At 46.9% G+C, this 71,371-nt stretch overlaps 1 protein-coding gene and 1 long non-coding RNA gene across 6 annotated transcripts; one reads left to right on the top strand and one right to left on the bottom strand.

Annotated features, from left to right (window-relative positions):
- The first annotated feature begins 679 nt into the window (after nucleotides 1-679).
- Nucleotides 680-4,418, top strand: LOC103893010 (uncharacterized). The gene is made up of 2 exons (XR_657147.4): nucleotides 680-763; nucleotides 2,830-4,418. It is a non-coding gene; the product is annotated as an uncharacterized LOC103893010 (long non-coding RNA).
- A 22,573-nt stretch (nucleotides 4,419-26,991) lies between these two features.
- DIPK1C (divergent protein kinase domain 1C) lies at nucleotides 26,992-49,792 on the bottom strand. 5 transcript variants are annotated; one of them, XM_054538096.2, is made up of 5 exons: nucleotides 48,803-49,792; nucleotides 40,766-41,017; nucleotides 37,584-38,261; nucleotides 33,226-33,390; nucleotides 26,992-27,981 (listed from the first exon to the last, which is right to left on the bottom strand). In XM_054538096.2, the coding sequence occupies exons 2-5, from the start codon at nucleotides 40,847-40,849 to the stop codon at nucleotides 27,763-27,765; spliced, it is 1,146 nt and encodes a 381-aa protein (XP_054394071.1). In that variant the 5' UTR covers nucleotides 40,850-41,017; nucleotides 48,803-49,792; the 3' UTR covers nucleotides 26,992-27,762. The 5 variants fall into 5 exon arrangements, with proteins under 5 accessions (XP_054394071.1, XP_054394070.1, XP_054394068.1 ...); XM_054538095.2 differs by lacking the exon at nucleotides 48,803-49,792 and adding an exon at nucleotides 48,081-48,160; XM_054538093.2 differs by lacking the exon at nucleotides 48,803-49,792 and adding an exon at nucleotides 47,204-47,410.
- Nucleotides 49,793-71,371: the final 21,579 nt, after the last annotated feature.

Raw genomic sequence — 71,371 nt, forward strand, 5'->3', positions numbered from 1 at the left:
CCCTTCCTTTGGAGAATAGGTCTCCCTTGACTACTCTGGAATTCATTTCCTCTCACTCAAAAACTAATGAAAATTTCTTATTTTCTTAAAAAAAGAAAAAAAAAAACCCACTCCCTCAGAATGTCTTCACTCCAAATTCCCTCCTACTTCCCACATCATTTTTGATTATCTTAGTTCCATTCTTGTTTCCCTAAATCAGTCATTTTTAAGAGCTAAAACTTATCTAGGTTTCCTACTGTATGCTATTGACTTCTTTTTTTCCTGTGTGCCTCTCTCACTCACTGCTCCCAGAAACCAGTCCCCTTCTTGGATACACCCGTTGGTCATTCTTTCACAGAGGGCATGGCCTGGCAAACATCTTAGACTGCAAATATCTTTATTTCACCCTCACTCTTGAAGGATAATCTAGCTGAGTATACAATTCGAGGATGAGAGCTATTTTGTCTCATTAAAAAAAAAAAAAAGTTATTTGCTGGTGTTTAATATAGGTTGAGCATCTTTAAGCCAAGAATCTGAAATGCTCCAAAACCTGAAACTTATGTGTGCGGATATGACACTCAAAGAAACTCTCACTGGAGGATTTTGGCTTTTTTTTTCTTTTTTTTTTTTTTGAGACGGAGTCTCGCTCTGTCGCCCAGGCTGGAGTGCAGTGGTGCAATCTCAGCTCACTGTAAGGTCTGCCTCCCGGGTTCACGCCATTCTCCTGCCTCAGCGTCCCAAGTAGCTGGGACCACAGGTGCCCGCCACCACGCCTGCTCAATGCGTAAGTATAATGCAAATATTCCAAAATCCAAAAAAAGTCAAGATCTGAAACCGTTCTGGTGCCAAGCATTGTGGGTAAGGGATACTCAGCCTGTATTTGCCGATGAGAAATCTGGTATTACTCTAATTGTCATTCCGTGGTAAGAGATGTGCTATTTTTCTCTGAAGTTTATCTTTGATATTTAATAGTTATGATGAGTCTAAGTGTGAGGCTGCTTCTGTTTTTCCTGATTTGGACCTCACATGCTTTTCAACATGAAGACTTAAGTCTTTCTTAAATTTTAAAACATGGCTGGGCATGATGTCTGAAGCCTGTAATCCCAGCACTTTGAGAGGCTGAGGCAGGTGGATCACCTAAGGCCAGGAGTTCCAGACCAGCCTGGCCAACATGGTGAAACCCCATCTCTGCTTAAAAAAAAAAAAAAAAAAAAATTAGCTGGGCGTGGTGGCAGGGGCCTCTAATCCCAGCTACTTGTGAGGCCGAGGCAGGAGAATTGCTTGAACTAGGTAGGTGGAGGTTGCAGTGAGCTGAGATTGCACTGCTGCACTCCAGCCTGGGCGACAGAGCGAGACTCTGTCTCAAAAAAATAAAAAAATAAAATTCTAAAAATTTTTAGCCTTTATTTTTTCAAATACTTTGTCTTCCCCATGCTCTGCATGCCTTCCCTCTGAAGGAAGCTCTGGGTTCGATTATGTCTAAGCCAGTTTACATTTCCTCTGGGCATGTGTTGGAAGTGTTCCCTTCGTGTCCCACGCTGTTCTGTGTCCCTCCTGCAGTTCCCTCTGCCGCGTCCTGTCCCATGTTCCTGGTGGCTTCTGCAGACCTGCCTTCCTGCTTGCATATGCTCTCAGTCGCGGCTGGTTTACTGTGTGGTGCATCAGTTGAGTTTTCATGATCACAACCACATTTGTTAATAGAATTCCTACTCATTCCTTTCTAATTTTGCCTGTACTTTTTTCATCCCCTCTCCTCTCTTAAGACTTCAAGCACAGTTTTGTTGACATCTCCTCCAGATTCTTCCAGGGTGTGCTTTATTCTCATTGCTACATCCAGCCACTGGCACCAAGCAGTTTGTTCCCCACGTGATGTGTAATACTTGGCTTCAGTGTGAGCTAGTTCCATATGTAGATGTGCACCTGCCCTGGGGCGTGGGACATCCGCAGAGCTCCCAGGTTTCCTCATCTCTGGGCCAGTTTCCCATGTTCTTTTCTCAGCTTGTAGGCAGTGTGAATTCAAAGCCCACACCTTCAAATGGCCCAGGATTCCGCCAATGCTTTTTCCATGCCTGGCGTGGAAGGGATGCCTCTGAGCTGTGTCCACCGTCAGATGGGCAGACTTTTCTAACTCCCAGATCACAGTTGGGGCGATCCTTCTGGCTCCCTCATGAATGACAAATCCCAGCTCTGTGCGGAGTGTGGGGCATAAGGCAGGGGACAGAGGATAGCTGTGGGCTCAACTCCTTCCTCCAGGCAGGTGGAGGCAGAGCTCTGAGTGCTTCACAGTCCACTGAGTTCCCATCTTGGTTCTCAGCTGTGGCTTGGAGTTGCCTTCATTCTGGCGCTAGGGAATTTGAAGCGAGGATCTGAATTTCCAAATATTTTGTTACTTTATGGAGCATATTTATGTGTTTGGAGCAGGGCCACTCTGTGAGGGGTTGATCTCCCTATCAGCTCTATCCACCATGGGGGTTATGGGGGCAGAACTGGAATTCTCAATTCATAATATAACCAAGTTGAGCTTGAAAGAAAAACCCAAGGATGTTACGTCCTGGTGCTAGCAGTGGGCGCTTCGAGTCTGAGAGCTGTTGCGTTTCCCTGGATGGTGGAAGGGGTCATCTCTGCCTCTCCTTCCATTTTTAGGATCCAACCTTGTGCCTGGCCCCGCCTGGGTGCCCGCACAGCAGACAGCTGCCCCTTGCTCATGCTTTACAGACGTCATCTCTAATTCTCATAACTTTTTGAAGTAGATGTTATAGCTTTTGTTCCTTTTTAAAATTTACCATTTTGTGCTAAAATACATTTGAAGTAAAATGTACCATCGTAACCATTTTTAAGTGTACATTTCAGGATGGAATACATTCGTGCCGTTGTGCAACCTTCACCACCGCCCATCTCCAGAACTCTCTTCATCTTGCAAAACTGAAACTCAGCCCCGGGTGCCCATCCCCCTCCCCGCCCTGGCATCCGCCCTCTACTTTCTGTGTCTCTGATCTTGACTGGAAGTAGGTATGTACTTAGTCCGCATTTTAAAGTGCAGAGCCTGGGACCCAGTGAGATAAAGTCAAGTGCCTGTGATCACTCGATAGAAAATGGCAAAGCTGGGCATCTCACCCGAGGTCTGTGTCCACAGCCCCTGCCTTGGTGCTTCTTTCAAGTGAGTGCTGAGGAGGAAAGGGGATTACGCTGCACAACCTCAGTGGTGAGATGAGATGAACGGGTGGAAACTAAATGTAAGGAATGAGTGAAAAGACGCCAGTGAGCCTCCTGGAAGGGCAGCAAGTTCCCAGACATTCGAAGAATCGAAGTCTTGAAAGGATGACCCAGCAGGGACAGGGCAGAGGGGACCCTGCCACAGCTGAGCGATGGCCTAGATGCTCGTTCTGGGTGCTGTCCCTTCTGGGACTCTAGCGAAACTGTTTTCCTGTCTATTCAGTCTGCCATTCATTGGACTATAATGCCCCGTTTCATCTGATTGATGACCCAAATAGCTTCAAGTAGCTCTCCGCGGGTGGCCAGCCACCCTGGAGGGTGTCCAGTTACAGGAGCTGAGCACACTGGACGCCTTTTCTCTTCCACAGTGGGCAATGCACGGTGGATCCCCCCTCGACAGGATTAATGAGAGCTTTGGTTGCAGGGCCCCCCGCCTGTTGCCACGTGACAGTCTCACAAACTCACCCGGGAGGAGAGAGGAGAAGCCCATCAGGTCACTGAAGTGGGCAGTAGAACCCAGGAGAGGAAGAAAGAAAGGAGAGAGGGGGAGGGGGTACAGAGACAGAGCCATTGAAAGTGTTTTCCAACAGTGGACTTGGATCGGCTTCCCCTGCCCCTGCGGCAGGGAGCTCGCTGTGCCTGCGCGACTGCAGTACTGACAATTCATCCCTGTCCAAGGAGAGTGAAGTGGGGGTCCATGAGGCGAGACCTGCTGGCACTCAGGGTGCGTGGGGCCTGGCCCCGTGTCCAAGTGCCCCCTCCTTACTGAGGAGTTGGGTTGCCAGGTGCAGCGGCACTTTCTCTCAGCCGCGTTTAGAGCTGAGTTACCAGGTTCTGTGTGAGAATGGAGCCCACGCCTGAGCCTGTGGGACAGATCTCGGTTGAAGCAGGTGGTCTGTGCCCCTCCTCACCCCATCTGTCCTTGCTTGGTCTCACCTTAGCTTCCCAGCCTTCCCAGGGCCCTGGTCTCATCCTCACCCTAAAGCAGGCCCTTCCACCTGAGGTGCCTTCACACTGAGATGCCTGCTGATCTTCCCAGGACCCTCATCTCAGTGGCTCTAAGCTGTTTGCCTTCACCCTGGACCCCCAGGAGGGCAGTGGATGAAGAACAAAGAGCAACAACTTTGCTGCCAGCACCAAAAGCCCTCTGCTGACTTCCTCAAGTCCTCTTTTGCAGATATCTACACAGGGCCTTGAAAGAAAAAAGAACTAGAATTATGAACAAATCTCTGATGTGGTGGCTGCTTTCATTCTAGTCCCAACGCCCCTGAAGACAGTTGGGAAGGACCAGCTTTTCCCCTGTAGCCCTGGGGGACACCTGCCCTAACAGCCCTGGTCCTCAGCTCCCAGCTGGCATGGCTGGAAGCGGTGTGGCTCCAAGCCATCCTCTCTCTGCACAGGCATGGGTTTTCAAACACAACCCTGGTGCCGTGCGTGCAAAGGGAAGACGACCTGCCATCCTGTGGTTTTTGTCTTAGGAAGGTCCTCCCCGCTGGAGGGAGCATAAGGATTCCAGGATTAACAGGGGGAAGAGGATATGAAGCCCCGATAGGGCGGCTTCATCCCAGACAGAGAGCAACTTCAACTTTGGAGAATGCTCTTGTGGCTGTCTACAGCTATTTACATCCTGAACCCTCTCCTTCTGCTCATTTATTATTATTATTATTATTATTATTATTATTATTATTATATTATTATTATTATTATTATATATTTTTTGAGACAGAGTCTTCCCGTGTTGCCCAGGTGGAGTGCAGTGGCTCAATCTCTGCTCACTGCCACCTCCACCTCCCAGGTTCAAGAGATTCTCCTGCTTCAGCCTCCTGAGTAGCTGGGATTACTGGTGCACACCACCATGCCTGGGTAATTTTTGTATTTTTGTGGAGATGGGCTTTCACCATATTGTCCAGGCTCGTCTCAAAATCCTGACCTCAGGTGGTTCACCCACCTTTGCCTCCCAAAGTGCTAGGATTATAGTTGTGAGCCACCGTGCGCCTGGCCTCCTTCTGCTCATTTAGCCTAAGCTGTCTGCATTCCAATCAGCTCTCCTGTGTCACGCTGATCAAAGTGCTGGCACAGACTAGAAGGAATGAGAACAAAGTGAACATGCATGGTTCCAAAGATGGGAGCAGCACAGCATAACTGATGTCAACACTGTTTGGCTTGGGGGGAAGCGAAAACAAGAGACAAACAAAGCATCTTCATGTTCTGTTTTATAACCAAGGGGGTGCACCTGATCTGGGACAGGTCATAGTCTTGAAAGAAATCATTTCTGGGTCACAGATTTTCCTAAAGAATGGCCCAGGTCACCTGAGTTACACCAGGAGGTACTCTAGCTCAGGGACAGTGTCTCCTTGCCTTTGTCACCCAGAGCTAGGAGGCACCTGGACTTAGTGGGTGTTCACAGAGGCGGTGGCCTCAGCACAATGCAGCGGGGGCCTCGGTGCTCCACAGACTCTGAGAAACAGAGAGGCTGCAGCACAGGCCTCTTGGGCTCTGTGTATTGTTTGATGCAAGTCCACCTTAGAATCGCCAGAAAGAGAAGACAGGAGAGAGGTGGAGGGAGGATGCAGAGATGGAGCCTTTGAAAGTTTTTCAAAGACAGAGCCTCATGGATGCCAGAGGAGGATTGAGATTGAAATTCATGGAAGTTAAATTTACGGAAGCTCTTGGCAGGCTGTTGAGGGGTGTTTGGGGGAAACAGCCTCTGTAAATGCTGGTTTTAAGTATTGCTTGTGCCATTCAGAGCATGGTGGGCGGTGGAGGCCCATCATTCTGGGACCTGGTCGGGCGGAGCATCAGCGCATTGCAGACTTTTCCCCTCCAAGGTACAATTTTATTTCTTTAAGTATAGACAACATTCTGAAATACTCATAAAGCACTCCTAGGCAAAGTCCTGTGTGTTCGTGGGTCACACTCATTTGTAATACACAGGGCCTCGCTGAAGCTCTGCAGACTGGGCTAAACCCCTGCTATTGGTGAAAATTCCTTTCCAATGATGCAAATTGTTACACTTAAGCCCTCAAATATCATTCTTCTCTGTAGGGTCCTAGCGACCCTACCATGTTTTTCTTCTGTGACCCTCGCAGCCTCGCCTGCTCTCTTCCCCTGATTCCAGTCATTTGTCTTGGGCAGGAGTCACGCCTCACACCAGGGCCCTCTCTGCTGTTGTCTTTGGTGTCTGGCCGCAGGGCTGCTTTCTAGATGCTACAGCCCCTATGCTGAGCCAGAGGGCGGACGGTTTCCCACCAAGTCCTGTTCACACTGCAAGAATCTCCCAGAATATCTCAGCCTTGGAGCCATGCCAACCCTCCTCATGTGAGGACTCCCTTCAAGTGAATCCCCAGGGCAGACCCGAGCCAGAGCTATGGGCAGAGGGGGCAGCCGGGAGGCAGGGCCCCGGTGCCCAGCACCCCCATGTTAGAGCTGAATCTGGGCTGGGTGCGTCTCCTCACTGCCTTGCTCCTCCCACAATGGCTACAGTACTTAGTTTGAGTTGAATTAATACTTCTAATATAATCATGTTGTGTAAGGAGAATAACTGCCCATGTAGCCGTGGAGATAAGTTTATAGTGGTCATCCCTAAATAGGAGAGTCAAGCCCTGCGAATGTTCACAGCATTTTTCTGAGCAGCAATCATCAAAGCATCATCCTCTATCAATCACAGAGTGCTCTAGTTAGAAAAACACCATCACACAATCACTCCATAAACACTCATCTGAGCACCAACTATATGCCAGGCACTGTGTGTGGTGCTAAGGATTCAGGAACAAATAAAGCCTAGTCTCAGGCACTGAGTGCACTGTGCCCAGTGCTTCTGAGAGTTGACCACATCTGACCCACGAACAGGGAAACCAAGGCACGCATGCACTAGGTAGTGACAATGTGGCATGAACCGCCTGTGCCCTTCAGCACTATGCATTGTTGCCTCCAGATCCTTATGAAGTTTGAGGGCATTTGATCCTACTTAATAAAGCAAAAACCAACAAAATACAGAGCTCAGAAGGAGCTCTGAAATGCAGGAGTCTGTGTTTCTGCAAAATACAGAGCTCAGAAACACAGGAGTCTGCGTTTCTGCCAAGGTGAACCACTGACCACCAGCAGTCCATGTGTCTTATATGTTGTCAGCCTCCAAGGCTGGCTCTTCTCCAGGTCTCTCCATCTGAAGTTGTGACATGGTACAGACCCCACGCCGGCAGTAAGTCTCCTACATTCAAAGGCAGAGGCCAGCAGTGCCCGGCATGTGCTGAGGGAGGAGAGCCTGGCTCCCAGGGCACGAGCTGCAGGTGTCATCGTCCTGGCGTTTTCCTTTCCGACCCCAATGGAAGAGGGTGGCTTGAGATCCTGCTGTGGTCTCCAAGGCCTGCACAGAGACACCCTCCCTAGGGCTCTCCTCTTGGCCACCTGCCACAGGTCACAGGGCTCATTCTCCCATTGGAAGGCTCGCAAAGAAAGAACGCGTTCCCACACACCCAGAGGAGGGGACACCCGCTCATTTCCAAGCCCGTTCCCAGTATGAGCAGCTTAAAAGTGTTTCATTTTAAATGACTTCATTTGGTGGCAAACACAAAAGCATCATAATTTACTCGTGCTTTAAGGAAAAGAATGTCTCTTTTTTAAAAATACCGTTATTTAAGTTCAGGAACTTTCTATTTGGAATCTTGAGGTATGTTTAACAAATACCCCCTTCCTTTCGACCTTCCTTAAAGACCTTGTCAAAAGCTCTGGGTGATTTGTAATCTGCTAGTCTCCATGTTAATATTCGCAGCTGTGAAGCTTAGAAATGCTCTCAGGTTCGCGTTAGTGAAACCTTGCTTTTGCAGAGAAGAAAGTTTCTCAGAACAGCATGGCTTTAGGTTAAAAGGATAAAATAAACAAAGTGAAAATTGAGTGTTTCCTTTTGGGAACTTGATACCTTGGTGTAGGCACAATCTTTGTGTACCGGTTACAGCAATGGTGTTAATCACTAACACATGTCTAAAAGTCTCTTTCCCAAAGTGCTCACAATCGGACACAGAGGTGGCAGGGCAGGTGTGGAATCCTTACCCTTTCCCCTAAAAGCCTCCCACAGGAGCAGGTGGTGCTTGCCTGGCCCTTCCTGCCCTTTCCCTGCAACCCACAGGCAGCCTCGCTCTGCTTCTCAGACTCCGGGGTTCACTCACCTCTGGCAGACACAGGAGACGCTGCCTTTGCTCACCTCACTCTGCAGTTCTCTCTCTTCAAACAAAAATGCACCTTCACTCTCCACAGCTGATTTTTGTTACATTTAGGAGGTCAAGTAACTTGCCAAGTGTCTGCATGGTTCATTCATCCAGACTAAGGTGAGTGGTCGGCTGATCATGACCCCCCACAAAGATGCCCACATCTTCATCCTGGAACCTGTGAACAGCGCCTTCTATAGCAAAAGGAACTTCACAGATGCGATTAACTTAAGGATTCGGAGATGATCCAGGTGGGCCCTAAAAGTCATCACAAGTGTCTTTGTAGGAGGGAGGAGGTGTGACCATGAAGGCAGAGCTTGGAGTGAGGTGGCCACAAGCCCAGGAACAGGGGCAGCCACCAGGCACTGGAAGAGGCAAGAAGGAAATTCTCCCTGGAGCCTGCAGAAGGAACCAGCCCTCTGACACCTCGACCTCCTGAACCTGAGTTTGGGCTCTGGCCTGCAGAATTGTAAGGGAATAAATTGTTGTTGCTTTAAGCCGCTAAATTTGTGGTCATTTGTTACAGCCATAGGGAATGAATCCAGGTGTGTTATATAACAATTGACTCTCCCTGAAATGCAGTGTTTGCTTTTGTAGAGGGGAGTCCTTGATAATGGGAATTAATATGCACTTTGTGGAGTATTCGGCAGAGTGAAGGGCAGAGTTGTGAAAGGGGCATTTTTCGCCTACTTCTAGCTGGGCCTGCCTCAGTTTACTAGTGTAACATTGGCCCCCTGGCGATGAAGAACTATACCAAAAGTATATTAGTATTAGCTGTTCGAATTAGCACTAGTTTTCAAAATATCCCAGTTGATTATTTTTCTCTACCAAAATTTGGCAAACCAACCTAGCTGATCATCAGAATGGCAGGGGAAGCTTTTCTTAAAAAAAAAAAAAAAATGCTGACTCTGGAGTCATCCCTAGAGATACTGATTAAGGAGGTTTGAGATGGAACCTACATATGTGCATTTTAAAACGTTTCTGTGGGAGTTCTCATGGTTCGCCAGCTTGGGGAAACAGTCTCCCTAGTAGCTTAAGAAACCCAGTGCCCCAGTAGTTTAATAAACTGTTTACTTTCTAGCCCTTAGGAAATGTTTATTAAGCAGAGCCTGCCTCCAGGGACTTGACTTCCTCCAGGGACTTGACTTCCTCCAGAGATAGAATTTCATGATCAATTCCAGAGCCCAGTAATAACTGTGGCAAGGAAATCCTTCACCACACTCAACTCAAACTCCTTATTCTGCAGGGTAAGTTGGACACATCCATGCAAAACATTCATTGGGCATCTGTAATGTGCCAGGCACTGCGTGTATACAAGTGAACTAAACAGGTAAAAATACCTGCCCTTCCAATCTAAACTTGATCATCCCCTTCTGTCACCCATGCTTTGCTTCCTGAGTCCTCCCTGGGCAAGAGGATGCTGTGGAGGAGGATGAGGAGCAGCCACAGATCCTTTGTGGATGCCTGATGCAACAGGATTGGAGTTTACCACTCATTCACAAGGGGACAGCAAAGTATTTCACAGCCACAAATGGGTGTTGTTGTCATGGACATCAGCTCTAACCTGAGGTCTTCTTGATGGAGTTTCACCAGCTTATGGGTGGGACTTGTTCACATTAATCACACAGCACAAGTGAGCTGCTTCCTCCATCCATCCCTGACGCAATCCACTTACTAGCCTCATGGCTCTTCTTTACATTCACCTCCAAGTTCTCTTTATTCCCAGATGGTCAGGGATCTGTGAGAATCCCATGGTGATCACAGGTCACTCATTGACACTCACTGGGCAATAAGCTGAGTGGTGGGGACATGGAGGTCCCCTCACGTCTCAAGGAAGGACATGCGCTGATTGTGTCCACAATGACGGACCTATGTGCCAAGGCTAAGGGGAGTGCAGAGAAGGGGACCAGGGGTCTTCTCAAAAGAGAAGGGGAAAAGGAGAAATGGGAAGCACCCTGAAGGATGGGTGGGCACCTGCCTGGTGGAGGAGGTGGGGAGAATATTCCAGCATGTGGAGAGGCAAGGAGGCAAAAGAGGAGCGTGGATGTCCTTGGGATCTCAGTCCGCATTATTCAAACAGCCACAGTAATGACCTAAGCACCTGTAAAATCCGCACTCAAAGACCCCCTGGTTTCAGGAGGCGTATTCTTGCCTCTGACAGTCCCCTCCTGCCTCGCTGCTCCCAAATCATTTCTGGACCAGCAGAATTCCCTCCCAGACCTCAGGAAAATGACAGTCTACCAAAATGCCAGTCTACCAAAATGCCAGTCTACCTTCCCAGATCAGTAAACTTTGCCATGTGACTCTAGGTATCCCCCTTTTGTGAGCAGAGGAAGCAGCCCACCTGTGCTGTGTGATTAATGTGGACAAGTCCCACCCGTAAGCTGGTGAAACTCCATCAAGAAGACCTCAGGTTAGAGCTGATGTCCATGACAACAACACCCATTTGTGGCTGTGAAATACTTTGCTGTCCCCTTGTGAATGAGTGGTAAACTCCAATCCTGTTGCATCAGGCATCCACAAAGGATCTGTGGCTGCTCCTCATCCTCCTCCACAGCATCCTCTTGCCCAGGGAAACATCTGTCTCCACCACTTTTCATTTACGGTTTTAGTTTTTCTCTCCCAACCCGTTTCTTTGTTTAGTCCCCAATAAACCTTCTTTTATAGATTTCTATTTGTTTCTTCCAAGGAATTAGAAGGCTTAATGTCAATTTCAATCTCCAAAGCTGGTAGCAATTGAGAAAGTGCTTTCTTCACATCAATACTTCCTCCTGACTTGACATTGAGCTATTAATAATTACTTGATATACGCTGTCACCAGGAAAAACATAAGAGCCGATAGAACCACAATACGTGGATATAAAATGAGCTGGTTTTCCCTGAGAGAGATTTTTATGGAGAGGCTTAAGTGCTTTAAAGAGACAGAAAGGTACCCTAGTTCACTTCACTCCTGTTATGCACTAAGCTCATTATCACATCGCCAGAAGTGAGGTCCATTTGTTAAGATGCACTTCAGTGGCTTTTCTGCCAACCATGTATCAGCACGTCTCCCACTCCAAGATTTCAAATTGATGACTCCTCTGCCCATTTCAGCAGCTTGCTCAGCATTGTAAGTTATTTACAGCTGCTAATTGACTTGTTGGGGTCCCTTATGAGTCGACTGAAGACATCTTAAGTGGGTTCCACTCCAAACATGAAATCCAGTCACCCTCCAGGGGCTGCCCCCACAGCCCTGTGGCTGCCCCTTCCTCCTCCTCCTCTCCAGAATCCATGTCCTCACTTGGGTACCCCAGCAGAGCTGAGGGTGACAGTGGCTTGAGCGCCCTGCCTTCTCAGCCCCAGCCCTTCATTCTCTATGCCACATGAAGTTGAATAAGATTTTCTTGAAGGGTTTAGAACAACCAAAGGGAAACAAGTGGTTGAATAGGAAGATTTTCAACTGTGTAGTGTAGGATGGCCTCCATAGTCCTAGGAGAATGTGATGGTTAATAATAAATGTCAACTTAATTGGATTGAAGGATGCAAAGTATTGTTCCTGGGTGTGTCTGTGAGGGTGTTGCCAAAGGAGATTAACATTTGAGTCAGTGGATTGGGAGAAGCAGACTCACCCTCAATCTGGGTGGGCACCATCTAATCAGCTGCCAGCATGGCTAAAATAAAGCAGGCAGGAGAAGATGGAAAGAGCAGATTTTCTGAGTCTTCCCATCTTCATTTTTCTCCCATGCTGAATGCTTCCTGCCCTCAAACATCAGACTCCAAGTTCTTCAGCTTTTGGACTCTCAGACTTACATCGGTGGTTTGCCAGGGGCTCTTGGGCCTTTGGCCACAGACTGAAGGCTGCACTGTCTGTTTCCCTACTTTTGAGGTTTTAGGACTTGGACTGGCATCCCTGCTACTCAGCTTGCAGAAGGCCTATTGTGGAATTTCACCTTGTAATCATGCGAGTCAATTCTCTTTAATAAATTCCCTTTTATATATACATCTATCCTATTAGTTCTGTCCCTCTAGAAAACCCTGAGTAATACAAAGAACAACACAAAACAGGCCAAGACCTGAGCAGGCTTAACCCCTTCTCTTACCCAGAAAGTTGCCCCAGAGACAATGCGGTTCTCACCAGCAGTACCTTCCCCTGCTGGGATTTCCCGTTTAGGATGTGCCTCTTGGTGCTAGAAGAACAGTTTGGGTTGGTGTGGGCTCTTGCCAGCAGCCACCCACGTCTCCTCACTCATGTGCCTCTTTCTCCCAAACCTCACTCTGGTGCCAACTGGTGAAACACACACACTCCCAAATTCAATGTCATGAGAAGCAACAGGAAGAATACAAACATCCTCCTAAGGACCCAATTTGTAAGATCTTGAATGCTGACATAGGAGCTGGTACATTACTCATCTTGGGCAGACTTTATTTTTGTCAACACAACTCTCTCTGCTATGATTTGAATGGGTCCCCCAAAGTTCATGTGTTGGAAACTTAAACCCAATGCAACAGTGTGAAGAGGCAGGGCCTTTTAGCAGTGCTTACGTCATGAAGGCAAAGCCCATTACTGCTGTTATCACGGGAGTGGGTTATTGGTAAAGGGACATGTTCAGCCCCCTTCCCTTCTCTCTCAAACACACTCTTTGCATTTCTGTCATGGAATGTCTCAGCAAGAAGGCCCTCGCCAGATGCCTGCATCTAGATAGTGGACTCCCCAGCCTCTAGAACTATGAGAAATAAATTTCTTTTCAGTATAAATGACCCAGCCAGTGGTATTCTGTTATAGCAGCATGAAAGGGACTAAGATAGTCCCCAAACCCTTTCAGATTATGTTTCCTTGGGCCTGTTAGAGGTAAAAAATGGGATTGTTTTGGAGATATCCGCCTCCTTTTCTAGCCTTACAAAGAGCCAGGTACAACCTTAAAAAGAACTGCTTACAAAAGCCTGGAAAACACAGGCCATCCTCTTCACCTGGGAGAAAAAGGAAAGGAGGGGAGAAATTGAGGGTGAAATGTGATTTTCCTTTCACTTATATACGGCAGGGAGGGGGGTGCATTTTAAAAAGAAACTTTCATGAAGGGGAGAGGGGTCAGGGTGGCTTTTCCCAGCCCCTCATTCTGTCACCTGCCAGGAACAGTGAGTGTTGTGCAAGCTTTGCAGCAGGTTGGCTCCACCAGTGCACTTACGAAGACTTGGCACCCCAACTGTGAAAGGTTTCCAATTTTTGTACTAATTTATGTCATTTATACTTTCAGCATCATTGTAGATATTACTTCTCAAAAATGGTACCATCTCACTCAATACTTTCTTTTCAAAATAAGAGAGCTTCTGTGGAATCTCTTTTTAGGTATCTACTACCATAAGATGGCTAGACAATAGATACATACATAGATATGGATGGATGATGGATGGATGGATGGATGGATGGATGGATAGGTGGATAGCTAAGATAATAGCTTCTCTCTCTAAAGCTAACACATTCCAGCTATTTCCTTAGAGCAAGTACCTAAACCTTCTGACTACTCATTAGTTGAAAATGCGCCCCCTGTTTTAATCTTCAGACTCAGCTGTTCAATCAAGCTGGGGAGGAGATGACTGTATTGACAACTTCATCAGGAATCTCAGGCATATATATTCCAAGGAAAATTCACATTAGAATTTATTATGAACCCATATGGACCCCTGGAAGCAGCAGCAGGAACAGCTGTCTTCTGAGGTCCTTGTCAATGGGCCTGAAAATCAGTTGCACCATTGACCTCAAGTAGAAATTTCCTCACCCACCCTGCCGTGAACTTTCCAAGTTGCCATATGGTGCGTCCTGCTCTCCCATGAGCCCCTCCCATATGGTCCCCCTGTGGGGAGGTTACAGTCCCAGGAAGATTTGGAGAACAGAGTCCAAGGATGGATCCAAGAACAAAAGGTATGGCCAAGCTGCAGATGTGCGTACGTACATTTCCAACAGGCTCCTCCACACGGCTCATGCTGGACCTAAAAGGATGTGTTTAGTCATCCCTCTCCTCGGTCCAGAAAGGATTTAAGATAGATGGCTATGTTACAGCCATTGTTCATGATTTAAGAGTAAATATATTTTCTCAATTATCCTCAAGAAGAAAAATTAAAAATCAAACCAAAGCAAAATAAAGTATCAAAGACTCAAAAGAGATTTTAGCAAATTACTGTCACAAATTTTACAAACCTACTTTCTTTGCCTGACACTTCTCAGTTTTTTTCCTATCCATGTCTGTAGAGTCTCAAAAAAACGCTGCAGGGGTCCAATGTCCTTCATCAATTACGCTGCAACATACGCTGCAACAGCAACCACAGACTTACCCCATTTTTGTAGAGAGAGAAAGAGATTTTAAAGACACATCATTTGTCTCTACTTATATTTAGGTACACAACCTACTTATCCTTGTTACCTGCTTTTCTTCCTCTCAAAAAATGAAATAAAATAGGAAATTAATTACATCCAAAAAGGTGCAAAACAAAGAAAAAGCAATACCAGAAGTAAAGTCAAATTCTATCCAGACATCATGTGAGCAAATAGTGCCTCGAATTTTAAAACATTTTGAGAATGAGCAGTAGATTCAAATAATGGAATTTTCTTTTCAACTATGAGCATAGCCTATCGTAGAAACTGGGTTTATTCAGGGTTATAGTCACAAATACATGTTCTATGTTCCTGACAACATGAAATCAAGCCTCTTACATGCACACAAATGTGAACGTGCCTCTGATGTTACTCCAAGATAGGTAGTGCATATTTTGGATGTAAGAGCAGAGTTGCTTCGTTTCCCAACTCACAGAACAGTTCTGTACTAAGGATATGAGCAAAAAATAAACTTGATTTTTATAGACTTGTGTTTTTTTCCAAGGCCTTGGCCCATAATCTTATTAAATTTAACAGTTTAAAATAAGTTTCCCCGGGAAACTTCAAAAACTGACTCATATCTTTGAAAACACTGACTTTTAAAATGTTTATTATCAAAAAAGTCAGAAATTTCCAATACGGAAGACTACGACTTAAGAAGTAAATAATCACCCTTTATTCCCTCTCAGATACAACTGGAGTTGTAGTTTTGTGTGTGTAACTTTTCAGAGTTAATGTATAGAGATAGATATTTGTATAGATACACACGCGCCGACAGATGTGCTGTTTTTTCTCTAATGAAAATGGAACTGGAATTTACCAACTGTTCTGCAGCTTGCTTTTTCCATGTAATGATCTATTCCAGACGTCTTTCAATTCCCATGTCCCCTTTCTCTTGGGAGGTCCCACTTTCCCACCCCTGGTGTGGCCGGGACAACAGCCCCTTGCTTACCCACCCCCTGTTGTGGGACAGTTAACAAGGGTTGGATAGGCTGCTGATTGCTGTCGATTTTTAGTAATTGTGAGATCCAGCATTGAGTCTGCTGTGCATGCGGCTTTCCTGACTTGGGCAAGTATGTCTCTGGAATGGTGTTGGGTCCTTCAGTAAGAGACAGGATGAGCATGGCACGACCCTGCGGACAAGGAGAGCCTGGCTGGTCTCAGAAGGCGGCTTCCAGCCTCAGATTCACAGTCACTGGGAGTGGGCCTCGAAGCTCCAGAAAAATGTTTCCAACTTTTTATTTTAAAACAGACAGATCGCTTTTCAAATAAAAGCTGACTTGGGCCACTTCTATCTAAGAACATCAGGAAAAATGTTCTGGCTGAAATAGGATGAGGGGCTCAGAGAGAGGCCTTAGTTTCCCCTTATCTCCCCATGCCTGCTCAAACTCCTTGGGCTCCAAGAAGCAAAGTTTAAAACATCAGAGTGAGAACCGGCAGGAGACACCGACCTGTGAGACCGGGGGTAGAGCAAGGACCCTGTAAACAGAGCAGGGCAAACCCCAAATCACATCCTCCTGAGCCCTGCGGGCACACGGGGAGTCCCTTCTATGGGACAAACTTGGGCTTCAAATGGGAAAGAAGTCTGCAGAGCACAGACAGGACGGGGTGCAAGCAGCAGTGTGCAGAGGAGCGGTGTGGAAACTGTGCAGCCATCCTGAAATTATGAAAATCATCACGATACCCCTCATATTGTGTCCCTCTGCCCTGTTCCACCTTGTGCAGGCCTAGAAATCACCTGTGGGCAAGTCAGTTTCCCGTCAGGGAGGGAACATTTTGATGACTGTTTTGAGCCTAGCAAGGCACCCTCCTGAGTTTCACAGATCTTAGGAGGAGACATTTGCAGCAGGTTCCTCATCTCAGTCAATAGCCACTGTGTTTATTGCACAGCTTCTCCAGGCCAGGCCTTGTGCCTGGTGGGAGAATGTAAAGAGAAGCAAACAGACGTGGCTCCAGCCCTGGCGTGGCTTCTTACATAAGTGGTGACCAACTGTGTGGTGCTATGGAGGCAGCGTCAGGAGCTGAGGCCACCCTGGAGAGAGGGGCTAAGCCTGCAGCATGGGATAACTTCCCTGGGAAAGAGCCCAGGGAGGGGATGAAGAAGGAGGGTGGCGTGCAGGGTAGAAAGTGTAACATGGAGAGGGCTTGTCTCGGTCCAGTCCCGGGACAATGGGGAAGTCACTGCTGAGGACTCACACTGTCCTCCGCTGACCACTTTTGATGCCTCTAGCCCTCCTCCCCGGGAATACCCCTCGGTTTACTCAATATCTCTGCTTCAGTGGTGGACAGACACCCACACTTGCCTTGCTGAAAACTCAGCAGACTCCTGGTCTCCCCAGCGACACCAAGTCTCAATGAAGAACAACTGCATCTTCTCGCTCCAGTGGCCACAAAACATGGGGTGCTGCCGGGGTCCTTTCTCGGCCCACGCCTGGTCTGTCGGCAGATTCCATGCAGAGGCCGCCACTCCCCGATGGGGCCTCGCTGGGCCCAGCCATGCCCTGAGCTCCCGCCAAAGCCTTCACCCTGGTCTTCCTGTTTTGCCTCCCCCAGGCCTGTTCTCGACACAATCTCCAAACGCCCTCTCCACTTCCCACCCTCAGAATCAGAGCCCAGCCTGTGGGATGATCTCGCCTGACGTCTTCATCATCCTCTGCTCATCTCTGGCCTCCAGAGAGCTCCTCTGCCGCATCGCTCACACCTCCACGGTCCAGCCTCACAGCCTTTGCCAGGCTCTGCCCCTACCGGACGCTCTCCTCCCCGGACAATATCCCTACGCGGCCACCCTGCTCTGCTTCTACCCAGAGTGCTCACCATGTTTTAGCTTAAGGTAAACATAACTTGCTGTTTGCCATATTTGTTATTTATTATTTATTATCTGCCTTCGGCACACCCATCCCCATGCCTCGGAAAATCAGCTCTTTGAGGACATGGATTTTTGGCCTGTTTTGTTCATTGATCTGTCTCCAGGGTGCCGGGCACATTGTAGGTGTTCAATAAAAATGTGTGGAAGGAATGAATCAGGTTTGAAGGAGGGAAGGCTGTGAACAGAACCTTGGACTTCTCCACATAAGAGCGGGTTTATGGAGGCCGCTGACGAGGCTGCCACATTGATCCTGGTACCAGAGGAGAGTGGGGCTGGGCAAGGGCAGGTGGAGGTGAATGGATGGAGTGAACTTGACAGCACTGATGGGCTTGTGGGGGAATTGGGGATGAGGGGGAAGAGATGGTGTTGATGGACCCCCATTTCAGGATGGGGCACAGGGGTCTGAAAGCCCTGAGGAGCCCCTGGTCTGGGGAGCGGACACATTCCATTTTGGGGAATTGAGTTTGTGAAGCCTGTTAAGAACCAAACAAGAAGGAAGATTGATTCTGATGGAACTGGGGGTGTGGATTGGGAAATAAAATTGTATTTGGCTTCAACTTGAACATGGAATTACGACTACAGGGGCAGTGATGGGGAGAAAGCCCGGGGGTCCGTAGGTACCAGTCGGATGGGCAGTGTCCACGGACCGTCAGCTTGGTGAGTGCTCACAGACAAAGGGAAACAGATGAGAACAATGTGTCATGAACTATACAATGATCTCGGATGCTAATGTCATTAGTTTCCCACCCAAATTCTGTAAAGGGCTGATTGTTCTGGAACGCATGACTGTGCTGTTGCTTTGGTGCTAGGTAAAACCCATAGTTTCCTATTTTTGGTGACTCTCCACCAGTTGCAATTTTCAAAAGTAGGTTTCCTTTGTTTTCCCACAGACAGAAAACCTTCAGTGACTTAGGCAGAGTGTCGCTTAAGTGAAATGGGTGCCAGTCCTGTTATGAAGGGTAAACAGGTCTGTATCGTTCACGATGCGGGAAGGAGAGAGGCAGGATGAGGCGGCAGCCATTGATTCATGGAATCCCTGACGGCGCTAGAGCCATGGCGGAAAGTGGCAGTTCTGGGACTAGATTCCTGGTGTGTGTGTGCACGTGGGAGCGAGGATGCGTGCATGAGTGTGATGGTGTGTGTGCATGTGTGAGCGTGAACGTGGGAGCGAGGATGCGTGCATGAGTGTGATGGTGTTTGTGCATGTGTGAGCACGCACGTGGGAGTGAGGATGCGTGCATGAGTGTGATGGTGTGTGTGCGTGTGTTACCATGTGCGTGGGAGCGAGGATGCATGCATGCGTGTGATGGTGTGTGTGCACGTGTGAGTGCACACGTGGGAGTGAGGATGCGTGCATGAGTATGATGGTGTGTGTGCGTGTGTTAGCATGCGCGTGGGAGTGAGGATGCGTGCATGAGTGTGATGGTGTGTGTGCATGTGTGGGCTTGCACGAGTGTGTGTGCATGTGTGCATGTACAAATGTGCACGTGAGTGTGTGTGTGTATTGGGGTTGGGGGTGGCTTCTTAACCAGAAGCAATCAAACACAGGCCACGGGTTTTCTGCTGGTGTCAGCGGAGAGGAAGATGACGCCCCGCAGGCTGGAGTGAGCACATGGGGCTCTAAACCCAGCAGGAGCAAACAGTGGGGAACCAGAGGCAATTGCTACAGAAGCTGGCAGGCTGTTTCACCTTAACAGAGATGCTCTTGGAAAAAATGATGCCCTGGTCCAGCCCAGGCCTTGTGGTCCCACCGCTGATCATGAACAAGAAAGAAAACCTCCTTAGTCAGAGCCTGGGAGAGTCAGCCTGCTCTTGGATGCCCACGGACCCAACCAAGCCAGTGTGCACACTCTTTCCCTTAACAAACTGGATTATAAATACCCCTCGATGATCCAGATTACAGCACTTCTGAAGTTATGCTACTAAAGTAGCATTTAAGAATTTGGCTATTTTCCTTCCAAGAAACTGCATAAATTACATTATTATGAAAAGCAGAACATCAGGATTTTTTTCCAGGCTATAAATTGTTCTTAGTAGAGATGTTGCTTTTCTTCTCTGGGATTTCTGAGCCTCCACAGTGAATTAAAGTTCATAGCTCTTACAGCTCAGGTAAACTATTTTAAGTTTTCATAAATAGGTTTGCCTGTTTGCCCTTTTCACACTAGCTGTGTTAGCTAAAGCCTCTTGTTCTAAATGTTTGTGACATTGCTGGCTAATGAGTTCAAGGGCATTGATTTTTCTTTCAAAGACAGCATCTTCCCTAATTATACTTCCCCAGTATGCAGCATAGCTCCCATCTGCCTCAGACCCTCCACACAGAACCTGGGAGCCGTGACCCTCTCAAATCAGGGGCAGAGTCTCTATCAGGTACCCCAAGGCCCCTCCCACAACTGTACCCTGATCCATCTCATGCATTAAGGCCTCAGCCTACAGTCCTCCCTCCCTGAGCCTATCTGGGAACATCTTTCTAAACTCGCTTGGAGTGATGAAGCTTTGTTATCACAGTGGGACAAACCGACCTCCTGCCCATCTCCTCTGGAGAAGGATGAGTGGCCAAGGTGGCCAAACAAGGAGGTGAGGGAGAGAGAAATGAACTTAGAGACTGCAGGCTGGCAGGGCCCCTCCTGCAGGGAAACCCTCCATCCTGCTGCCCACAGGGCAGATGACGTCTACAACAACCAAGCTGCTGCCTCCTCCACTCCAGAGGAACTGCAGGCTTTGCCCGTCTGCTAATCTCAGCTGCTCGAGGTCAAGCAGGAGCCAGGAGCTCTTGCATTGACTCAGTTCTCAGCTGCACAGCCAGAAGGTTCTCTGCAGTCCACAGCTCCACAGCAGAGCCCACCATTCTCAGGCAGGGAAGCTCGGTAAGTTCTTAGACAGGTGATATGCATCAGAATCACCTGTGGAATGTGATAGAAAGACATGTACCAGGCTCCCCACCACTGAGGCTCTTTCCTGAGACAGGAGGTGGGGCCCAAACTCTGCTGGCTGAGGAGGCTCCTGTGTCAGCTGGAGCCCATGTTTGGATTCCCCTGTGTGATGTGGCTTCCAGAGGGCTGGGGATGGGGCTGTCGCTGCAGCATTAGATCACTGAACAGTCTGTTCCAAGAAAGGAGTTTAAGGGTGCCGTGAGAAGGGGTTAGGAAGAGAAGCGGGAGAGACTACTTCCCACACCAAAGCCAGCCTTGTGGTTTAAAATAGTCAGTACTCACCAGTTACTGACCTCTCTCAATATGTCCACTGTCCCATTAAATCCTCACAACAGCCCTGTGAGATAAGGCAATTACAATTATTAATGTGCTTGCAGATGGGGAAACTAAGGCACCGGGAGGTTGAGTAACTTGCCCAGTATCAATAAACTGATAGACGATGCTGCTGAGAAAAGAATTTCAGATTTTCATCTCAGAGTTCATGTTTCAGCCACCAGACGTAGGAAATACAATGGATGCCAGTGACTTTAATTTTTTAATTTTTTTGAGACAGAGCCTCACTGTGTCACCCAGGCTGGAGTGCAGTCGCACAATCTCAGCTCACTGCAACCTCCACCTCCCAGGTTCAAGTAATTCTTGTGCCTCAGCCTCCCGAGTAGCTGGGATTACAGGCGTGTCTCACCACACCCGGTTAATTTTTGTATCTTTAGTTGAGACGGGGTTTTGCTATGTTGGCCAGGCTGGTCTCGAACTCCCGACCTCAGGTGATCCACCTGCCTCCACCTCCCAAAGCGCTGGGATTACAGGCGTAAGCCACCAGGCCCAGCCTGCCAGTGGCTTTAGAGGAGGAAAAGGTAAAGTCTGAGCCCAGAGTAACCCAAGGAAGAGGCAGGAGCAGCAGAGAAGGGTGGGTGAGCTTCTGGAGCACAGGGACTTCCAAAGACAGGAAGAAAGCGCTCTGCTTGTGAGCTCCTGGACTCCTGGCCATGTATGGCAGGTGCACTTGACAGTGATAACTTAAGCACACCCTCAGAATGGCCATGTATGCATGATTCCTTAGCTCTGTTCCGAGCCAAGGAATCTGGGAGTGGCCATCCTGGAGATTCATTCCTTATCTCTGAGGAACATCTGAGCCCCCAGACCACGCCACAGAGTGCGAGCAGTACCAGGGATAGAGGCCCTTTCTTTTGGGTTAAATGAAGGTTGCTGGGTGGAGGTTGTTCGTGGGAGGGCGCTCAGTGAAGGTGCTATATAAACGGCATGCCTTTTGCAAGCGACTGCAGTTCTCCTGTCCAGCCCAGCACTGCTGGATCATTCTGTATAAAAGTTCCCCTCAATGAACTCTATGTCTTGTGTGCTGGCTCTGGGTGTTTTCTTCAGCCTCCCAAACCTGCTGATACAGGAGTTAAGAAGAAATTACTTAGGCAGATAGTGAGGGCATGGGAGTCCTCGGTAAGGTTTTTCTTTTTAATGACAAAGCAGCCCCAAATCATTTTCTAACAACTAGCATCCTGTAAAGTCGAGCTCCAAACAGAGACAAGCAAGCTGGGAGTCTGCATGAGTGAATGCCGATGGGAGGGAGGGACTAGACATGTTCAGGATAGCGGCTCCATCTTCCTTTCTCTGCCAGCACGTGTACAGTAAAGAGCAGACAAGATGGCCCCTATCCACTGGAAAGCCCATTTGCGTAATAAGATTAGGGTAGGGCAACCAGCCTTCTCCCTCCCCCACCCCACGCACTATGTAAATGTCATACCTGATGCAACCAATCTGTGAGGCCTATGTAAATCAGACACCACCTTCTGAAACCAGACTATAAAATCCAGCACACTGGCCACCATCTGGTCCTTTCCACTTGGAGACCCCTTTCTCTGTGGAGAGAGCTATTTCTCTTTCTCTTCTGCCTATCAAACCTCTGCTCCTAAACTCATGTGTGTCCGTGTTCTAAATTTTCCTGGCACACAACAAGGAACCCCCGGAATATAGACCCCAGACAACGTAGCTGGTTCACTGCCATCCCTACTGCAGTTAATATGGATCCAGCATCACAGGCCACATCAGCTGCTCAGAAAAGACACTCAAAGTGGAGCCCAGCAAATGCCTTTCTCTGCTCTTCAAAGTGTCCTGTAGGATTTCTTGAAAGGCTGAGCTTCAGCAACGTGCAAGAGTAAACTATGCCCCACTGGAAAAATATGAGGAGCAGAAGGAAGGCCAACTTTGGGAATCAAAAGCCCTTAGGGCAGGTTTCAGGATCCAAGAGGGAGGACAAATCATTCCTGGGTATTCTCACTTCACAAAGCAAAAGCGGCTAGTCCAGCAGAGGACATGGCGCAGGAGCAGACAGCTCCCTCGGGTGCATTTTAGAAAACAAGCATGAAAGCCCTTCGACTTGGGGGTGAAAAATAGGCAGGCAGCCTTTTACCCTAAAGTGTACTCAATGGTGAAAAAAAATAGGTTTCTTAGCAAAGCGTAGCCAGCTTCAGTCATCTGTTTCCTCACTGACAGTGGCAGTCAATAATTACACAGACCATGCATTGGAAGGAAATATCTGCAGCGTATATACTGGATTAATCATTTCTTAAAAAGACAGCCTAGTGAAAAATGAGCAAAGTATGTGCACATTTCACCAAAAAAGTATACATGTAGCTAATACATGAGCACAGCCTCACCAGTGAGTGGAAATGCGAACTGATAAGATCTGTGTCTCCCCCTCCTATTAAATAGGCAGAAACAGAATCAACCAATAATATCCAGTTTTTGTAAGGATATGAGAAAAGCATGTGGGCAGGGGGTAAATTGGTGTAGTCTTCCTCAAGGAAAATTTGTCAACACCTATCAAAGTGTGCTGGGGCCCGGCAACAGAAGCTGGCTGAGGATGTCAATGTCACTGATAGCAGCATCCAGCTGGTTGCACTCTCCGGTCGCCTTTCATTCAGGGGTCCCCAACACCCGGCCATGGACCGGTACTGGTCTGTGCCCTGTCAGGATCTGGGTTGCACAACAGGAGGTGAGCAGTGGATGAGTGAGTGAAGCTTCATCTGTATTTACCACCCCTCCCCATGGCTCACATCACCACCTGAGCTCCGCCTCCTGTCAGATCAGCAGCAGCATTGGATTCTCATAGGAGTGTGAACCCTATTGTGAACTGAGCATGTGAAGGATCTAGGTTGCATGCTCCTTATAAGAATCTAATGCCTGATGATCGGTCACTGTCTCCCATCACCCCCAGATGAGACCATCTAGTTGCAGGAACACAAGCTCAGCATTCCCACTGATTCTACATGATGGTGAGTTGTGTAATTATTTCATTATATATTACAATGTAATAATAATATAAATAAAGTGCACGATAAATGTAATGCACTTGAATCATCCCGAATACATCCCCCCTACCCCATCTGTGGAAAAATTGTCTTCCATGAAACCAGTCCCTGATGCCAAAAAGGTTGGGGACCGCTGCTTTAAGTCAATAAGGAAAACCCGGACAAACCGTTTAGCCAAGACCAGCATCCACAGAGAGTGGCTCCAGGTGCAATGCCGTGCAAAGCTAAAACCCACTGGGTCTTCTTGAAAGAGTGCAGGTGTAGTGGGATTCAGAAGCTGGTCCCCTACCTGGAGTCCTTCTCATTGGCATTTGTCCACTGCTACTGAGGAACACTCCTGTGCTTGTTTCTGTAGCAGACACTGTGCCAGGGGCTTGGTGCTCATCATCTCCTTAAATCCTCACAATAGGCTGTGAGCGAGGTGATTATCCCCATTTCAGAAGGTAAGGAATGGACTCTGAGAGGTAAGTTTTTAAATGAAAATCAATAATCAGCTCCATCAGATTCAGCTGTAACACAGATAGCTTTTTTTTTTAAGGTACAGAAGTAAAAGGGTGGTTTTAAGGAGGAGCAGCCCATGAATGTGAGCCGGGTGGGAGCATTTCTTTTTTCTGACTGAACAAATAGATGTTAGAGCCAGAGTAGCATTTGTTTACCCACCACAGGGGCTAGTGTGGTGAATGCAAGAGTATCTTTATGTGGTCATTGGTTTTAGAAATTTCCAACCAAACTCCTCCATTTACTGCTGTTCAAAGAATAGCTTCCAAATCAAGATTTAAAAATAGTTATTCTTCCAACAATTTAAGATAATGTCCTGGATGTTCATCTTAGGTACTCTAGAAGGGCTGAGCAGGCTGGGCCTTAGTATGGGGCAGGATGCATGGGAGGCTAAGCTTGGTGGACTTCTAGGAGGCAGCATGTCTCTGAACTGTTAGCTTTAATTTGTCTCATGTGAGATGAGAATTGACGGAGGGTTTAGTAATATTGGCAGTGTTTGTAAACGTTTGTGATGTTATGTGACATTGCCAGTTGACATTGGCCAACTGACTCGTTGACCAGTCCAGGTATCCACGAACTTGTCTCCTGAGTCACCTATGATTTCTATACAACCCACATGTATTAAGGTTTGTCAGCTGTAAGCCAGAGTATACAATTATGGAATTCTTTCTTTTCATCAAATGAAGTTTTAACTATAATTTGTCAAGGTAAACTGTGGCAGTGGAATCCTGATGAAGGACTGGAGGTGAATAAAGCACCATTTGCTTTAATTTGGATAAAACTTAAAGAGGAATAGCCTGAGCTTGATGAGTTTACTTTATAATCTTTTTCAGATCCCATCAACGTGTCTCTGAGAGTGTTCTGTCTACTATGTGTTATTACAACAAAACATAGAAATCATTTAGGAAGACATTTTCCTCTACGAGTGGGGTTGTTGCTTAACTAGATCAGCCAGAAAAAAACGGACTTGTCATATTCAAAATACTAAATATTGATATACACGGTGTTAATTTATTACATTATATAAAAGCATTAATTTGCAAGGTTTCAAAATTAAAAACAAAACTGAGCTTCACCACAATTTAAGAGCCACTGCCCTAATGGGAATTCCCAGGCAGGGATGGAAAAGGGTGTGTGTGTGTGTGTGTGTGTGTGTGCGCGCAACTGGGTAGCCAAACATAAAGGGAAGAGATAAAACAGCTCCCTTTCAGCAATAAAACCACAATTGTGTTGGATAATTATATATTACATAGTCTCCATCGTAAACAAAAACATTTGTTTCCATTTTGGTTGAAATGAAAACTAACTATTTCTCTTTTCCAGGCTGGCTTTGCTGCCTGGTCAGTGAGCTCAGGCCACTAATGAATGGCTGGCATCCCAGCGTCTACCCACAAAGGACCCACTCTGACCTCCCAGAGCAAAACCCCACTGTTTAAAGGGCATAGAGGGCAAAGCCCTGGTGGCTTCCCTCTTTCCCTCCCTCCATCTCACACCCATCTTCCTGTAAAACTTTTTGCTTGTAGAGAACCTGCCTAGAAGGTGAGCATGGCCCAAAGTATGCCCCTGAGCACCACAGAAAGGCATTGCACCCAGCGCAGCTCTGGGGAAAATAGGAGCCTCCACCCAATAGCCCAAAGCCCGCCCTTTCCTTTGGAATCCACTAGTCCTGGGCCTGGCCGTCGAACTTTGGTTTTAATTTGCTTGTGCCACAGGGTGACTGACATGGGTTTTTTTCTTCTTGCTAGAATACAATTGCAAAGCGAGTCTTCATGTCCATGATGAGGAGGCCCTCTATGGAACTCGGTGTCATTTGGAAGATCCCCAGTAGTGATGGGTAAGAATAGCAGCTGGCAGTGGGCCTTCCAACAGGTCTTTGGGGAAGGCAGAATTTAGAGCTGGGGGCCTCTGATCATCCTAGTCCCTCACACACCATTTCTCAGCGTGCCCTGAAGTGCAGAGTCAGTAAATGTGACCCCAAAGTCTGGAAGAAGGCACTCCCGTTTCTCTGGTTTAGAAAGGAGCTGCAGGCCAAGATAAGAGACCATTTGGAATGTGTCAATTTGTGACTTTCACAACGTCTGATTAATTTGTCTTCTTTAATGTGTAAACTGCCAACATGACCTCCTGATTCTCTCATCCTTCTTGATTTCCCTTTTCATGGGATTTCTGAAAAGGGGTGACCCGTTGGTTTGTTGAGCACTCGTGGGTCACAGTTATGGGTAGAAACCAGGTCCCTTTAAGTGAAAGCTCACTGGCTCCACCTGGCCCGTCCCCCTGCCTGTATTTTGCTGGAAAATCCTCCTTGGGATCACCACTGATGAGCGTGGGATCACCATGATGAGCGTGTCATGCCACCGTATGATTTGATGCCTATCACTTGGACTTCAATCCATCAAAAGAGAGATGCTGGTCTCTGGTCCTGCCTGGAGTCAATGCGGACCTCAGCATTTGCTCTACTTTAAATTTTCTCTGGAGGTGAAGACAATGCTGCATCGAGTCAACCTACAAGTCCCCGCCCAGGGGAAGGTGTATTGCAATACGAGGCTCCCTAAAACCCATCCATAACCTTGGTGGATTCCACAAAATGAAAAATACTATAAGCTGCCGTTACACACGCTCTCCAATGCAAATTACGTTCCCTAAAGATGCAATTTATTTTCTTTTTATTGTATTTAATTCCAAAAGAAAGGTCACACTTCTTTGCTAGGTAGGCAAGCTGTTCCAGAGGACACACTAGAGAAAGCACCACTCCCGACCCTAACCCACATCCCCAACACACTCACCTGCCCACACTCACACAATCACATACACATGCCCACACTTATATACACACGCTGACACCCATGCACTCATATGCACACACTCATTCACACTCATACACATTCACACTCAGGCATACTCATACTCCTCACGAGCACACCACACTCACCTGTGCACACTCACACACATGCAGACACTCATGGGCACACTCACACATGCTCACATGCTCATTTACACCCAGACGCAGGCATACACATTCATTTGCATGCACACACACACGCTTTTTAATGTGGTAACGATTTACAGGAAAGAACAGCTGGAACTCTTGCTGGGATAACCGGGTACAAGTGCTCTCTGCAGAGAATAAGTGCACACAGGTTTGTGTCTTCTGACCGAGAGCCCTCCTGAAGGGAGGTTTGTACCTCCTCCCTCATCTCATTTTACACAAGGCGACAGGTCAGAGGCCAGGGTGGGACCAGAGCGAGGGAGCACTGTCTCTGGCAGCAGCACTTGCCACTCCACACTGTGGAGGCCAGAACGGCACCCCAGAGAGCACCAGGGAAATGGCTCATCTTTAAAACAATGGCAGAAGAAATCCAGCGAAGGTCACTTTTCCTGTGTGAGCATGTTTAAGGCCAGCAAGTGGCTACTTCTCTGCCTCCTGCAGCTCCCTCAGTGTGGCTTGCAGGAGTCGGCGAAGCTTCCAGAACACGCTGGGGGCTGCTTTCCGGGTGTTCCCGCTGGGAACCCCAGGGTCTGCACATTCCTGCACCGCCTCCTGTAACTGCAGCTGAAGCTGGAAAGAGACCGCAGAGCTCTTGAGAGGCGCAGAAAACCAATGGCGAAATATTTTGTCACAGATGACCTGAGGGAAAGAAGGGTGGACAGTTAATTTAGGGCAGCAAATCCTCCTAAAAGCTTCCCAAGCCCAGGATTGGTTCTGAAACAGATCTCAGCTTCTCTCCCACCCCCATCCCCGTCCTTCAGGGAGCGCACTCCAGAGACCATCCGATTTGGAAACATGTCTTCACTTCTGCCCCTTAAACCCTTCAGCACCATGAACAAAAGACAACTCCGAGAGGAGAAGCCGACGTCTGTGTGAGGCAGAAACTTCCCTTTCCAGCCCCCTAGCAGATGGACGAAATTCTGGGTGACACTGTAAAAGGACTGGACACATTTCTACGGAGGAAGGGAAGCAGAAGTCACAGACAGTCACCGCTGCAGAAGGAGTTGGTCCTTTGCAGGCCTGAGGAAGGCCAGCTTTGCTGTCACCACCTGGAGATGAGGTTTCTTATCCACAAGCCGGTCCTAGTGACCACAATGACCGTCTGACCGGGTCGTCCAGAGGGCCAAATGGTGCGTGAGGGAGAAGTGTGTGAACTTGTGTGGCTGCCTGTGTAGCATTTTAAGGCTCATAAAACAAAGGTATATTTGACAGAAAAGACTGCAGGCATAAGGCTCTTTGAAGGCTCTGTGAAATGTGTTATTCTAGGAGCAGAGGTAAAAATTAGACAGTCTCTTTAATTCTAATCGGGTATGAAATTCAATGATGCTGAGGATCAATAGAAATTTCTCCTTGTAAACATGTTGTTTGTTTTATAGCTCCTACAGCTTCCCCCACGCTGGGAGAGATGACCTGTGAGCTGCATGATGCATCATGCTTTATTTCTCTACATCGCACTTTATATCAGACTCAATTAACAAATGCCTCCATTGTAAAGAGCTACTGCTTCATAGAAGACAAAAACCTTCAACTTCCATTTCACAATTCCTGCAAAAGCAAGGATTCTTTTCAAAACCTACTTATGGTTTTTTAAAAATACAGAATACATTTTCATGTGCAAAATTTAAAATATTCTTAAGGCTAGACTGTGATCTCAGGCTCCACCTCACCCCGATGCTCAGCTCCTGCTCTGAGAATGAGACATTCTTTGACGTACACATTTCCTTCTTCTTTCATTTTACACATAGGCAATATATTGTACACACTGTTCTCAAACTTCCACTCCCATTTATATGAGGGAGATCCCTCCAAATTGATTTCTTTTTCTTTTTGAGACAGGGTCTCACTCTGTCACCCAGGCTGGAGTGCAGTGGTGCCATCTTGGCTCACTGCAACTTTGAACTCCTTGGTTCAAGGGATCCTCCTACCTCAGCCTCCTGAGTAGCTGGGACTACAAGGGCATAGCACCATGCCTGGCTAGTTTTTGTATTTTTTGTAGAGACAGGGTTTTGCCATGTTGCCCATACTGTTCTTGAACTCCAGGGCTCAAGCGATTCACCCGCCTTGGCCTCACAAAGTGCTGGGACTACAGGCATGAGCCACTGCGCCCAGCCATTCCCTCCAAATCAGTTCTTATGAGGATATTCCATGTGATTTAATGGTTACTTCTGAAACGTATGCATGTGTCGTAAGTTATTTAACCAGTTCCCTATTGATGGACTCGAGGTTGCATAACAACTTCTGCTATTATGAACAGTGCTGCAATAAATGTCTTGCAGATATATGCTATTGCATTTTGTGCATGTGACTACATTTCTTGAAATAGGATTTCTAGGTCAAAGGGCATGTGCATTTTTTGTTTTGATAGATATGTTAAGTTGATTCCATAAAATTTCTACTCATTTACACTCCCCAGCAATGTATCCAAGACTGCTCGTCCTCCCTTAGCCTCTCCAATGCAAACGCCACAGATTCATTTTGCCAACAGGTGGGTGAAAATGGCTTAATTTGCATTTTTCTTAGTTTGAGAGTTATTTGTGCTTCCTTTTCAATGAATGGTCAAGTTTATATTTTTGGGCTTTGTTGTGTTCATTTGTAGATGTTCTTTATATCTTAAGGACATCGCCCTTGCTTTAGGTTGGTTCCCCAGGAAGTAGACTCTAAGACGGAGGTTTGCATGCAGGGATTCTTTGAGGCCTGTCCTTGAGAACCACACTGCATGGAACTGAGGAAGAAGTAAATGTGTGGGGCTGGGGGTCTCTGTGGAGTTGTCCCTTAGTGAGGCATAGGTGGCTTGGTGTCAGGCCCACCCTCTTTAACCAATCACTAAATGCTGCCCCTGGAAAGTGGGTCTCCCCTTGGCGAAGCCAGTCCTTGGGACAATGAGCCCCAGCAGCTGGGAATAAGCCCCTTCCACCCTCTACATTCCTGGTCTATAAGAAGAACTACAAATGTTTTGCAAATTTTCTCATTTAACTTTTAAATTTGTTCTTTTTTTTTTTTTTGTAATTTTATTTATGCCAACATGGGTTTTTGTTTTTTGTTTTTGTTTTTCTGAAAGATAATTAAATTTGTCAACTGTTCCTCTTAGGCTTTGTTTCATACTTACAAAGGCCTTCTCTACACTAGAATAATATTTGAAATTCTCCCAGCTTTTTCTGGTACCTTAAGGATTTCATCTTTTTATGTGTAAGTATCTGAGCCATCTGGAATCTAGTCTGAGGTCAGGAGGAGGGAGCTACCATGGTGTTTGTCATGCCTGGCTAGCCAGTTTACCAGCACCGTTCACTACGCTACCCAGCTCTCCCTGCCCTGGTCTACAAGGCCCCCTTTATCAGGACTAAATACCCGTATTTCATTAGTCTATTTCTGAGATGGTTTTTATTCCATTTCATTGATTTGTAAAATTATATAGAGCAAGAATTTTGGGGGTAATTTGGGTTCAAAATGCAGAAAATTAAGGCCGGGTGTGGTAGCTCAAGCCTGTAATCCCAGAATTTTGGGAGGCCAAGATGGGAGGATCACTTGAGACCAGAAGTTTGAGACCAGCCTGGGCAACATAGTGAGACCATGTGTCTGCAAAAAATAAATTAAAAAATTAGCTAGGTGTGGTGGCACACACCTGTAGTCCCATTTATTTGGGAGGCTGAGGTGACAGGATCACTTGAGCCCAGGAGTTCGAGGCTGTAGTGAGCTATGATTGTGCCACTGCACTTTGGCCTGGGTGATGAAGCGAACCCTGTCTCTAAAATAAAATAAAACAAATAAGTAAAAAAGTAAGAAAATATAAAATAGATAAAGAAATTGTAATCCTACCTTCCAGAAATACTTGCTTTTGACATTTTGGGATTGTACACTTTTTTTTTTTTTTTTTTTGAGATGGAGTCTCGCTTTGTCGCCCAGGCTGGAGTACAGTGACGCAATCTCAGCTCACTGCAAGCTCCGCCTCCCAGGTTCACGCCATTCTCCTGCCTCAGCCTCCCGAGTAGCTGGAACTACAGGTGCCCACCATCATGCTCGGCTAATTTTGTGTATTTTTAGTAGAGACGGGGTTTCACTGTGTTAGCCAGGATGGTCTCAATCTCCTGACCTCGTGATCCACCCACCTCGGCCTCCCAAAGTGCTGGGATTACGGGATCGTATACTATTTAACAGAAATGGGATGGTATTGTAAATATTAATTTGTAACCTGCATTTTTTTCACCTAATAATGCTTCATATTTTCTCATATCCTTAAAGAAAATGTAATTTCATTTCTAGGACTTTATTCAAAGTCAATAATCAGATATGTGCACAAATAAAATTACTCAGCTAAAGAGCATGGCTATGTCTAACAGCCACATCCCCTCAAGAGAGAAGTAATTCACAATCACCTTAACAATATAGACACTTTTCTATTTCCCTGAAGCCTCAACTGTTAATTAATAGCATTTAAAGAACTATTCCCATTTGGTAAGTGAAATTTACTATATTGGATTTTAATCTGAATGTCTTTGAATGGTAAGATAAAATACTTTTCCAAGTTGTTTGGCCATTTGGATTTCATCGTTTGTGTATTTGGTGTCTGTTCTCCTGCCAATTTTCTGTGTGTTCCTCTTGCCCCTTAATGAATCGGTAAGAGCCATGTCTACAGAAAGGGTGTAAACTCAGCCTCTCGTTACATTGCAAAGAGCAGGCGTTTGTGTTCCCATTTTGTGGGTTGGGATCACAAGGCGGTGGATGCTCGGGTGAAAATTTTCTTCTTCCCACAGCTCAAGAAGAATGATTTCATGACGAAACCCACCAAGGGTGTGAGTCCACATTAAAGAGCCTGGGATGGAGACGCCTCTGAAGGCCACTACATTCTTAGGCTTCCTGAAAGGGGAAATAGTGATTCTTTGGCCCAGAAGGTCTGTGTAGACTCTGGGGTGGTAGAGTTGGGGTGTTTGTTTGGCCCGGCTGGGACCACTAGGTTAACAGCAGACCTGTCCCAGCCTTCCCAAATCATCCCCCATCACAGCTGATGCAGCACCACGCTGGGCTCCTCTCTCCTGCTCCCACCTCACCTGTGTTTTGGGTCTGCAGTGGGCTCACACTGGCCTTTCAGGTTTAAGGAATGAGGAGGACAAGCTACAGTGGAGGGCCCTCTAGGGGAGCGGGTTGGATAGTGTGGGTCCAGAGCCTCTGTAAGCCATCACATGCAACCAGGCCGTGGGAGAGGTCTGCCTAGATACTGCGGGGCCTCCTCCGGGTATGAACAGCACCTGTGGGCCCAGGTGCATCCTCCCTCACCTGAGAGCCTCAAGTGAAGGCAGAAGGAGACAGCTTCTGCCAAAAGAAGAGAGATGCTCCAACCCTAGATGGGGGACCTGAGACCCGCCAGCTCTGAATGCCTGAACTCTGTATGTATTCCACTTGTAGCTGATCTTCTGGACTTGGCCCTTTTCTTTCTCCCTAAACCACCTCCTGGTCCTGACCTCTGGCCTGTCTGGATGGTGGTTTCTGTCTAACCTCTAGTTAGGCCAGTGTCTCGGGACTGCTTTGCACCCTTCTCAGTATTATCTTTGATGGATTAGTCTTGGGGTTCTCATCATGTATGTGCCCATGTTTATGAGAGGTTGTAGATACATGAGGTGGAGCCTGGGCAAAAGGAAGCCCAGCAGCCAGCTCTGCACGGAGCTCCCTCATCAGATGCCCCTGGTCACCTGACCAACAACCCTGGGGATAGGCAATCAAGAGCACATGATTGTCTCATCTCCACTGTCCTGCCTTTATTGACCACATCGATCTGGATGGATGGCCTGAAAAGGTTGACCTTGAGCTCCTCTGAGGGTATCTGGAGAGCTAGTGGGCAGAAACAGCCAGAGAGCACCCTCTCTTCCCCCAGCCCTGGCAGACTCTGCATACCTGCAGGTTGTTGTTGATGCGCTGGGCTCCGCACTTGTTGACTCGCAAATCACATCTTGAAAAACAGTCAAAGAAATTGCAGTCTTCATCTCCTGTGCAATTTTGCTCAAGGATTTCCCTCATTTTAGGTTCAAAAAAGGCCATGTCCACATCAATAGCCACCACCTGTAATCAAAACGGCATGGGGCTATCAAAGGGCTACTGGGCTCTGCGGAGAGGGAGCCTGTTCACAACTTCTGTTCACCTTGTGCGGGTGCCACTGTCCAGGTCACAGGTGATCCCAGAAGTCCCATGAGCCAAGAGGAAAGCCCCAGCCATGCCCTGGGGAGTGGATTCATCCCCTAAAGTGTCTGCATGCATTTTCTTTTACACAGGCAACTGTCATAGTTACAGTGGAAGGCTTTAACTGCAAAAAGGACCTCTGCAGCCACGGGTGAAAGCCCAGGATTTGGAACTATCACCACAAGTATCACTTTTCATCTTTAGAAACTTTCTCAGCCTTGCAAGTAGCATCTCTGAGAGGCGTTATACATGAATTTCCCCTCCACTGCCTTATCACTTGGGTCTGGGACCTTCAAGGGTCAGGACTGTAAAAGCTGTAAGATACAGAGAATCGACTCCCATGAATACAAGCTATCCAGGGAAACCACGTTCGAGTGGCTGGTCTCCGGGTGTGATGGAGAAATTGAGGTGGGCAGTGCCTACGTTCTCTTCATGGCACGTCTGTTACCTGAGTCAGCTGGTTTCGGACTGACCAATCAGACGACAAAGTGGGGGAAATATCAAAGTTCTCGAATTAGGACTGATACGCAGAGGCCCTGAACAGGAGCGACGCCTGAGTTCCACTGTCATCGTGAGAACCTGATGACCCCTGGAACTTCAGATTTATCTCCCTGGCATCAAACCAAACAGACTTCAAAACCAGAGAGAGAATAACTTCTAAATTATGCAGCTCTTCCTCCGCCACCTGGATGCAACAACAAAAACAGATGAGCTCAAACCTGAGAAAACCTGGAATCTGCCCAAATCAAGCCGTTTATAGCTTCGAGGTATGAAACAGCCACTAGGAAAGCTGATGAATTTGATGGAGTCAGTGGCATTTCACAAGCCTTCACAGGTCAGCATGGAGATGTCAGCCTGTCTCCCTCTGGGAGTTTCAAAAAGGGTTGCATTTGTTGCTCATTCCCTCTTCAATTCTACGCAGTCTGGGAGGCACCTTTTGGTTTTTGTATTAGTTTTTCATTCAGGATTGATGCTAGAAGGCAATGAAGTTTCTTAGGGATTATTTAGCAAAACAGAGTAGGGGGGAATTATTTATTTCAAAATATGTGGAGAATAATGAAGATAAACAATATAGACCTTTTCTCTATGTAAGGGGTTTTGCCTAATTACTAATTGAGGTGCTGTAAACAACTTCTCATTTTAATCTTTCCTATCCCATTATTTAGCCAAAACAAATAGCCGATTACATTATTTACCCGGGTTAATAAGTGAATAAGGACTATGCTAATGAATCTCCCATCTTTATAATTCATTATTGGGGCTACACGACTCTTCTATTCTTTATATGGTCTCTGGCAATCTCCCAGCCTCCCCTGGGCCCCTACTTAGAATTTTAGCTTCTCGCAACTTCTCCTTCCCATTTCTGATAGTTTCCTTCTCATCTCTCAGGCACAGCCAGATTTGTTTTTTAATTTTTAGTGTATGGGGTCTAGAATGGATTACAGCTGTTATGAACATAACCCTATTCCCCTAAAATAAGAAGAGTATTTGAAAAAAAAAACCAGAAAAACCTACATCATGCTTCTTAATATCAGGAGAATCATAAAGTCCTTCCTGCATAAAATTACCTAACTTGCCTCATCTTCTTCAAACTTCCTCCTGGCATCAGAATAGGAAGATGAATGAGAATTATTTCATTCTTCACCAAAAACTGTGGCCCTGGAGTAGGAAGCCATACCATCTGTTGGAAAACAGCACTGGCTGGCAATAGTTTCGGATCACGAAGGTTCCTAGTTATTCATTTACAGCCACTGGACACATTCTCAAAATCTGCAAGTGGGCACCTGCCCTGCAGATGAGAGAATGACTGTGAATGACCAATTCTTATACCTCTGCTGGGAGGCGCCCCTTCCTTCTGCCAGGGCAGCCCAGCAACCTGGGCTCAAAGGCAGGACCCACCCGCTGGGACTCTAAGATCACTAGCTCTCAAATTTGAGCACATATGAGAATCAACTAGGAGCCTTGTTTTGAAGACAGGGATTGCTGGCTCCCACTGCACCGTTTCAGATTCAATAGGTCTGGCATGGTGTCTGAGAATTTGCATTTCTTAATGAGCTCTGTGGTGAAGCAGATACTGCTGGTTTTCACTTAAAAGTTGTACAATCTTGGGTAAAATAACTCCTTGAACCTCAGGGTCTGCAAGAAGGGTCGCAAACAGGACTGGTGAAGGGGACTCCTCCTGCCCTCCCCTCCCTATTCTTGCCCAGGCCAAGGCTGCAGTGGAGGTAAGAGCCCTGAGCGGTGCAGGACCAGCTGACAAAACACAGTCCGGGGCTGGGTTGAGGATGCGTAGTCATGATTTCATTGAACAAATATTTTCTGCTGATGGTGTGCAAGATACTGGAGGCACAACTTAGGTGGCTCCCACAAACCAGTAACTAGATAATCAACAAGTATGTAGGTAAAAGCATCTGATGTCACCCACTTGGCATCACAGACCCCATCAACCCCAGCTCCTTCGAGAAGCAGATATCCTTGAAATTCCCTCAACAATTACAGCACCTGCTGGGTCCCACTCATTGATGTGCACTGATACCTGCTGGAGGAAGAAGGGAGTGACTGAGTGGTGAGAACCGGCCCGAAGCTGCCCGGAGCTGGGGGATGGGGGTTGTGCGTGGACACTCCCTGACTTCCTCCCCAAGGCCTCAGTGTGGCTGTGGGTCATTACCCCCCGACACACATATCAGGACAGTGTCTGGGAGACGCACATGGCACTCAGGGAATTGCAGACGCGGGTGAGTTCCCTCAGAGCTCCCAGCCCAGCACACAGACCTCCTGGAACCTCCCAGAACCTCCTAGTTATTTCCTTGCCACACTTTGAGGCACCCCTAGCTTGTCAGCCCCTCCAGGGCAGCAGGGGGCAAGGTATTAGGACAAAGCACTGAGGGTAAGATGTATGATGCCCTTCACAGGAATGAGGGCATGGTTAGAGAAGGGATTTACACCAGCAGCAAATTTAGTTTTCCAGCTGCTTTCAGAAGACCATGACACTCCTATGCCACCTGCCTTGGAGGCCATAACTGGCAGTCACAGTGCCTGCTCTTTGTCCCTTTATGTTGCAACCATGCTGAAGAGCATGACCCCAGCATGAGCCAGGCCCCACAGTGACCAGCATGCCCAGGTGACTGGAGCTAAGCTGGTCTGGCCGTTCAGTTGCCGGCACTGGCGGCGTAAGAATGAACTCGTTACACCAGGTGGCGGAGCAGAGCACTCCGCCCTCCCCAAACCCATCCCGCACCCATGACATCCCTGCCAGTCTTATTACTACTTCCTGTTGGATGGTCCCAGCGCCTGGCACAGTGTGAGGGCACCGGGATGATCGCAGCAGCATTAATCTGACCCATCAGTGTTCGCCTAGCTGGGTGAAGGGAGACGGGTTTGTGTTACACTGAGACCCTGAGGCTCCTGCTGCTGTTCTTCCACACCTCCCTGTTCTCACGCAGCTGCCTGGCCCCACGTGCCCCGTGGTGCAGTGGCAGATATTTCTACCTGGCAGGGCTTTCCCTTGTGGAAGGCACTAAAACCCCATTTGTTCCTCTAGAAGTCTTACATATGGAATGGAAACTGACTGGAACCTCTCCAGACAAAAAGCACTGGGAAAAGTTACATGTTGTCACAGAGCATGGGCAGCTTGAGAGCAGCATCTCCACACCGGAGGCCATCCTCCCTCATCGTCCTCTGCAGCTCCTTGCCTCCTGCGGACTGTTTTCCGCACAAGTTAAACACACCCGCAAGACAGGTTGCTGTTACGTGAGCTCCAAGCAACCACAAAGCTCACATGAAGGAACCAGAACAGCCCCCTGGGAGGACGAAGCTGGCCCGGCCCTCTGCCTCCCACTGTGGGCTCCGTTCATTCACATTCTCAGTCGAGATGCATCTGTTCCTTACTAACACCCGGAAGGAAGTGTTCTGGTAGGTGGGAGTTCTCTAAGGCTGCAGAAGCGACAGTAGTTTGCTAACTCACGCCAGGAGCTCAGAAACCTTCTCATTTCCTTCCCACCAGACCGGAGAGCTCCGTTCTCCGCACATAAACACTCCGTTCTCCGCACATAAACCCACCGCCCTGCGCCACTTACTGTGAAGTCGCTCCGGATGGCAAAGTTTTCCGGCTTGATGTCGCAGAGGTGGAGGCGGTGGGAAAAGTCACTGTCAAAATGGTTCACCATGTCCAAGAAGCTGAGTGCGATGTCACTGATGGCCTTGGCCTGGCCACCCCCAGGGGCACCTGGGGCCCGGTCCAGGGGGAAGAGTGCCCTGTGGTGGGGGCTGCCCGCGGCCAGGAACTCCACCGCGTAGAAGTGGCCGCAGGAGCCCAGCACCGGCAGCACGTGTGGGCTCAGGTCCTGCAGCAGGCTGAAGTAGACGTACTCCTCCTGCTGCAGCAGGGCCCACAGGCTGGCCAGCTGTCCCCGCCAGCGCGGGCCCCGCCTGCCCGGCCACCACGGCCCCAGGCTGCTGTTGGACAACTCCAGGCCCAGAGCGCTCTTGACCTCCCCAGCCACCATCAGGAGGAGTTCCGCCTCGGGGACGTCCTGGCCACCCTCCCCAGCCTCCTCTTCCAACAGGCTGAGGGGCGGGAAGCTGGAGAAGGCCTCCTCCCTGGACTTGAGGACCACGGGCCGGCCGCGCCAGTCGGCCTGCAGCACCTTCTTGCCCCTGTCGTAGTGCAGGCAGCGTTGGAACAGCAGCTTTCCCGCCACACACAGGTCCTCGCAGAGGTCCCCGGCCAGCGCGCCGCCCCGGTAGTCCTGGCACTGGAAGGAAGGGAACAGTCGGTCACCATGGGGAGGGCCTGGTGCCGTCCGTCTCTCCGCTGGGGTTAGGGAAAGGGACAGCCTGGCCTCTGCCCTCAGGACGCTGATAATCCAGCTGTGCAGAGAAACCTCAGCCCTGTGGATGGCAGAGGCCACTCAGCCAGTGATTAATTCAGAGGAAGGTTAAAGGAGCCGCTCACAGTCATTACACGACTCAGTCAGGCCTAGGACAGGTCTACAGAATCAGGACACCTGTGGCCGGGATGCACGACTTCCCATCGTTTAGCTGGGTGACTCTGGGAAAGCCAGAGGCCAGGAAACCAACAGGTGAAGGGGCTGGACCAGGCCAGTAGCTCTCGACTCTGGCTACACTTCAGGGTCACTGGGAGAGCTTCTAAGTCCCACATCTAAGCAGCTAGGTCAGGTCTCAGCAGAGAGGACCCCAGGAGCCCTATCTGCCCCCAGGCTTGACCACAGTAATGACCCTTCCTGCAAGTACATTCCTTGAGCTTACTGTTTTCCACATGAAATGGGGTTCCCTATAAAGCTTGCAGGCTGCAGGTTTGCAGATGTTTAGAGGAGAAGCCTCTGGAGGAAACAAGGGTGGGCACAGGGCTCATGGCTGGTGACCTGGAGAAAAGGAGGGACCAAGGAGGACCATGCAGGATACAAGAGTAGGGCATGTTTGCATCTGGGCGGCGGTGAGCAAGGCTGTCCAGGAGCCGCCGGATGGGGTGTTTCTCCTAAACTTCAGGAGGCCTTAGGATGGAGCCACTAGGGGACCTGGCAACCTTCCCCACCACACCACAAGTTCCCTGAGCCTCTCCAGCCCCATAATCCTACCAGAAGCAGGGAAGGAAGAAATGCAGAATGGAAGGAAGGAGAGGACTGTCATCCTCTGCTCTCTTGTTTTTCAGAAAATCTAAACCATGGGACCACTTTGATTAGGGGTTGAGTGTATTTCCTAATCCCGCCCCTTTCCCCGACAAATGAATCTTCCTCCATGTCAGCAAATAAAGGCCTCTCTTCCTTCCGGGAACTTCTACAGCACATGAAACAACAGTCACCCTCGTTCCTCTAAGGGCATGAGAAATACCAAATCCTAAAGCTGTTGTTCTCACCCCATTTCATTTGTGAGAAAGGACCTTGAAGGCTCAACAGTAGCAAAGGGCAGCTTGGTGCTGGGACAAAGGATGGGGCCAAGGGCCACTGAGCTTGGATTCCATGGTCCAACCACGCTGCCACATCCTTACCTGCTCCGGGCCTCAAACTCCTTCCTTGCGTCACACCCCCTGCCTCCCTGCATGGTGATTGTACCGGCCAAGAGGGAAGTGTGCATGCACACCACGGCGTGTGCACAAGCACCAGCCATCAGGAGAGGCCTGGGAACAGCCTTGGGTTCACGATCAGATACTACCCAGCCTCGCAGGTGGCCAGGTAGATCAGCTTTACCCATTCCAAGCAGATTACAAGTAGCTCCTTGAGGTCAAAAGCTGGACCTCCAGTGTCTGGATGTATAAATAACTCCAAAATCAGGCTGAGCATGGTGGCTCACCCCTGTAACCCCAGCACTTTGGGAGGCCGAGGCGGGCAGATCACTTGAGGCCAGGAGTTCGAGACCAGCCTGGCCAACATGGCTAAACCCTGTCTCTACTAAAATTACAAAAATTAGCCAGGTGGTGCACACCTGTAGTCCCAGCTACTAGGGAGGCTGAGGCAGGAGAATCACTTGAACCCGGGAGGCGCAGGTTGGAGTGAGCTGAAATTGTGCTACTGTACTCCAGCCTGGGCAACAGAGCAAGAATCTGTCAAAAAAAAAAAAAAAAAAAAAAAATCCAAAATCAAAAAGCCTCTGAAAACTATGAGTTTTTCATGACTTATTTGACCTTATGTGGTGTCAAAACCCAGCTGAAAAGACACAAGCCTATTTGTATCTATACGTGTTTGACTTGGTGTGAATTTGCATACATTTTGCTGTAGCATTATTAACTTGATTACTGGCACTGCCCCATACGCAAAATATAAGGTACTATATGATCTTTCTAACATTCAACAAGATATGAATTTTGAGACACACCTGGCCCCAAAACAGTAGATAAGAGAGGGACTAGGGGCCTTTATAAACACTGCGGGCTAATCGTTCAAAGCGCTTATTGAAAAGAAGCACTCCCAGTGCTTAAAAGAAGTATCTAGATATTTTTCAGGACTATTTCAGGTAGTACAACAGCCTGAAAGGCCAATGCCAAGCTGTCTGACTGCCCCCCTGGCTTCCTGCTGCAGGGGGGCTCCTGCCAGCCGCTGCATTTTAGATCTCTGTATAATGCATTGGGCGGGGGTGAGGGGGGTCTTGCTTGACTAACACAATGATGCAAGCGAGAGAGGCCTGTAGATAGAAACTCATGAACCTGGCCCTGGAGCTAGTGACAAAACCCTATTTGCCTGGGGCTGACTTTGTGTCTTTGGAAACCCACACCCATAAGGAAGTTGTATGAACACACACTCACCATCTGCTTTAAACACGTTTGGAGTTGTGCACCTCCTGTTTTCATCTTGGAATTGAACTCAACAGAATCTTGGTTAAATGTCATTCTTTGGCTTTAACCCTGGTCACTCTTTCCCAGGCACGGGTCATGAAAGGCGCATGGGAGGATCCGGACCCTTTGCGCCCAGCATGCTTTGCTTGCCATCACCTCCACATCGCCCTTCGGAAGAACGCGGCAGCTGGTCAGGCTCCTCCGAGACCTTTCAGGAGAGCCCTGAGAGGTGAGGTGAGGACGAATGATAAGGAACTGAGGCCACCGTGAGCAAGAAGATATAGATGGCAGGAACAGTAAGGGCTGTTCATTTTACTTGTTGGGGTTTGTCCCCTACTTGATCTGGTATTTACAGAGTTTCACGTCTCTATAAATCTGATAAGAAAGTTCAAAAAACAAAATTGTTTCCTGATCTCCTTTTAAATTAAAAAAAAAAAGCTTCTGTAAGCATGATACCCAAAATAGTTTGATTCACTCCCATAAAATTCTATAGTGTTATCACATATTTAATTTAATGAAAAGTACTTTTGCATAAAGTAGGGAACCATTGAAAAAGAAAGAAAAGCACACAATAGGACTCCAGTGCAGCCAGAGGTGTGATCCTAAGCTGGGAGCTTCAGAGTCCCGCAATGCTGAGGCGGGGAGGGCGGGGAGACGTGGTCCTGGTTGCAACTGGGAGAGGAGGCTCAGGAGAAAAATGTTAGAGACACTGGGCCCGGTTTTCCATTAGCCTGTGAAAAGCAGAGTGAGGAGGGTGCCTACTGTGACTGCCAGGGCCCTCACCCCTCTCGTCTGAACTGTGGCCACCAGTCACTAGCCATGAGAGACACCTGCCGGCCAAGAAGCCACCTCCTCTCTGCTTCACTGGGATTGGGACTGGGCCACCCCCAAATCAACAGCTCCAGCTTTCCCAGCTATGCATGAGCCTGGATGGGCCACCATCTGGCCACAGCTGCCAGGTTCCGGAGTTCACGGAGCAGAGGGGACAGCCTTCGAAATTCCTAAATGACATTAGAGTGACAGGGCAGGGCCACAGTGAGGCTAAGCTTGGCACAGATTGGGTCTGCCTCTGGGCTCTGCCCCTGGCTTGCTGTGTGGCTTGTTTCCGAGTCTGGAAAATAAGGACAATGGTACTGTGTCATGCAGTCCAACAAGGTCACAGGGAGACAGTCCTAACACAGAGCCCTGCCTAAGATGGCTCACTCAAAGCTAGTTCCCTCTCCAGCCTTGGTTAGGAAAGGGTGGGGGGCCAGGGCATCTTCTTCCTGGGGGAGATGCCTCTGAGCTCAATTTTGAAAGGGAATTAGAAGTCTGCCTTAGCAGACAAGGGAGAGGGCGGCTGAGTCACGGAGAAGAACTTGTGCAAAGGCGCCAAGTTTCAAAGTAGCCCTGTGTGTTCAGAGAGCCAGAAACGGCCCCTGGGAGGAGAGGGCCCAGTTGAAGCAAGCACCTACTGACAGGCTGGGCTGCACTATTCAAAATGCCGTTTCGGGTGTCTCCATTGTACTTACATGCTTCCTACCCGGCCTGGCCAAATCAACCTTTGCCTGGAAGCCAGCCCCACCCCTAAGTGGAATTCTTGTCTTCCTCCCCTACCCCAGCGCTCATTAAATCATTGCCATGTGAGTGTGGCACTGGGTCAGGTCCCCACAGCACCATGTTTAACACAAACTGTGCCTCATCGATGAAATACAAATCTATACGAGATTTGTCCCTGTGAATTTGGAGAGCAATTCCAAACAGGACTTGTGAGACATTTAGAACAATGGTATAACTTTGAATTTGGCATCCAGCCTATGGATTTTGGAAGGAAACATTCATTTTGGCTGTTTTTCTGAAGATCAGCACATTGACTTGTAAGCCTGTCTCCCCGATGTCTGCTTCTTGCTGCGACACTGGGTATCAGAAAGGGCAGAAAGTGCAGCAGGTGACAAAAGCCCTGACCAGACCTGCCAGCTTCCACAGGTAAGGTCTTGGGTTTATAACCTAACTTTTCAGTATCCCAGTCACCATGCTTGTCATAAGAGAGCATTTACATTACAGCAAAGCATGCCCGAAAACGCACACAGCTCTTCCTCAACTTAAAATGGGTGATACCCCAACAACCCCAGAGTAAGTTGAAAATGCGTTTCATACACCTAACCCACTGAGCATCATCGCTCAGCCCAGCCTGCCTTAGACATGCTCAGAACACTTACATCAGCCTATGGCAGGGCAAAATCATCTCATACAAAGCCTATGTAAAATAAAGTGTTGACTATCTCATGTAATTTATTGAATACTGCCCTGAAAGTGAAAAACAGAACAGTTGCATGGATCCTCAAAGTGGAGTTTCTACTGAATGCATCTCACTTTCACCCCGCCATAAAGTTGAAAAATTGTAAGTGAAATCATCATAAGTCAGGGACCGTCTGTATACAAGTGTGGTTATGGCACATATGTTCCTTGATGTCCTTTACAATGAAGTATTTTTGGTGTTTCAGTTCCTACTCTGCTTATGTAGAGCGCAAAATTCGTCTCCCATGGCTTACCAGTGTAACATAAGTCTGCAGCATCGTTCTGCGTGTCTGTGCCTGCTAAGCACAGAAAAAGATTTCATCCAGTCTTTAAAAAAAAACAGTCAACTTAATGTACAAATTGCAAGTTTGAATTTAAAATTTTCATCAGGCCAGGCACAGTGGATCATGCCTGTAATCCCAGCAGTTTGGGAGGCTGAGGCAGGAGGATCACTTGAGCCCAGGAATTCAAGACCAGCCTGGGTGGGCAACATGGCAAGACCCCTGTCTCTACAAAAATTAAAAAAAAAAAAAAAAGTTAGCTGGGCCACACTTATAGTCCCAGCTACTTGGGAGACTGAGACAGGAGGATTGCTTGAGCCTGGGAGGTGGAGGCTGCCGTGAGCTACCCTGTCTCAAGAAAACAAACGAAAACCCCAAAAACTTTCATCATGTTAAAGATAATAGTAGAATTATTTTATTAGCAGCATGTCTTGTTGAAATAGCTGGGTTTTTTTTTTTTTAACTCAATAGAAGTATGCAGGTCCATTTTAAAAATCGGTCTTTCTCAGACTCCTTCTGTGCATAGGAGGAGTTCCTAAGGCCAGCTTAAAGACAAGTACGTTTTTGTACCCAAATGTGTGCGCATATAAAATCCACAGGTATTGGAGTTGAAAATAAACTGAAAAAAACAAGTTAAAGTCTCATTGCAGCTAACTCTGGTGTGCTTTTAAAATTAATTACATTTGCAGTGGATTTGTGCTTCTCATGGATGTGAAAATATCCACACAGATGCACATTCCCATCAAATCAGCCTCAGCTTTGGTAAGAAGTACTCTTTGCAATCGTTGCTTAGTATCTCTCTAATTTATGTCATGGTTCTCAGGCAAAAACAAAACCTGTCCACTCTAGTCTAGAAAAACTGTTGATAAGGTCCCAGAGGTCATGTCTGAGGGCCGGCTTTTCTTTTGTGTGTTTGTTTTTAAGGAGCATTAAGCTCCTATGCAGTTTGCAACATTCATACTTGACAGTGGTATTCTTTCCTGAAGCAGCCGTGCTGTGCTTTGCAGAATCTCAGCTCAGTTAGCTCGTCCACTGTGTAACCGCTCCCTACTTTAGGAATGTGGCCGAGCATTCAGGCAGAGCCATTCGCTGCTGAGAAATCTCTCTGGATATGTGCCCTGGATGCTGCAGTCCCATTGGGACCTTGACAGTTTCTATCACAGCAGCAAAGAAAGATAAGCCTGCCCTATTAAAAAATGAATCTCTAATGTAGACAACTACATGAAATTCCATCAAGACCTAACTAGCCAAAAGGCAGTTAAGCCTTCAGGATAACAGAGTCTGTGGGAATATCTTTGACATGCTTTGAAAATGATTTGCTATGGAAGGGTTAATTATACAAGTTGTTATGTAGGGTTTCCATTATTAGAGAAGCCACTTACTGTCACATCATTGCTACCATCAGCCTACACAGAGTCATGTCCTGGCTCCTCACCATATTAACCGTGTGAAGCAGGGCAAGTCACTTCACCTCCCTGGGGCTCAGTTTTGCCATCCGTAAAATGGGGATACTAAAAGCAAATACTTCATAGAGGTTGTTGAGGGAATTCAGTGAAATAAGCCCCACAAAATAATTCGCACAGTGCCTTCCTGGAGGAAGAGTCAACGGGCAGCAGCCCACATCTTTAGCCTCTGTGTGAAGAGCTCAGCCTGCAGAATGAATGAGAAGCCAGGTGTATCACTGATCCAGCACCAAGCTAGCTCCCCAGCTGGCTGGGCCTGCTGACACAGCCCACTAGAAAAGCAGGGCTCCAGAGATCTGAGTGCACCTATTTCTTGATTACAGTGTGTGGTTCCTCTTAAAGCCGCCATTAAGAGGAGCCCTAGAGTCTGATCAGGAAAATCCAAGCTGGAAGACCAGGGGCTCAATTCCTTTGGAACAATTCAGGTTGGCGCTTCCAGAAACTTGTCAGTGGGATGTGGTTGGCTAGAGGGGAACCTCCCTGGGGAGGTGGAGTGTGGGCTTGGGGAGAACATGGAGACCTCTTACCCCCATCCCCTGACTCGCCCCTAAGCTTTTTCCTCTGATTCCTTTATCCTACAGGTGGGTTCACCCCTGGCAGGCCAGCAATGTCCCCTGCCAGGAGAGAGCCTGGGAACACTGGCAGCCGCTGCTACCGGGGGCGGGGAATCCACCGCAACTCCCTGGGCGCTGCCAGAAAGTCTCCCTTCAGCTCAGCTGGCAAAGTGGTTTCTCCTGTGCTCCGGTATTCAAAGTGAAAGCTAATGAGAGTCTGGAGGCCCATCAGGAAAATAACAACCAGTTTTATTATTACGGATAAAAGCCAGGCAGAATGAATCGGAAAGTGCCAGGGGAGCGGAGACAGAGGCTCAATTCAGTTCAAGTCCTCAGAAGCCACAATGCCAACCTCTACTTGGCAACTCAGCCCAGCAAAGTTGGGATTGTGAAGATTGGGGTCGTATTTAAACCCTGCCCTAACTGAGAGTGTCCTGGGTAAAACTTGAGCCAGGGCACTGTGTGGGTCTCGCATCAACATATCCAGGATGAAAATGGTAGAAAACAAAGTGGCAGGAAGACAGGGGGAGAAAGAGTTCCGAGAATGTGTAAGGAGTAAGGAACTCAAACAGGGCCTGTGGCAAAGTCTGCTCCCCAACAAACCAGTTCATGAAGACAGCATCACATCAACACCTAGGGAGATGGATGTGGCCTCCGACGTCGTTCTTTTGGCAATGGGAAAGATTGTGGGCCTTCAGGGGCAGAACCAATCTCTCCAGTTTTATGTCTAACTAGAAATGATTCCATATGGCTGCCATTGAAGATATATTGGTAAAGCCTCTAAAAGAATTGGTTTTAATTTATGACGTGGAATGCTGGGAAAGTTATGATTAGCAATTACTTAAATTTTACTAGACGATTTAATTTCCATTATTAAGACTTTCCCCACTTAACCAAAGGTAAAGAAATGAAAAATGGCATTCGTTTTCTATCTTAATCTAAAGGATTACTATATTAAATTTGTAAATAGGTATTCCACTCTAGTTAAACCATCAATGTTTGTTTAATATAATTAGTCTATCAGCACTCCCTTCACAAGAAAAGAAAACCAGGGGGGAAAAATTTATAAATGAAAAGGATTTTTATGGGGTTACTAAGAAAAATCAATGAGCTCTTGCAACTTAAAACTTAATAAAACTGGTCCAGAGTGGTGGTTCATGCCTGTAATCCTAGCACTTTGGGAGGCTGAGGTGGGCGGATCGCCTGAGGTCGGGAGTTCGAGACGAGCCTGACCAACATGGACAAACCACCGTCTCTACTAAAAATACAAAATTAGCCAGGCGTAGTGGCAGAGGTTGCTGTGAGCCAAGATCACACCATTGCACTTTAGCCTGGGCGACAAAAGGGAAACTCCATTAAAAAGAAAGAAAGAAAGAAAGAAAACCAAACCAACAACCACAAAACTTGATAAAACTTCAGTGTAACACTAGAAGGGGTCAACAGAGAGAATCTATGACTGTTTCACCTACATATGTTCAATTCACGATGACACGATGACACGCGTCAGAATCAATTAGGAGCATAACTTGTTTTAGCTAGTATACCTGGCTCATTTTTAAAAAAACAACTTCAATCTCACTTAAAAAATCATTTACTTTAAAAACCTTTGTGGTCCCACATTTTGAAAATCTGCAATCTTAAAAGGCCCACCCATATGTAAGCAACTGGACTGAAAACTTCCCATGTGTTTCTTGAAGATTTTTTAGAAAATAGCTCACTTTTTAAACCAAATGTTTAGATGGTCACTATTTTAGGAAATGAATAATCGCTTAAGAAGTTATGTAAGAGTAGTTGCTACTATCTTCCCCTTTCTGGGATTTAGGGGACTCCCACCTTTACTGAAGTCTCCTTTGCGCCTGAAAGAACGGCTAGCCAAGTCCAATCAACTAAAGGTGGGCGTTTCACTCACATGATGTGAGCCCAGCGCACACAGCAGTCTGCAAAATGCGAAATGTTTCTTTCTCTCCCTAATTATAGGCTCAGCTGTGGAGCTGCTGGGTGCGAGCTTTCGGGCCCTCCCAGGTTAGGAGGCTCCTGTCGAGGACCAGGACCCGGGATCCTCCCGGTCTGAGCCGCCTCCGCAGCGCTCTCTTCTCGCCCGAGCGCACGCTGCATCGGTACCCACAGACCGCGACCGCGGAGAGCCTGGGCTCTGGAGCGCAGGGCGGCCGGGGTCAGACCAGCCCTCCGCATGGGCTCGGTGAGATGGGGGGTGACCTGGCAGCTCAGGGTGGAATCACAGAACGCGGGCTGGGCTGCAGCCCTGCGGACCCGAGAGACAGAGGCGTGGCACCCCCTATCCCGAACCCCGCACTGGCTCGCGCCCCGAGCCCGGCGGCCTGACACCGGACGCGGGCACCGAGGGGCTGTCCGGTGGCTCCACCAGACCTGGCCACTCGGATCAGACCCGCAAACTTTCTTCCGGAGCTCGGGTGGCGAGAGTAGGACGGAGAGGCTGTCTGGGGACAAAGGGCGAATTCTGGCAAAAACGGGAGAGACACCCCCAGCGCGTCCACAGAGCACTCCCGGCTGCGTCCCCATTCGGGGGACCGGGGAGTGCGCCTCTGGCATTCCACGCAGGTGTCGGGAACCCACACCCCCGGCGGGTGCCACCGCCACCCATGTCCCCGGGGAAGGCTGGGGACTGGGGACGGGTGCGATCTCCCCTCCCCGGACGCGCGGCGCCGGGCAGAGCGGCGGCGGGACCTACCAGCGCGGCCAGGATGCGCCGGCTCTTCTCGTCGGTGCAGCGCTCGGAGAGGACACCCGGGTGCGCGCGGAGCAGCAGCGCGGCCGCCAGCACCCAGCCAGCGGTCCACGCGGCGAAGGCAAGGAGCGCGCCCCGCCCGCAGCGCCCGCGCCTCCCGCACCACCTGGCACGGCCCCGCGCGCCCGCCGCCCGCGCCATGGCCAGCCCGGCCCGCGCCCTGGCCCCACCTCCGCCCGCGCCCCGAGTTCCGCACTCGCGTCGCGGCTTCGCGGCTCAGGCCCGCTCGGCGGGGAGGGGGAACGGGGGAGGGGCCGCGCGAGGGTTGGGGCAGGCCCCGCGCCTGGGGCGGAGGTGCGGGGAGGGCGTCCAGCAGCAGCAACACCCCGCGCGCCCCAGCACCAGCTGGGGGTCCACTCGCCGCATCCCCTGCTCCACCCTCTCCACTATTTTTTTTTTTGGCACTGTTTTTCCCCCAAGAAGATCAGCTCCCCACTTAAACGAAATCCAGGTAGACTCAATTCCCTCTCTCTCTTTGGAGACTGATTCCTCAGACTACATATCTTTAATTGTCACATTGCCCTCCCCCACCAACTTCTTCTCCGAGAGACTGCCAGGTGCCCCTGCCCCCAGCGCTCTTTACAGCACACCCTCGCCCCGGGGGGCTGCAGCGTTGTCCCCACCCGTTTACCTCTCCACTAGAACCGCCCTCCTCTGAGTCTCACCCCAACTTGGGTTTTCTCCAGGCCCTCCCGGGAGTGAGATCCGGAGCATGCAGAGTCGGGGGTCGAGGACAGTCAGTTGGTTCTGGGACGACCCAGCCCTCCCCTTCCCATGGACACCCCTGAATCAAACCCCCCGCCGTCTCCCAGGCTGCACAAACTCGCGGGCGTCCTTCTCAGGGCTACAAAGATCTGCTCTCTGGAAACATCTCCGTTACCCCGGGGAGGAGAACATGTCCACCACGTGTGTCTAAATCTGTATTTATAGATTCGCAGTATCATCTGGGAGAGCAGGCATCGGTGTTCGCATCCCAATTGTTCTGTAAAGCAGGCTGGCCCTGGGCCCACAGGGCGTCCCTGGTTCTCACCAGCATCCCCCACCCCACCCAGGGATGCTTCTCACTCCCTGAACGCCTTTCTCCAGGACAGAGGGAGGCGGCCCCACCCCAGGGGAACTGTCACAGCTGAGGGTCTGTGAAAGCCGCCACGCCCGGTGGCTCCTGCATTCACGGAACAAAAGCTTATTCAGTGTCCAGTACGTGCCAGCCCATCCCGGATTGCTCTCCCGCCTGCCCTGCGCCTGAATTTCACATGACCCATTCCCGAGTTTAGAGATAATAGAAACATGCCCTGATCACTGCGTGCTATGATTGTCCCACAGGAGCTGGCTTCTTGCCCTTGTCTCTTCTGCAACTGGCTGTTTTAACTTTGTTTTATGGCTGGCTCGGTGGTAGGAGTCCCCAGGAATGACCAAATATCAGGTGAACAAACCCTGAGCCCCAAGAAGCACTTTGGGCACATCACAAATATGCCCCGAATGCAACAGACCCTTGGGGTTTGGGTGTCACTCAATCAACAGCAGTAAGCCAGGTGAAGTTCCTTCTGTGTGAAGGTTCCCCCACCTCCATCCATCCCAGCACACGCCCAGCCAGAAGTACCATATTTTCATAGGCTGGCTGTATGGAAACTGTGTTGTTTCATTTCAAAATAGGTGTGGAGCATAGAAAGCATCCCAGGATGCTGCATTAAACTCTCAATTTGAAGCCAAGCCTGCTGGCTCATGCCTGCAATCCCAGTGTTTTGGGAGGCCAAGGCAGAAGGATTGCTTGAGGCCAATGGTTCGAAACCAGCCTGGGCAAAAAAAAAAAAAAAAAAAAAAAAAAAAAGTTAGCGGGCACGGTGGTATGGGCTTGTAGTCCTAGCTGCTCTGGGGGTAGAGGCAGGAGGCCTGCTTGAGCCTAGGAATTTGAAGCTGCAATGACTGTTATCACACCACTGCACTCCAGCCTGGACAACAGAATGAGACCCTGCACCTAAAAGGAGAAAAAGAAACCTTAACCTGATGTGAAGTTGTTTTCCTTTCCCAAGAATTGCATTTGGTGCGGGGAGGGGAGTGCAGGAATGTGAAGAATGAGATGAAGAAGTGTGACTACTTATCCTTTAAAACATAGGAACAGAAATTACAGGGGGGAAAGCAGAACTTGAAATCAAAATTAACCACATTCAGATCTACATGGTGTTTTACTTTTGTGGGTTTTAAAAATCCGTTATTAAGCACACTTCTTTTGGCATTTTATAAAGTATTCAGAAGAAAATAAACTTATAACCACAATAAAGAAATCCTTTTCATATTCAGCACTGTTTTAATACAGAAGTGATGGTGCTCTCTAGCACAAGGTGGAGAATGCAGCTTAGGTTGATACCAAAGAAAGTTTTGTTTATTTTGCAGTTTTGCCTAGGGCCCTGAAGCTGCCTAGTTTGTAAAGCTTATGAACTGTTTTGCACTGATTTAAGGTAATTAGGAATTTTTGTAGGATATAGGCAGATATTTAGCATCAAGATGTTCTTTAGAACACAGTTTGTAATAGCAACATTGGAAGTAACCTACTGTGTGCTGTGAGGACTGGTGAATAAGCCTTAGTCCTCCGCTGGTGGGAAAATGATGCTGGCATAAAAACTGTGATGTGAGGTGTATGTGGGCAGGAAAGATATTACAGGAGAAATTTGTCGTTTCTCCTTGTCCTGTGCCTCTTCCCCTTCTCCTTGCACAGAGCTTCCTTGGGAAATCACACCCGCTCAAGCTCTGACCCCACCCGCAGCGCCAGCCCAGGGTGGGCTCCTGATCCCTGGGCTGAGATCAGCTTCTCATTCCCCAGCCACAGGGGCCAGTCAGGCAGCCCAGGCCCCAACACGCCAATCCCAGCCAAGCACGCAGGCTTCTCAGGCTTTTTCCGAACAGTTGGGAAAGAGAAGCTTTGTTTGGGATGAGATGGCCAGGCTCTGAGGATGTGGTGGCCAAGAGTCACAACAAGCAGAGAATCTGCTGAAGGGGAGGCCAACCCAGAGGAAGGGGGAGGAATGGAGAGGGACTTCTGAGGATGTCCTTTGGTTCCCGACTTTCCAATTACCCAAATGATACATTCTCTTCATGGCTTAAGCAAGTTCGGGTTGGGTTTCTGTCATTTACAATGGAAAGAGCCTTGACCAGTACAGATGTTCACGATATCACTGAGGGAAAAAGCAAGTTCCAAAACATCATGTTCCGTGTGATTCCATTGTACTTTTGTTTCTGTTTTGTTTTTAAAGCATACCGTATGCTTAATGCAATGTACACACACACAAAATCTGAAAAGTGGTATGAAAATGTTGCTAGTGTTATCTCCAGGTAGAAGGATTGCAAGTGATTTTTATTTTATTCTTTTTGCTTATGTCAATTTTCTAATTTTATTTCAGATAAGCACACATTATTTGTGTAATAGTAAAGCCGTGTTATTTAAAGAGAAGAGTTACCCAAAGAGACTCAGATATGGGAGTCCTGGCCTCTGCAGCTCTGGTCTCTGCAGCTGCTTTGGTGAGCGGGACGTAGGAAAGATACAGCCTCGGCCATACTGAACCGCTTTGAAAGACTTATTGCTTCATCTGCTGTGATCTCCCAGCCATGTTCATTTTTCTGTAATAAAGCTTAACTTGGTAGGAGTTCATTCATTCATTCATTCATTCAAAGCGCTACTGAGCACCTCTATTTTGGTGTCAAAGGTATAAAGATGGGAGAAACTGGGCTCAGCCCTCCTTGGTGAGGGAGACCATCAAGCAGCTCTCCAGTGGGTTCTGTGCAAAAGGAGATGCTGCGTGTCCATCACTGTCTGTCCCTTCCACTATCCCTGCCCCAAGGGGCTCTGCCAGAGCCAGGGATGCTGCTGCTGCTGCCCTCACGAAGGCCAGTCCCAGGGCCACGGGTGAGGTCTTGCACTCCAAATGTCCATAAGGTTCCCCAAAAGGACTTGGGTGAGAACCATAGGAGAGGAACAGGAGTGGGCCAAGGCACGGGATCCTGTCATTTTTCTTTTTCTCCTGATGACTTTTCATCTCATCATCTTGCAGGCCTGAGTAAATCTCTCAACCATCTGCCCAGGAACTCAGGACAACAGCTCTTGCCCCTCCAACTCCTGCCTGTATGATGAGAGGATACATATTCTTTAACCTCATGCCTCCTCTCTTTTCTTTTCTTTTTTTCTTTTTCTTTTCCTTCCTTTCTTTCTCTTTCTTTCTCTTTTTTTTTTTTTTTTTTTTTGGGACAGGGTCTCACTCTTGCCCAGGCTGGAGTACAGTGCTGTGATTATAGCTCACCGTAGCCTCCAACTCCTGGGTTCAAGCAATCCTCCTGCCTGGTTACAATAATTTTTTTAAATTTTATTTTTTGTAGAGATAGGGCTTAATGCGTTGTCCAGGCTGGTCTCAAGCTCCTGGGCTCAAGCAATCCTCTTGCCTCTGCCTCCCACAATTCTGGGGTTGCAGATGTGAGCCACTGTGCCTGGCCCATGCCTCCTTTATAAGGGCAGGGGGATCATAGCTCTTCCACACCTTAGGTCTTCAGACTACTGCTGGGTTATAGTCGTCATCTTATTTATTTATTTATTTATTTATTTATTTATTTATTTATTTATTTATCTTGAGACAGAGTTTCACTCTGCTGCCCAGGCTGGAGTGCAGTGACATCACCACAGCTTACTGCCGCCTCTACATTCTAGGCCCAGCCATCTTCCCACCCCAGCCTCCTGAGTAGCTGGGACCACAGTTGCACACCGTTACTACCAGCTAATTGAAAAAAAACTTTTTTGGTAGAGATGGGGTCTTGCTATTTTGCCCAGTCTGGTCTCAAACTCCTGGGCTCAAGGGATCCTCCTGCCTTGCCCTCCCAAAGTGCTAGGATTACAGGCATGAGCCACGTGCCTGACTACTATCATTGTTTTTAAGCAGATTTATTGAGGTATAATTTGTATACCATGAAATTTCCTGTGTTTTAGGCATTCAATTCGGTGATTCTCAATACATGTGCAGAGTTCTGCAGCCATCACCACCACTGTGTGGCTGTGGAGCGTCTCTATCATCCAGGAAGCTCCCTCCCGCTCACTTGCATTCCCTCCATGCTCCCACTTCCAGCCCCAGGCAACTGCTGATCGGTCTCTACAGCTGGGGTTTTTTGGACGCTTCATATAAGCAGAATCATATAGCAGGCATCTTTTGCACCTGGCTTCTTTCACTTAATGCTTTCCAGGGTCATTCGTCTTGCACCATGTATCACTACTTTGTTCCTTTTGTGTTAAAAATAGCATTCCATTGCATTGTGTGAATACATCAACTAGTGCTTATCCACTCTTCAGTTGAAGGACATTTGAATTGTTTCTACTTTTTGGTTATGGTACATAGTGCTGCTATTTGGCTATTGTACACTGTGTACAGAGTGACACATATGCATGTGTCTTATGTGGACATATGTTTTTATGTCTCTTCAATTCCTAGGAGTAGAATTGCTGAGTCTCATAGTACATATATGTTTCACTTAAAAAAAAAAACAAAAAACTGGCAACCTATTTTCCAAAGTGGTTGCACCATTTGACATTCCTATCAGCCACGTCTAAGGATTCCAGTTTCTCCATATCCTCATCAACACTTGTTGTATTCCTTATAACCATCCTAGAGGGTGCAAGGTGGTATTTCAATCTGCATTTACATTGCATTTCCCTATGAAGAGTCATAGCTTTTATTTTCAATAGCTAGAAGTCACCCTGCAATTTAAGTAATCATTCTTTCATTGTCCTGCAGCTGGGTCCTTTTGTGATAGAACCACATTTTAGGAATTTTAGCCCACGTTCTCTCCACTTTGTGGCACTGCCTGGGTTGACGTAGCGGCAAGAGCCTGCACAAGAGGTGAGGAAAATACTGTTTGTCGTGGAGTTATCAGGGGAGCTGCAGCCCAAGAACGTGGGGCGCCCCATCTTCATTGTGGGTGCCATGGGGATTCCAGCTCCTGGAGTACACATGAGCACAGTGTTATCCTTTGATCTTAGAACAACTACCATATTGATGAAGGCACGGGAAGTGGAAAATTGGAGATGCTGAACGTTATTTGCTAGGCTGTTTTGAATGTCACACATCTAGAACCACTCACTGGAGTCTTTGCTGTTCCGTTTTGTGATGCTTTTGTTGTTTGTTGAGGTTGGCTGGAAACCTTTGCACAAAATGAAGCACTTTGTTCCTTATAGGACTCAGCTTGGTTTGTAACCCTCTGGGATTTCCTAACCACCACAGTTGCACTGCATTCATTGGGACTAAGCTTTAGGAAATTCCTAACCATTTTTTGGCCGCCCTTCTTGTATTTTCATTCCAACTGAGACACAGCTGCTGGTTGAGATTTCCCTCCAGTGCAAAGGGAGAGACAGGAGGAGTTCTACTGATGCTGATGCTACTCCTTCCCGCCCTCACCCCCACATACCCGGCACTGTCTTCACGCAAGCGCATGAAGATTCCTGTCAAGCCCACTCTACTCAGGCAAAAGCACAACGCAGAGGAAAACATATCGTGCTGTTTGGCTTTGGAACTCTCACACCAGGGTCCTTAGGAAAAAGTGACATCCTAGGATTTGTCATTTCTCTTTCAGCAAATAACATGCAACTCTTGCAGAGAGCAGTGCTCCACTGTTAAGCCTGCCTGAAAGAGCCTGTAGCCTGACCTGCTCACCTGACATGAAATCAGGACCGACTGGGTGGGTTCTTCTCAGCAGCAGATGGAAGAAGAAGGCTTTTTACTCTTTGGTGGGCCCAGGATGTTCACATCCAAAAAGCCGTGGCTGCTTTGCCAAATAATCTCCTAAAGATTCTGATGGCTCTGAAGTCAGATTCCCCTTAACAAAGGATCAGGTGGTTACTAAAGGTCAGCATATAAGAAGCCATAGTGTCACATCAGCACCATCTCCCTCATTCCCTTTAATCTTAGCTCTCCAGATGCTGGTGTAAGACGGCACTGGCTTCATCAGTGAAGACTGCGTTATTGCATAGGAGAGTTGGTGGCAGCCGGCCCCACCACAAAAAGGGCCTCATAGCCTTTCTACTCTCAGACAGCTTTTGCTCAAACCCAGTATTCCTGGGAGCCCTTAAATCCACCAATGACAGCGCAATCTACCTAGTAACCTCCTAATACAGAAAGCCAGGAAAATCCTTGGTTCCACCTCTCTCTCACACCCAACACCAGATTTTTAAAAATAGAATATTTAAAAAGCAGTTTTAGATTCACAATAAAATTAAGAAGAAGGTACAGAGATTTTCTATATACTCCTGCCCGCTGGCATGCACAGCCTCCCCCATCATCAACATCTCCCACCAGAGTGGTACATTTGCTACCATCAATAAACTTACAGTGGCATGTCATTATCACCTGAAGTTCATAGTTTACGTTAGGGTTCACTCTTGGTGCTCTATATGCTGTGGGTTTGGATAAACATATGAGATGGATCCACCATTGTAAATACAAGACAAACATAAACATACAGAAACAGTTACAGATGGAGTTACAGATACAGATACAGTGACAGTTACAGACACAGATTAGTTACAGATACAGTTACAGTTGACACAGACACAGATATAATTAGAATTACAGATATAGATACAGTTTCAGGTACAGATACAGATACAGTTACAATTATACATACAGTTACAGATAGAGTTACAGTTGATACAGATACAGTTACCAATACAGATACAGATAGACAGTTACAGTTAGAGACACAGCTGCAGATACAAATATAGATCCAATTACAGTTACAGTTACAGATACAGTTATAGATACAGTTTGTGTGTGCGTGGCAGGTGGGGGGTGGGGGGGGGTGGTGTGATAGGGCTCTTGTTGCCCAGGCTGGAATGCAATGGTGCTATCTCTCCTCACTGCAACCTCCGTCTGCCGGGTTCAAGCAATTCTCCTGCCTCAGCCTCCCGAGTAGCTGGGATTACAGGCGTGTGCCACCACACCCAGCGAATTTTTGTATTTTTAGTAGAGATGGGGTTTCTCTATTTTGGTTAGGCTGGTCTCGAACTCCTGACTTCAGATGATCCACCCACCTCCGCCTCCCAAAGTGCTGCAATTACAGGCGTGAGCCACCGCACCTGGCCTAGATACAGTTTTAAATACAGATACAGTTACAGATACAGATACAAATACAGGTACACATACAGTTACAGATACAGTTACTGATACAGATACAGTAACAGATACAGTTACAGTCACAGATACAGTTTCAAATACAGATACAGTTTTAAATATACAGATACTATACAGTTGCTGATACACATACAGATACAGTGACAGTTACAGATACAGATACAGTTGATACAGATACAGATATAGATACAAAGCAGTTTCATGGTCCTACAATTCCTCTACATGTCACTTTACTCATCTCACCCTCCCCACTAACTCCTGGAAACCACTGATTTTTTTGGTAGGGAATCATACAGCATGTATCCTCTTCAGATTGGCTTTCTTCATTTAGCAATAATCATTTAAGCTTCATTTATGTCTTTCATGGCTTGATAACTCATTTATTTCATTACCGAATAATATTTGGTTTTCTGCTTGTACTACAGCTTATTTATCCATTCACCTACTGAAGGACTTCTTGGTTGCTTTTAGATTTTGACAGTTATGAATGCTATAAATATATGTGTGCAGGCTTTTGTGTGGATTTAACTTTGCAGCTCATTTAGGTAAATAGCCAGGAGCATGACTGCTAGATCATATGGTAAGAGTATGTTTAGTTTTCTAAGAAATTGACAAACTGTCTGCCAAAGTAGCTGGATCGTTTTGCATTCCCACCAGCAATGAATGAAACTTCCTATTGCTCCATATCCTCACTGGCATTTGGTGGTGTCAGCGTTCTGGATTTTGGTCATTCTAACAGATGTGTAGTGGTATCTCATTGTTTTAATTTACAGTTCCCTGATGACACATGATGTTAAATGAATTTTAAATGGGCATTGTAAGCACACTTACAATGTTGAAGGCACAAGGATGGCACAAAAACTCAAAATAATTTTTTAAAATATAATTATATTAAATATTAATTATTAAATTAAATATGTTAAATAATTACAAAATAATTTCATTTTGGACAGTTCATGGAAGGCAATGAAATAATCATCATGGGAAGCCAGATTTGATATACTCCCTTGCACCTGACTTACAGTGGAGAATTATTTTTATGTTGACTTAGTTTTGGGGGATCACTGCCATCATTCAGCACTTTGGGACACAAAAGAAAGATCTTCACTGGCCTCTCAGGCCTCGTACCCAGTGTGCAACTCCTATCTAGACCACTATGACAACATCTCTTCCTCTCCCCAAAGGCTGCTATTTACTCAACGCCCGTGTAAACTCTGTAGACCTGGGCCGCAGACTCTAGGCTGGCCTCTTCTAATCCTGCATCTGTCAAGCTATGAGTTATTTTCTTGGAAAAGGAAGCCAACCAGGGTCCTCTGATTGCCCAGTGAACTGCTCCCAGCCAGTGCAATTCCCGCCCTTTCCTGCACAAGTCTCCAGTCCCCGTGGTCTCTGTCTGCTCCTTGATATTTGTCACTGGAAGTCTTGATCCTCCCTTGTTCCTGGGCCCCTGCTCATCCTTCAAGACCACCTCCAATACCACCTCCTGGGGGCTCACCTGACTCCTCCCTCCTCCAGCACCTTCTAACACTTCCTAGTGTGTTTAACTGTGTGTTCGTGTGTGTGCACATCTGTGTGTCTGTTACAGACCTGGTCCTCCCACTAATGGGGGCTTCTCATTCCTCCTGGACTCAGCATCCCGCCCACTGCACGGTGTTGGTCCTCAGATGGCAGTGAAGAGGGCTCCACCTGCTCTTCTCACTCACCAACTTTGAGATTCAGAATCAGCAGGAAGCCCTTCCAAAGAATACTTTCCCTGCAGATAGCAAATCTGTGGAAGACAACACCCCAAAAGATGATAATGGGAAATAAAAGTCGCTTCAGAAGAAGTTGGTAAATGAATTTACAATTACATTGGTTCCATAGTGTTTCCATGGATACCTCTGGTACAGACATAACCCAGACCCAAGACACTTTTTCATTTCTCTTAAGGCCTACTGCTCATATCCTACCACTAGTTGCAACTTTTACCTCACTAAATAGTGCTTCATAAAAGGAGGAAAGGTGGTCATGACTTCCTGAGTCAATATGCACTTTGTTAATTTTCTAGATAATTTTGCCGCTGAAACAAGGAGTAAAGGCGAGAAAAGTCAGTAAAGGATAAACCATGAAAGCAGCTCATAAATAGATTAATGGTATTATACATTTTTCTTTGTTGATATTAATTTTTAATGATAAAACAAGTGACTGCAAGATACATAATTCCCCTTTATAAAACATGATTCTTTTATTATGGTAAAATATATATAACATAAAATTTGCCATTTTATCATTTTTGAGTGTACATACATTAATTAAGTGAGTCCACATTGTTGTATGAGCATCACCACCACCCATCTCCAGAACTTTCTCAACTTCTCAGACTGAAAATCTGTACCCGTTAAACACCAACACCCCTTTTCTCTGCTCCCCCCAGCTTCTGGTACCCACCATTCCACTTTCTGTCTCTATGAATTTGACAGTTCTAGGGACCTCATATAAGTGGAATTATGTAGTATTTGTCTTTTGGGTGATGCTTATGTCATTAGAATTGTCTTCCTAAGGCTGAATCACCTTCCGTTGTCTGTGTATACCATGTTTTGCTTATTCATTCCTCGGTCGGTGGACATTTTAGTTGCACCCACCATTTGGCTACTGTGAATGGTGCTGCTATAAAAATTGGTATACAAATGTCTGATTCCTTGCTAGAAAACTTGTTTTTTAATAAATAAAAAATCAAGCAGTAAAGAAAGTCTTTTGATAAAGCATGATTGCCTTTGTGAAATTAAAAAAAAACTGATTCTCTATACAGAATAGATTATGGCTCTTCTGTTGCAACTAAGATATGATAGCCATGTTTTTTTTTTTAAGTTTAAAAACTATATTTTACAAGCTTGCCAAGGTATGGTATTACTCAAGAAGACAATCTCATACAACAAATGCCACTCAATGCAAGGAATCAGATAGCTGTAGCCAAAAAATAAAGTTGACTTTCATCTGCACAGATCAATTAACTCAATACCTTGATCATCTAATTCCCTACAGGCCTTCCTCCAGCATGCCCTGTGTCTCCCTTTCCAGCCTCACTGCCAAGTTTCTTTCCTTCTATCATGTCATTTTCCCCTTGTTCACTCATGCCTTCTGCCAAATGCACTTACCCTTTTTCTTTAATGGGTTCCAGTTTTAATGGGAAAGGCCTGTTTAGTTGTCCATAAGCCTTACATGCCCCTTCACATCAATGCTCTTAGATTGTAAATTCCAAGAATGCAGGGTAGGTATTGGTTTTGTTTACTTTGAGTTGGGAAGTTGCCTGTGTTTCCTGCTCCTCTCTGTGGAGGAGATGGAGGGAACTCAGGCAAGGAAGTTGCAGAGCAGGTCTTGACCTCCCTTCCATGTCTCTTTCTTGCTTTTATCGTATCAGGGGGTGAACATCTCATCAGCATACTTAATTAGCTTGTCTTATTATGGTGCAATCAGAAAGCAGACCTTTTTGTTCACAGCATCTAGTGTTTTTAATGCTCTTGGCTCCTGACATTTTTGGCAACTCTCATAGATTAGTCACTTTCACTGCTAAACAATAGCCTCTTTTTTAGGTAGTAAAGCGCCTAGTCCTGTTTAACATTAGGACTCCAGAATTCATTACAAATTCTCTCCTCTCTTGGCTGAGGTCAGCCTCAGACCAGAACATCTGCACTGAAGAAGGAGGGGTATGATCAGTTTTCTCTCTATTTCTTGGTCTCCCTCCTCCCCTACTTACAAATAATGATGTTTTTATTTCCTTCTTCCAATCCTTATGTCTTCAATTATTTTGGACCTCCACTGCAATGTTGTCTACAAGTAGTAGTAGTGGTAGGCATCCCTACCTTGTTCCTACTTTTTTTCCTGTAATTAAATCAAATATTTTATTTGCATAACTGAAGAAAGCGTACAGCTGGTACCAGGAGCTTTAAGGAGCTCTTTAATGAAGGTCTTGCAGATATCTATCATTTAAGATACATATTAATCATCTGTACAAATTCTGATATAGCTTCTAGAGTTTTATTTTTAAATTAGCATAACAGAATCAGCCTTTGTGTGAAAATGCATACTGTTCTATGAATTATAACACATGTATAGATTTGTGTAACCACCACCACAATCAGGATATAAAATAGTTCTGACACCAGAAAAAACTCCCTCATGCTACTGTTTTATAGTCACCCTTCCCCTCACCCCTAACTCTTGCTTAAGCTGCATCTCATCATTTTTGGCATGTTGTACATTTGATTTAATTTGTTTCAAAGTATTTTCTAAATGTCCTTGTGATTCTTTATATTTGCCTATTGATTATCAAGAATTATGTTATTTAATATCCAAATGCTCGTAAATTTTCCAAATTTCCTTCATTCATTGATTTCTAATTTATGCCACTGTGGTCAGAGAACATACTTTGTATAATTTCAGTCATTTTAAACCTGCTAAGGTTTGTTTTATGACCTAATGTATGATGTAGCCTGCAGAATATACTTGAGAAAAAATGTGTACTCTGTCGTTGTTGGAGAAAGTGTTCATTCATGTCTTTAGTTCTCATTGGTTTTTATGATGTTCCGGTCTTCTATTTTCTTGTTGATCTTCTATCTAGTTGGTCTATCCATTATTGAAAGTGTGTTAGAACTCTTACTCTTGAACTCTCTGTATCTCACTTCAGTTCTGTCCATTTTTGCTTCATGTATTTTGGGGCTCTGTTGGTAGGCAGGTATATGTTTACAGTTGTTATGTCTTTCTGATGATTTACCCTCTTAACCTGATAACATGTCATTCTTTGTATCTAGTAAAAAGTCAGAAAACTTGTTTTGTCTCCTATTAGTATAGCAACTCCATCTTTCTTTTGGGTACTGTTTGCATGGTATAATTTTTTCTATCCTTTTACTTTTTACCTCTTTGTGTCTTTGAATCTAAAGTGTATCTCTCATAGACAGTATAGAGTTGGATCATATTTATTTACCTATTCTGCCAATCTCTGCCTTTTAAGGGAATGGTTAGTTTATTTACATTTAATATAATTACTGATCAGGTAGGCTTTATATCTGCCATTTCACCACTTGTTTTCCATATGTATTAGAGCTTTTTTTCCCCTATTTATTACTGCCTTCTTTTGTGTTAGATATTCTGTAGTATAATATTTTAATTTCCCTGCTCTTTCTCTCTCTCTCCTCTTCCCCCCAACATGTATGTGTGCATGCATTTTTTTGAAGTTATTGCCCTAGTGGATTCCATAGAGATGACAATAACATCTTAAGACAATAAAGTTTGAATTAATACCAACTTAATTTCAATCTTATATAAAATCTTTAATATAGCTCCACTCTCTCTTCTTCTTTGTGCTATTATCACATAAATTACATGTTTATACATTATAAACTTATCAACATGGTTTTATAATTATTAATTTATACACTTGTTTTTTAAATCATATAGGAAAAAAGAGGAGTCACGAATCAAAAATGCAGTGCTACTGGCTTTTATATTTATATATAAGTATATATTAATAAATATATAAATGGTAGTTACTTTTACCATTCTTCTTTCTTTCTTCATATGCTTTTGAGTTATTGTCTCATGTCCTTTCATTTCAGCCTGGAGGACTTCCTTTAGCATTTCTTGTAGAGAAAGTCTACTAGTTATAAACTTCCTGATTGTTTATCTGGATATGTCTTGTTTTCCCCCTTCACTTTTGAAGGACAGTTTTGCCAGATATAGAATTATTGATTAATAGTGCTTTCCTTTCAGAATTGTAAATCTGTCATTCCGCTGCCTTCTGGCCTTCATGATTTCTGAAAAGAAACTGACTATTAATCTTTTTGAGGATGACTTACATATGACATATTGCTTCTCTCTTGCTGCTTTCAAGATCCTGTCTTTGTCTTTCAACAATTTGACTAAGATGTGTCTAGTTGTCTCTTTGAGTTTATCCAACTTGGGGTTTGCTCAGCTTCTTGGATGTGTAGATTAGTATCTTCATCAAATTTGAGAAGTGTTCAGCCATTATTTCTTCAAATATTCTCCCTGCTTCTTGCTCCTTCTCCTCTCCTTTTGGCACTCTTATCATGCATATATTGGTGTGCTCGAGTGTGTTCTATAGGTCCCAGAAGTGCTTTTCACTTTCCTTAATGCATATTTTCTTCTGTTCCTCAGACTGCATGATCTCAGTGTCCTATATTCAAGCTCAGTGATTCCTTCTTCTGCCATTTCAAATCTATTGCTGAGCCTCTGTAGTAAAATTTTAATTTCGGCTATTGAACTTTTCAGCTCCAGAATTTTCCTTTTGTTCCCTTCTACAATTTTGATCACTTTGTTTGTATTATCCATTTGCTGAGCTATCATTCTCATACTCTCCTTTAATCCTTTAGACATGGTTTCCTTAAGTTCTTGGAGTATATTTATAGCAGTTGGTTTAAAGTCTTTGTCTAGTAAGTTCAACATCTGGGCTTCCTCACATGTTTCTATTGATTACTTTTTTTTCCCCTTTGTATATGGGCTATACTTTCATGCTTCTTTACATGTTTTGCATTTTTTATTGAAAGCTGTACCTTTATAATAATATAGTGTGTCAGATCTGGAATTACGATTCTTCTTTTATTCCCAAGTTTTGTTTTTTCTGTTTGTTGTTGTTGCTATTTGTTTGTTTAATGAGTTTATTGGACTAATTATATGAAGTCTGTATTCTTCACCATGTACAACCACTGTTGGAGCACATCTCTTCTTGCAGGCAACTTACAATTCTGTCTTAGTCTTTACTTGCTGCTTGTTCAGAGCCTCAAGATCAGCCAGAGCTGAGACATTAGAGCCTTCTGAGGTCTTCTCTGGGCATGCACAAAGCCTTGCATTTGTGTGTGGCTTTCTCAATTCCCAGAAATATGTTGGAGTTTTTCAAAGTCTCCTGTAGTCATCTTACTCATTAGTTTTTTCTTTAAGGTTTTTTTGTCCTAACTGTTATCACCACCTCAGGAGGATACAGTGTTAAACAATTGCTACTGACTGTTTTTGAGGAATGCTCTGGAGATACAGCTGTTTACAGCATGAACTCTGAGTCAGGTCAAACTAAGACAAATAGGGTCAAATAGAGACAAAATGAAGCTTTTCCAGAAAGCTTCCAGACAGGTCAAATAGTGACAATTCTCTGGGGTTGGGACTTTTTGCATAACTCCAAATCTGTTTTTCCCTCTCCAGTGACTGCCAGGCTGAGCAGGTTTTTAGGCTACTGCAGAGCTGGGGAACGGGAATATGAGAATAGGTCAAGTTCAAATGGCACAAAGCTCGTCATTCATGCAAGCATGCTCTTAGTTCACCCTCTTTAAAAAACAAAAGGAAAAAGCAACAAAACCTCTTTGCCCTCCATCTTCTGCCTAATCTCTCTCCTTCTATGTACAACAAAAATCTTTGAGACGATCATCTATTCTCTGTCAACGTTGTCTTTTGAACCCATTCCAGTCATGGTTTTGCCCTTACTACTCCGATGATCCACCAGTGCTCCTCCTCTCCAAGTCACCGATTACCTCTACATTGCTATATTTAATGGCGATTTCTTGGCTGACATTTAATTTGAGTGAGCACCAACATTTGACCACATTCATCACTCTCTCCTCCCAGATGCTCTTATTCCTTTGCCTTCCAGGACACAATCTAACCTGGTTTTCCTCCTTTTTTCTGCTTCATTCTACTTACTGGTTTGCGCTCAACCCCTTGGCTTCTAAATGTTGCAGTGCCCAGGGGCTCAAACCTTGGACTTTTCCTTTCTACTTACACACACTCCCTGCTGATTTCATCCATTCTCATGGCTTTAAGTACCTTCTGTGTGCTCATGACTTACCACAACTGTATCTCCAGCTCTGGCCTGTGACCTGGACTCCTGACCTGTTTAATCGGTCTCCAACAGGATAACGAATATGCATCTTAAACCTAACCTTTCTGAAACGGAGGTCCCGCTCTTCCTTCCTTAACTCCCTCTGCATTCTTCCCCAACTCAGTAAACAACAACTTCCTTCTTGCCATTGCTCAGGCAAAAGCCCTTTGCGTCTCTCTGCCTTCTGTCTTTCTCTTACCCCCAAATCCCATTTATCATCAAATCCTGTTGGCTCTGCTCAGCATCTATTCAGATTCAGTCACTCATCACCACACACTGCCACCCATTCACATCTCTACTCACAGTAAGCTAACTGTTCAGCCAGCTTCTACCCTTGCCCTCCTGCAGCTCATACTCAAGAACAGATATTCCTCTGCTCGAACCCTCTCATGGCTTTCCATCTCCTGTAAGCAAAGCCCAAATCCTCACCACTTTCTTTTTTTTTTTTTTTTTTTTTTTTTGAGATGGAGTCTCACTCTGTCGCCCAGGCTGGAGTGCAGTGGCGCGATCTCAGCTCACTGCAAGCCCCACCTCCTGGGTTCACGCCATTCTCCTGCCTCAGCCTCCCGAGTAGCTGGGACTACAGGCGCTCGCCACCACGCCCGGCTAATTTTTTGTATTTTTAGTAGAGATGGGGTTTCACCGTGTTAGCCAGGATGGTCTGGATCTCCTGACCTCATGATCCAACCGCCTCGGCCTCCCAAAGTGCTGGGATTACAGGCGTGAGCCACCGCGCCCGGCCTCCTCACCACTTTCTACAGGTTCTGCCCTTGGTAACTTCTCAGACCCCACCTCCTGGCTTTCTTTTTCCCACTCTCTCCATGAAAGCCTCACAGGCTCCTTTGCCGTTCTTTGGCAACACTGGGCACGTGGCCACCTAATGGCCTTTGAACTTACTGTGCCCACCAGGAATGCTCTTCCCACAGAAGTCCTGATGGCTCACTCCCTCACTTCCTTCTGGCCTGTATCCCAAAATCACCTTCACTACCTGTCCCTGTTTAATTTTTTTCTCTCTAGAACTCATTATTATCTTACATACTATATATTTTACTTCTGTTATTTAATATTGTCTCCTCTCAAGAATATAGATCCATGAGTGCAACTATATTTCCAGGGCCCAGATTAGAGAGAACTTGGTAAATATCTGTTGAGTAAATGAATGCACGAATCACCTCGTCACTCAGCAAGGCTTTGGTGCTGCCCTGGTTCCACTCCCACAGACACCCCCATTGTTGGTCTTGGGCAATGATTATCCCTATGCACTGATGAGGGAGGCAAGGGGAGAACTTAAATTGCTTTGCTCTCAATTAACTTACCCCCTCACAGCCACCCCAGCTACCCCTTCCCCCCAACCTCTCCCACACCAACAAAAGCAGCATTTGGCCTCCCCCTCTCCCCAGGGGCTTCTTTATTTGCCTGTTTGTGGTTTTCTTGATTCCAGGTTTTTCTCTTTTATCCAAGGTTGATTTGTGGAAAGATAGCCAGAGCCCATGCTAAGTCTGCATTTTAGCAGAAACTGGATGCCCCTCCCCTTCTTGTCGGCTGATGTTTCAGGCCCCTACAACGGTGGAGTAGGGGACAGTGAGAAACCATGCTGCCCTGTGTGATGGTGCAGGCTGCACACTGCGAAACTCGCGGGAGTGATTTCACAGGCATATGGCAGCCTTGGGCGGGAAAGGTCTCACCTGAGGAGGACAGTTGTAATTTGACATTGAAGCCCCCAAGATATCGTGTAGTTCAAATGCTGGGGGGTTTTCCCTCAAGGGATGCTTTACAGGCTCTTCAGAGATGACGCTCCAAAAGCTGAGTGTCTCTCCTACCATTTATTTGACGGCGTCTCTGGCTGCTTGTACCTGTGTCTGCCGCCCCTGCCCCTTCCAGGGGGTTCCCGTGAGTGGTGCATAGGCTGCATGTTTGTGTGCCCCTCCCTGCATTCATACATTGAAGCCCCAACTCCCAATGTGATGGTATTGGTAGGTGAAGCCTTTGGGAGGTGATTAGGATTATTAGAAAATAAAAAAGGAAGCAAAAACTGCAATTATTTTCGCACCAACCTAATATAAGGTCATGAAGGTGGAGACCCTATGGTGGAGTTTAGTGTCCTTATAAAAGGAAGATACCAGAGTGTGTGTGCTCTCTCTCTCTCTCTCTCTCTCTGTCTCTCTCCCCCACCCCCCAAGCCCCTCCATGTAAGGACACAGCAAGAAGGCAACCAGCCACAAGCCAGGAAAATGGTACCCACCAAGAACCAAATCTCCTAGCATCTTGATCTTAAACTCCACCCTCCAGAACTATGAGAAATGAACTCCCATTCTTTAAGCCACCCAGACTATGGTGTTTTGTCATGGCCACCCAATCTGGGTGATTCAGTCGAGGCCCTCACAAGATGATCCAGTCTGATTCCTTCCATGGGATCCATACCTGGTCCATGGGAAACTCTGGAAACAGACCAGTCCCATCCCAGCCACTTCCTCTCTTCTTTCCTAGGGCAGCCAGCAGCCATAGACATTCATCTGCAGGCTTCAGCATAAATTAAACTCACATCAGTAGATACAGGCCAAGCACCTCCTCTCCTTCCCAGTGGGGAGAGGAGAGCAAATTCTAGCACCCCAACAACCCACCCCAAAGAGATTCGCTTCACCTGCCTCCAACCTCTGCCATGGTCTGAAGGTTTATGTCTCTCAAATATGTATATGTTGAAAGCTAATCCTCAATGAGGTGGGAATAGGAAGTAGGGCCTTTGGGAGGTGATTAGGAAATGAGGTCAGAGCCTTCATGAATGGGATTAGTGCCCTGATAACTGTCCCTAAGGGAGCTTGTTGTCCCATTCAGCCATGTGAGGATGCAGTGAGAAGGCACCACCCATGAACCAAATCTGCCAACACCTTGATCTTGGACGTCTCAGCCTCCAGAACTGTCAGTAATACATTTATATTGTTTATAAGTCACCCAGTTTGTGGTATTTTTGTTATAGCAACCCAAATGGACTAAGACAACCTCTCTAAATAGTCTTAGCTTTGCTGGCAACCAGGGGACTGGGGAGAGGTGAAGGGCTAACCCTGGTAGGACCCAATTTGGGCATCTCCTTTGCAAGTCTTGCTGGCTAGTCTAGCTCCTCACGCTGAGATATCAGAGTACTTGGACCTGTTCTATTATGGTCTTAGAGTTTTCTGTCGAAACTCCAAGGCTACAGGAAGTCTCATGTAACATCTCGTCACACACATAAAACAAGGTGGTTATTAACAAGAGAGAGGAAGGAGGGAGGAATGGGAAAGAGCGAAGGAAGATTTTCTGTTAATGTCAGCCAAGTGAACGCGAATCCCCCATCCAAGCAAAAACCCGCTGTGCGGGAGCAAGAGACCCCCAGTGGTCCTTCCGGATACTGCAGGATGGGTCTGAGAACTGACTGTTCATTGCCCAGACTTTTCCACTAATACCTCACAGTGTGGGGGCCTGAATAGTGACCCCCTCCTCCTCAAAGATACTTATGTCCTAATATCTGGAACCTGTGAATATGTTACCTTATATGGCAAAGGAGTCTTTGCAGAGGCGATTAAGCAAAGGATCTTGAGATGAGAGACTATCCTGGATCATCTGGGTGGACCCAATACTGTAATCAGAAGATCCCTTAGAATAAAGGGAGGCCAAAAGGTCAAAGTCAGAAAAAGTAGGTGTGAGGATGGAGCCAGAGGTTGGGTGATGCACTTTGAAGATGGAAGGAGGGGCCACAGGCCCAGGAATCTCGGTGGCCCTCAGAAGCTGGAAGAAGCAAGGAAGTGGATCCTCCCCTGAAGCCTCAGGAGAGAACCAGCCCTGCCAATACCTGGATTTTAGACTTCTGACCTGAAGAGCTGTAAGAGAACGAATTCCTCCTGTTTTCAGTCACTAAGCTTATGTTAATTTGTTACAGTAGCTACAGGAAGCTAATACGGTACACACATCTTTTATTTGCCTTTTATTTGCCCAAAGGAAGGAAAGTTCTCCAGGCACTTTCAACATCTAGAGAGCATAATAATATACAGTTATGAGGCAAACACAGGTGCTAAATGCAAATGGGTTTTCCACTGTCTCCTGTGGATTTTCAGCAGACTTAAAGGGGAGACTGGAACACTTCCAACATTCAGCTGAAATCCCACTGTGGGCTAATTTAAGGATGAGTTCTTCATGTCCATAAAGCCAAGCTCTGATTCATTTGTTTTTCTTTTTAGAAGCACAATGAAGACTGACACCTGAATTGCGAGTGACAACAACTGTTCACAGCTTGAAACCCTGAATAATAATTCATGACCAGGTTACCTGCCTGAATTCATGACTTAATTTATTTTGCCCATGTTCATCCAATAGGAAACATGTGTTTTAAAGAGAAATAAAACTTTATTCAGGGTTCCCAGCAGCATTTAACAACTGAGCCCAACTGTTCAATAAAATCTTTAATTTGGAACTTCTCTTCAGTTATATTGAGGGAATTTTTAAGCTACCAAACTGAAAGATAAGTTTATGTTAATATTTCTGTCTTAGTTCAGGCTGCTCTAAAAGAATGCCACAAACTAGGTGGCTTAAACAACAAACATTAATTTCTCAAAGTTCTGGGGACTGGAAGTCTGAGATCAGGATGCCAGCATGGCCTGGCTCTGGTGGGGACTCTTCCTGTTTTATGGACGGCCGCCTTCTTGTTGTATCTTCACCTGGTGAAGAGAGAGTGCTCTGATCTCTTCATCCCCTTATAGGGACACTAATTCCCTTCCTAAGAGCTCCACCTTCACAACCTAAGTACCTCCCAAAGATTCCACCTCCAAATACCATCACATTGGGGATTTAGGCTTCGCCATATGAATTTTGGGAGGACACATACGTTCAGACACTAGCAGTTACCCATGTTTCCAGTCTTAGCCAACCGTGACTAAGAAGTAGGGACACAGTTCCTCTCTACGCCCACATTCTAGCCACACAGCACTCCAGTCGGCTTGACATTATACATTTGCCCATCCTATAAGTCCCCCATAGTTCTGAGTGTCTCCAATGGGGTGGCTCAGGGCCTCACACTGATCCCAGGTCTCCTGGCCCTCCTGTTAGCTCCAGCACCTGAGGGCACCACCATCCCCTCTAGGCTGAGTTGGGTGCTCCCTACGCTCACAGCCCTGCAGCATCAGAGTGCTGCTGGCCTGGGATGCAAACAGGAGAGTGGCTGCCTCCCCAGCCTGGGGCCACACTGCATCCCAGAGCAGCGTCCTTGTGGTCAAGTGAATTCTGCCTGGGCCTGGTCCTCACATCCCTGGCCACAGGCCTCCAGCCCTGCCTGCAGCCTCAACCCTTCCTGCTCCTGCCCCCACCTGCTCCTGCCCCCACCCGCTCCTGCCCCTACCCACTTCTGCCCCCACCTGCTCCTGTCCCCCCACCCAACTCCCAACTCCAAGGCCTCACTGGACCCGCAGTTCCAAAAGAAGGAAAACCTTCCCTACACATCTCATAAACACACCCTGAAGGGGGAGTGATGGGGAGAAGAAACCCCACCGCCCATGCCCCAGCTGCCTCCCTGGCTCCTTCATGGGCCCAGAAACCCGTGACGCATCACCCTGAGTGCACAGAAAGTTCCCTAGCTTCTTCCCAGATACCCCGTCCTAATGGCTCACCATGCTCCAGAAAGCAGGCCTGGATTTCAGTCAGTGGTCCTCAACCTACCGAGCTCAGAGACACCCCAGCGGCTTGAGTGTCTTGACGCTCCTGCTGCACCACAGACCAGTCACCTAGACTTTCTGGGGCACTGGGGATATGGCTGTACTCTTTAAAGCTTCCCAAGAGATTGCCCATGGACTGAGGTAATTCTCGAAGGTCATCAATATCCTAAGCTAAAAGCGGTAGTGGAGCCGCTGACACAGATGGTTTCTTAAATTTTATATTGTCAAATTAAGTACAACGAAGAGCTAAATGGTTTTTGAAAATAGACAGCATGACTTGAATCAGGAGATGGCAGAAGCCTACAGAATGGGACCCATGTGATATCCTGGGCAGTGATTTGCGGCAGCAGCTGGGACCCAGGGCTGGGGTGCCTTAGCTGTCTTTGCCTGATGGTTCTGAGCAGCTCTGCCCTCCTTAATTAGCCCAAGGCTGGAACCAGGCTTGTTCAACATGAAGATTTTGCAATTTAGGGATTGCCCTAAGAAGAGGAACTCAAAACTACGCATAAAAAAATGAGGCACAAAAGTGAATGCTTACTTAAAAGGAGCCTTTGGGGAGGAGCCCTACAGCTTAAATTGTATTAATTTCATGGTAGATAACTTCTCTGACTCGGCTTCACTATCCTAGCACAGGCTGGGCTCTCTCTGGTGCTAATCAACCATCAGTCAAGCGTCACTGTCAAGCCATCCTTGCTTCCTCGTGTGTGGATAACTGGTTGTGTTCTTAGGCCTTCCAAGGAGGGACTCCTATGTTCAAGGGCCACGAGGCTCTAGACAGTGGACTGACAGAGGCTGTACGTTCTGTGCTATCTGTGTCAGGACTCCCCAGCCCTGCTCCCAACACTCTGTGGATGAATGGCAGTTATCTGCCGCATGCCGCACGGAACTACTATATCTATACTACAGTTCCATGCAGTGAAATTACTGGAAGACCCGGTCTCGGGCATCATTTCACTCACACTTTTGTGCTTCGAATGTGTGGCTTAAAGCAACTCACCCGCGATACTGTGGGTGACTGGAATATTCATTTCTCACCCTGGCCCAGGGGAGGCTGCTGTGTCCTGAGAGTCAGCCCCTCGGCTAGAGGTTCCCACTGTCATCTCCTGGCTACAATTTCTGGTCTCCACTAAGCATTCTTTTCTTCCCATTTCCCACCGATTTTTCTTCCTCTTTCTATTTCTCTTCTTCCTTTCAGAACTACCAGTAAACCTCAGCTGCCCTAGACATTGCTAATTAGCTGGTTTGTTTGGCTGACTCTGCAGCGTGAGACATAGTTGGGCATAGGAGCTGTATTAGTCTGTTTCCACGCTGCTGATAAAGACATCCTTGAGACTGGGCAATTTACAAAGGAAAGAGGTTTAATGGACTTACAGTTCTACATGGCTGGGAGGCCTCACAATCATGGCAGAAGGTGAAAGGCACATCTCACGTGGCGGCAGACAAGAGAAGAGGGTTTGGGCAGGGAAACTCTCCTTTTTAAAACCATCAGATCCCATGAGACTTATTCACTATCACGAGAACAAGAAGGGTAAGACCTGCCCCCAT

This window comes from Pongo abelii, chromosome 17, assembly GCF_028885655.2.
Source record: "Pongo abelii isolate AG06213 chromosome 17, NHGRI_mPonAbe1-v2.0_pri, whole genome shotgun sequence".
Lineage (NCBI taxonomy): Eukaryota > Metazoa > Chordata > Mammalia > Primates > Hominidae > Pongo > Pongo abelii.

Bases quoted from the DNA above. Each gene is read 5' to 3' on its own strand.
- DIPK1C (XM_024235974.3), bottom strand. From the start codon at position 48,278: ATGGCGCGGGCGGCGGGCGCGCGGGGCCGTGCCAGGTGGTGCGGGAGG. The intron at 38,262-48,080 runs GTAGGTCCCGCC...CCTTCCTTCCAG, and splicing joins GGCGCATCCTGGCCGCGCTG to TGCCAGGACTACCGGGGCGG. The intron at 27,982-33,225 runs GTATGCAGAGTC...TCTTTCCCTCAG, and splicing joins GCATCAACAACAACCTGCAG to GTCATCTGTGACAAAATATT.